Source organism: Coturnix japonica, chromosome 9 (assembly GCF_054131305.1).
Source record: "Coturnix japonica strain WE chromosome 9, WE-NBRP24, whole genome shotgun sequence".
NCBI classification, from domain to species: domain Eukaryota; kingdom Metazoa; phylum Chordata; class Aves; order Galliformes; family Phasianidae; genus Coturnix; species Coturnix japonica.
Window position 1 is genome coordinate 18,102,669 of NC_140671.1, and position 71,452 is coordinate 18,174,120.

Genomic DNA, 71,452 nt, shown 5'->3' on the forward strand with positions numbered 1-71,452 from the left:
GTGGGTCTTAAGTTAAAGGAGCTCAGGTTTTGGTTGCCTGCAGGACAGATGTTCTTTTGGGTTCAATATGTTTGCATAGTGACTTGCAACCATGGGACTGGTGTTCAAGGACCCTCTTGGTTCCTTCAGTTCCTAGGTTCTTTCTTGCCTAGATTTGACACTTTGTTTCAACAGAAGAGCTGATATTCTCTAGTGAAGGCTATTAGTTTGGGCACAAGTGGTAACCTAAACCTGTTCCAACCTGTACATACAAACCTGCAAGTTGGTCTCATTTCAGTCCCTCAGTCAATACTTTTTCTTTTCTTCCCTCAGAGCCAAAACCTGTGTTTATAAACCAGGAGAAGGTGCAGAAAGAGGTGAGTGCTGCCCTGGCAGCAAGTGCCTCCCTCAGCTGTGAAGTAGCACAGGATCCAACAGAAGTAAAATGGTACAAGGATGGAAGACTGCTTGCCTCCTCCAGAAAGTTCAGAATGGAATCTGTGGGCAAAACACGGCGTCTGGTTGTGGAGCAGCTGGAGAAGAAAGATGCTGGAGAATACATCTGCGAGGCTGCTGGCCAGAAGATGACCTTCAAGTTGGAAACAACTGGTGAGCATTCGCTTTGGGAGCACTAAGCAGCTTTTTATGTGGCTTAGAGGAAGACTGGCTGTCTTCTACCCTGTGGGCATGGAACAGCCACAATTCCCCCCGGAACAACATCAATGACCCACACCACAAGTTGGATTCTCCTTTTTAATGTAGTGGTAGCGAGGTGAAAATCTGGCTGTGGAATATTTTTGACTAAGGAACTTCTACTTTAATTTCTAGATGCGCTGAATTACCCTCTAGAGTGTCTTTCTGAATATAGAAGCAACCATGGGTGACTATGATCCTGATTTATATCTAGGTTCAGGCTTACTTTTTCAGTTAGGTTAGATCAATAGCTCCAGAGAAGATAGGGAAATACAGCAGTTCACTGATACCATGTGTCAGAAGAATGCAGCTCAGTGCTGGGCAGTTTGCTGCTTCATTCCCTCTTACAAGTTGCACCCAAGGCTGGAAAAGACCACTGAGATAGCTGAGTCCAACCCAGCCCACCCTCACTGGACTTACTAACCACGTCCCCAGTGCCACATACCCGTGGCTCTTGAGCACCTCCAGTGACTGCGGTATATCAGCGTGGTTGCTTCAGTTGTGGGAGTTTTCAGACACTGGCTGTTGTTCTAGCGAGACAAAAAACCAAAACTGATGGAACAGTGTCTATACAGGAAGCAACTGGCTGTCCTGATGGCTGCCAACAGTTTTACACAAGGTGTGTCTTGCAAGCATGCATGAGTCTGGTTTAAAAACTTGCTGTTCTGATGGAAGGAGAGGATGTTGGTACAGGATAACTGCGGGATTTGTGCTCTCCCGACATCCAGTTGCAATCACAGCTTATTGTTGCTATAGAAAACAGCTTCTCTGTAGACAAATTGAGTTAGTTCCAATAAGTGGCTGAAGCCCTAAGTGATCCAAGGTGAAGCATGATCCAAACTGGAATTTAACTAATTGTAGTAGGGAATCCAAGCCTTAATGAGATGAGTTATTTAAAATATGAGTCCTCCATCTAAAACAGCATTGAACTCTTACTCTGGTTTATGATAGAAGTGAGAGTTTAACAGCAGAAGTCTGAAGTTATGCTCCATATTTCTCATCACTGAAGAGAATATTTGAATATATGAATTCCTTTGGCTATGTTAGAGCTCATAATGAGGTCAGCTGATGTTCTTTAAATGCTCGGAGTCTAGGAATGTGGGGAAGTGGACTGCTATTTGCTGTTGAGCTTTAGGCTAAGAAGCCTGATTTTAGAGGACTGTGGACTTCCCCTTTCCCTTCCCCTCTCCTCCCCTTCTCCCTGGACTGATCCCACATGGTTTGAGAATGATTTCAGATCAAGGTAAATGAGGAATCGCCGTGTGAAAACCTGTTGTTTTACTGCACTATAAGAGACACTTAGTCAAAAGACAAGTGTGTGTTCCAAGCTTGAGATTGCAGGAGACCCTAGAAACAACTCAGCTGCTCAAACCTGTAGTCTGGCTGAATCTTTTATTGTCAGTTTTGGTCAGGAGGAGATGCTTGAGTAAGACAAATAAAAGGTCACGGGTAAGTTGGTCCTTCTTGTGATATACTTCTAGGCTTTCATCAGGGAGAAGCTTAATTAGTCCAAATAATCATAGCAGAAACCACACCAAGAGCATGAGAGTGAAATTTATACTTTCTTGACGTGAAGGAAAATTTTACCTGGTTCTGCTATTCCCCAAATATTTGTTTCCTTATGACAAGAAGAACTTTGCAGAAGTAATTTTTTTTTTCAGTCTTGCGTGCAACACAAAAAGGGGTAAAATCTAGGAGGCCACCTGAAATGTTTTTTCCATCTGGAAGGATCCAGACCAGCACCCATGGACCTGGTTATGAACAAAACTAAGTTCCCAACTAAATCCACATTCTTCTTTCTCCTTCTCAGAATTGCCTGTGAAAATCAGCAAACCATTGGCAGACAGTAGCGTCATTGAGAAGGACAAGGTCACATTTGAGTGTGAGCTGTCCAGGCCCAACATGGACGTCAAGTGGTTCAAGGTATGGCATGTAATGGTATTTTCCTTTCTGACTTCTCTGGAAATGAATGAGAGCCTTTAATTTCACTTCCAAGGGATGCGAGTCTGAGCTTTTCCTTGATAGCTTTTTCACTGCTCTCTTTTCTTTATGCTCTTTTATTTGCCCAGATCAGCACTCTTTGTTATTATGTCCTGAGTTCATTTATCAAGTTGAAATTGAAGTTTGTTTTGGTTTTATTGTGAACTTTTTAGGTCATGCTGCACAAAATATTGTTGGTTGAACTACAGTACAGTCTTGAGCTTCAAGTCTAACACAGAAATTCTCAGCCGGGATTTTGTAGCCTTGTTGTGAACTGGGTTTTTGGGGTGAAATCTCAGTTTTCTTTGCACCTGACAGTGTGAGAATTTGCTCTGGCACTTTGTGTACCTCCCCGGTGCTCAGCTGTTCCTTCCCTTACTTGGGGATAACGTCATTTATTCAAGGTGATGTCCAAACAGGCTTGTTAACAGTCCTCCGCAGTGCTTTAAGCTGTCATAGGTCAGCCAGAATTTATGCATGTTCTATAGCCATTCCTTCATGTTGAAAACACTGCACTGTGCTTAAGCTTCAGCATATGTTCCAGTAAGCACAGTTCCATTAATTCTAGGGGAGTGGGTGAATTAAGCATAGATCTGAAGGCTCCCTTTGCTGAGTGCAGAGATGGAAGGACTAATGGAGATCTGACTTGATATTTTCCCTTCTAGGATGGGAAGGAGCTCTGTCAAAGTAAAAAAGTGGGCATTACTTCCCAGGGAAATAAGAGAAGTCTCATTATTCACAAGTGTGAATATGAAGATCAGGGAACATCCACATGCTGAGCAGCCTAAGACAAGACATCAGCTACCCTAAAGGTTCATTTTATGTTTAACTGAAAGAGCAAATAAATCCTCTTGTGGTATTTTGCACCACGGGAAGAAATGCTTCATGGGCAGTTTGGGCATTTCTTGGTTAGTCCTTTTGGATACCTTTCTCTTTCTTCTTTATGCTCAAGACAGATTTTCCCTCCATGTGTTGCATTGGTTAAACCCCAGTTTGTAGCTCATCATTGGGCTCTGAAGCATCAGACTTGTTACTGAACACACGGGTCTGCTTTGCCCTGGTAGATTCCACCTTCCCAAGGGACGTCTGAAAGGATGCTTTTTTCTGATTTCCTACTAGATGCTGTCCTCATGTGGCCACTTGGGTTCAGTGTTAGCATGAACATGAACATGTGTCCTGTCCCATGACTTTGGTGAACTCTCATTTTCTCTCTCATTCTGCAACCAGGTTGGGTTGCTGTTTCAGTACTGGCTGTTTTATGCAGCCATTCCATTTGTTCTGGTTTACGTTCTTTTTTATTTTCTTTTTTTCAGGCATCATTTCTATACAGTAGACAAAGCCAGCCTATTACATTTGATTTACAGTTTTTAGCTTTTGCTGGTAAGCATTTCAGCTCTCAGGCAGTTTTACCAACAGCTTTGAAGAGCTGAAATGAACCTGCCTGGACACGATGGTCTGTTTTTGTTGGTGTAATGAATTTATGAAGTTAAACTGATTGACCCCATAAGGTTTTACAGTGTATGACTCACGTCTGGTGGAGTTATCACAGCAACGAGTTTATATATTTAGCATTTCAGGAGGCAAATGGTTGGGGATACTCTTTCATTTGCTCGCGTCTCAGAGTGAATCACTAGTATGTGAACCATCCTTCATCTCCTTTGTATTGCTTTTGTGTGTGTCTGTGTGTGGTTTCCCCTGTGAATTTCATTCTTTCCAGTTATATGGAAGTTCTCTTTTGAGCAGTGAAATTAGATGTTCCATCAGCAGTCATAATGGTAAAGCTGAGTTGCCACGTTATCTGTGTCCTTTCTGTCTGGCGTCTTAATAACTGCTGCCCCACCACAATATCTGTCTAATACTTCAGCTCCGTGGATGCCTCCTTGTGCAAACTGAGAGCCTGTATTTGGTGTGCATAGATCTGGGCTTACATCTGTGCTGGTAAATGCACTAGTGCATGGGCTAAGCAGTCCTGCCTCCTGTGCTGTGGGCATTGAGATGGGGCTCCTACAAGCTGCCCATTGCAAGATATTTAGAAACTAATTGCTGCGGAGGTTTCCATCCTCTTTTCAGACTAACTAAAATTTGGTTAGTGGGATCAAAACAGAAGGGGCAGGGAGGGAGAGCTGACCAAGGACTACTGATGGAACAACTATGAATCCTTGGTTCCTCAGGATTCCCTGCATCAGCAGTTGGCAACAGGAGTAAGGGGGCTCAGGAGGACACTGTAGAGTAGTGTGAAAAATGAGCGAAGAGAGTTACTAATTGATGCCTCTTGGAAAGTAGTCCAAGAGTAGTCCTCTTCATAAACTCTCCTCTTGTGTGTGGTTTTATCTTTATGAGGTGTTCATAACAAGTGATGTGTAGATCTCCCTTATCTCATAATGTCTTTGCCTGCCTGCAGTGAATATGCAGGATACTGGATCATATACCAGCTTCTTTGAATTACTGCTCATGTCAGGAGATAAAATCTGCCTATTCTTTGAACTAACACTGGCGAGGGTTAGTTATTCTGGCTACTGAGAGAATGACACAGCAGATTAAACTCTTTCATTTCCTTCTTTGTCAAATGCCTTTTCATCTAACTGTGTGTCCCATAGAAATTCAGAGCAGTGTTGGCTGAGGGAAGTGGAAATATTTATCTCCTGTGTGTATCTGCCACCCTATTTAGACATGCTGGCAGAGCGCAGAGATTGGAGGAGTTGGATTAGGCAGTAGTTTCCCTATTGCTCACAGAACCACTTTTTCTGTGGTCTCCCAGCTACCCTGTGCCCAGTGGCCTATGCAAGATGGAGCAGAAAAGGCTCATTTTATGAACAAACAGGAACCTTTCTGGTCAGATTAATACCTGTGCTCTTTTAGAGAGATTTAGGTACTAGAGATTTTAGGTACTGGAATAGGCTCCCCAGAAAGGTGGTTGAATCGCCATCCCTGGTTGTGTTTAAGAGCCTTTTGGATGTGGTACTCAGGGATATGATTTAGTGTAGGGTTTTTAGAGTTAGGGTACTGGTTAGGCTGCGATTGGACTTGATGATCTTCAATGTCTTTTCCAACCTTGGTAAATCTATGATTATATACAGGAACTCTTCTCATGAGGTTAATCCAAGTTGTATCCAGGCCCTTCAGAAGGAAAGGGATATAGCAGCACAGAAATATGGCCTGATTCTGACATAAATAAATGCAGACCTGGAGAGTTAAAAGGGATTGTGTGATGTTCAAAGGATTTTGAAGCAAAGATGTCCCCTAGGTAAGATTTGTGGCTGACATTCCCCATACATTGTTTGTGGGCACACAAGCTAAGGAGAGACTAGTGATGAGCATGCAGAGAAGCCAATGGTTCAGACAGGTTTGTAGTGACACGACATTGTAGAGTTCTGTCTATTTCTCCTTGGCATAGTTTGGAAAATAAAGATGAGGTGATTGGTGGTAACCAATATGGCTTCCTCAAAGTCAAGCCATGCCTGACAAACTTGTTGGCCTTTCATGATGGAGTAACAGCATCAGTGGATAATGGGAGAGCAACTGACATCATCTACTGGGACTTGTGCAGAGCATTTGATCCCGTCCTGCATGACATCCTGGTCACCAAACTGGAGAAAAATGGTTTTGATGGATGGACCAGTTGCAGGATAGGGAACTGTCTGGATGGTCACACTCAGAGAGTTGCAGTGAGTAGCTGAGTGTCCACGTGGAGGGTGGTGTTGGGACCAGTGTTATTTAACATTTTTGTAGGCAACATGGAGAGTGGAATCAAATGAACCCTCAGCAAGTTTGCAGATGACACCAAGCTGAGCGGTGCTGTTGATGTGCTAGAGGGAAGGGATGCTACCCAGAGGGACCTGGACAGGCTGGAGAGGTGGGCCCTTGGCAGCCTCATGAACTTGAGTGAGGCCAAGTACAAGGCCCTGCACCTGGGTCAGGGCAATCCCAAGCACAGGCACAGGCTTAGAGGAGAATGATTTGAGAGAAGCCTTGACCCTGAGGAGAAGAGTTGTTGTGGAGGGAGGTGTCCCTGCCTATAGCAGGGGGACTGGAACTAAATGACCTTAAAGATTCAGTCAGTTCTATTGTTTTTCTACCCTTAATTTTGCTTGAAAGGTTTTAGAATAAATGAGATTCTGGTTTCCATGAAAACTGTTTGCAGGGAGCTCCATTGTAGCTAGTATGTCTATCTTTAAGTTCAAGGGCAATAATGCATTGACTATGTTGAAGAGAGAAATGACTAAGGAATGGATGATGGTTTAGAATAAAACATAATCCTACTTATTTTCTATGAAAATATGCGTAAGGAAAAGATGCTGCACTCAGTTCTGGAAATATCCTGACAAATATATCTCTAGTGTTTCACAGCTGGAGATATCAAGATTGTTAAAGCACTGGAAGATGTGGAAGTGAATGAATATGGGAGTGCATCTTTTGTCTGAGATTTCACACGATGAGGTTCAGAGCCAGTGGTACAAAGATGACAACAAGCTGAAGGCTGATGACAACATCAGAATGCGGCAAGATGGTAGGGTGTAAGAGGGGGATCTTTCTCCTGAGTGGGGGGTGGGTTGGAGATCAAGCATATAAGACATCTGAAATGAAGTGAAGAGGGTTCAGAAGCGAGTTCCCCTTTTGTTTTGGGACTGAGGTTTAGGTGGAACAAGTGACATGGTGGGATGCTTAGTGTGGGAAGTGTGATGCTATCCCACCATCCCACACTGCTGGGAGCAGGTAGGAAATGAGTGCAGTTATTTCCAAAGTGGGGGTGAACAGGGCAGTCAGTTCACCTCTCCAAAGAGGTTTTGTCTGACAGTGAGTGTGATCCTTCTGTATCAGGTACTTTGAAGGTGACGACAGCCACATTCGGTCAGTCCTTGTAGAAGCCATGTTTAGATTCTGCTTTGGTCTGCTCCATTTCCAGTTCAAAGTCATTGGACACTAAATGAGACAGCTGCATCTCAGTAAAAGATCTGTTTGAATAGCTGTGATGTGCTTACTATTCAGATTTACAGAGCTGAGGTTTTGTCCTTGGCTATAGCAAAGAAGTCAAATCAGGTGAAATTAATTGTATTTCTGAACTAGACAAGTTTAAGTTTGGTAGCACCTAAATTTGGTGCGGTTTGTCATTGATTTCATCTGAAAGAAACTTGCAGGCTTTTTATCTGCTGTTGTCCCCAGTGTAAGATTATCCATTCACATCCTAAAGTACTTGTTATATTTTCAACTCACTCTTATTTGAATAAAAGCCTCAACTGGGAGCAATTTAATAAGCACAAAACAAGAGCTGGACCTTGCATTTGGTAGATACTGTACAGTATTGCTTCATAGAAATGTAGTCAATGGCATTCCCTATAGACAATCGTTTGTTTTATCTTTAGAGTCGTTCAAAGAACCGATGTGAACATGAAATTAAATGGAATGGAATACACGCAAGGGACTTTCCTCTTCTTCCAATTGTCCTCATCCTTTCTTCTCTTCCACCCCTGCTTTGCAGATTACCATATAGAAATCACCAGGAAGTTGGAGGACAAGACAGCTTTGGAACATCATTCTGTCATCCTGTCCTGTGACTTCAGGCCTTCTCCAAAGGTTGTGAAATGGTTCAAGGGCCGCACACCCATCGAGCCCTCTGAGAAGTACAAGATCAAGAGGGATAAGCATTCAGTAGAGCTCAGAATTCTGAAGCTGAAGCCTGATGATGCTGGTGTGTACAAGTGCAAGGCAGGAATTGCAGAGACTGAGGCCACGCTGACAGCTGAAGGTATGAGCAGGGAGGGTGGCCTCTTCCATGTCCTATTTCACCTCAGATTTCTCTTCTTGAGGTTGACTTCTGCCATTCTCTCCTGATAACTTTATAAATGTATTATCTTCACATAGATGATTACACAAAGATCATCTAGTCCAACCGTTCTACCACATCCCAGTATCATTTATAGTAACAGTGGTAACAGTTCACCTTGTTTCCCCACAGCCCGCAATGTAGAAGTAACGAAGCACCTGCAGGATGTAGAAATTGAAGAAGAGAGCTCTGCTGTCTTCTCCTGCGAGCTGTCCCATAATGACGAGGACATGGAATGGTTCCTGAATGGCAACCTCCTTTACACCAACAATTACAATGACATCAAGAACGTTGGCAATTGCTGCACACTGACAATGAAGCAGGTTAAGCCTGAGGATGCTGGCACAGTGACAGTGAAGTCAGACAAGGTGTCAGAAAGCGCACCTGAAGGTGATAGGTGGGTCTGATCACACCCCTCCTGGATGTAAGAGATGCTAAGGAGCCCCAGTTCATTCTATTGTGCAGCAGTCCTGCTTCTAAAGCTGACCTCTCTGGGGTGACAAGTCATCAGAGGCTTTCTTCCAGTGGAAGGTTCCATTGCAGCAGGTATCAAGGAAGGAGGATGGTTTTGGTGTCCTGCCAAAGCATTCCATTGCTTTTTATCATCATTTTACTTAACACAAGGAGAGTTACAGGAGCAATTTCTTTTACTGCTTCAGTAACATGCAGTGTCAATGCTGTTGTCTCCAAGGATTTATGACTGAAGGAGAGATCATTCAGTGTGTGTTTTGCCTCTGGGATGACTAATGACCAGGCTGTGAGCAACCTGATCTAGCTGTGAATGTCCCTTTTTATTGCAGGGGAGCTGGGCTAGATGGCCTTTAAGGGTCTCTTCCAATTCTAAGGAACTTGTGCCTGAAGTGCAGAAGTGGATGAATTATACCACTTCTTCATATCCTCCCCATGATTACAGAGGAAATACAACAAAACAACATGCATGGTCTTACTGTTGTCATTTGCTTGAATACGAAGACGTCTCTTTTTTATGGTTGAGATTTTTGTTGATATGGGTCAGGAGGAACTCACACTTTTTAGCTTTCTCAATAGGCAAAAAGTTCCAGTTGCTGCAAGCCACCGAGGTAACCAATAGAGGGGCCCTGATCCCCCTTGTGCCATCGGGATGCTCTGGCACGGGATGTGCCTCAAATTGAAAGCTCCTTCCCACCTCCCAAGGAAAAGCAAAGCAACTCAAGCATCTCCAGCAAAGCTGCCCAGCAGACAGCAGGGAATGCAAACAGCTTCTGGCTGCTCCCCTGCACTCCTGTCCTAAGTAAGTGACCCCTCGAGGACTGGATGGGAAATCAGTGCATGACACACGTGAGTGTGCACAGCATTGTGCAAAGCAGTGGGGATCCGTGTGTGTGTGTATTTGTGCATGGATGGTGTTGTACACACATTTGTGTCCATGAGTGTACAAACCAGTGGTGTTGCTCAGGTGTGTGTAGGTCTGTGGGTATGTGTGCAAGGACGAGCATGCACATATATGTACGTGCACAGGGGTGTGCAGAGTGTTGGAGCTGCACAAGGACATTGTGGTACCGGTGTGTGCGTGCACTTTGGGAGTGAAAGGAAGGGGTTACACATGTGTGAGTGTGTGTGCGCACAGGGCTGCACTAAGAGATGTGGTTTTGTGAGTGTGTGTGAGCACATAGTGCGTGGATGCGGTGGCACAAATGTGTGCTTGCACAGGGCTGTGCTGAGGAGTTGGGCTGCACACAGGTGCACACAAAGGGATGTTTGAACCCTTTGCCCCTAAGAACAGTTTTCCAGTGTCTCTCGTCCAAGAATTCTTTGAACAGCCTGCAGCTGATTCTCCTGAAGCTCAGGGTCCTGACTTTGCTTTTTGCCAGGCCCGCATTCCTTGAGATGAGGAACTCTAGGAGGGCATGGTCACTACAGCCCTGATCACCTCCAGTCTTAACCCCTGCTGTGCAGCATGTCCAGTAATGCTTCCCTTCTGCTTGGTGTGCTTAATGCTTGGCCCACAAAGTTATTCCCAGTGCAGTCCAGCAGTCTCTCAGACAGCTTGCAGCCAGCCATGCTGATTTCCCAGCCTGACTGGAATCCCCCATCAAGTTGAGAGTCAGTGAGCGCAGTGCTTCTGGTAGCTGCAGTAAGCAGGGCCCATCAACAGGCTCCCTTGACCAGGCGGCCTGGAGCAGACCCTCACCTCCAGAAGCCCATTATTGGTTCAGTCCCGAATTTCACCCGCAAGTTCTCAACGTGATCGTGGCTGTTCTTAGTCCTTTGCAGTCAGCTTCTTCATAGAGAGGGCAAATACCTTGCCCTCCGGAATTCCATAGTAACAATCATGTCTCCTTTATGTCAGGTGAGGTGTTTTTTGTTGTTGTTGTTTTTTGTTTGCTTGTTTGTTTGTTTTCCATTTTCTAGGTAGAAAACTTAATTTCTGAGCCAGGAGAAGAAGAAGTGCAACATGTAACAATCTTCCTGGCACTGTGCAGTTTGCATGAGTAGCCAAGTGCTCCTCAGGTAACGTGTGCTGCAGAGCTGACCTTGGTGGCAGGGGTTGTGTCTTCATTTTCTTCCTGTCATGTGGGAACATAAGAAGACTCTTCAGAGCAGGAGCTGCAGAGGAAGATGAACGGCATGAGAAGGTAAGGCTAGGAACCAAGGACACCTCCAGAAAGAACAGAAAAACTAAGTCATTTAAGATGCACGATGGCCGTGTGATACTGTCCGTGACTGGAGGAGAAGCACATGGCTAGGAATGACTGATGGCTCTGGTGGGATGAGTGCCTACGTGCGCCGTAAAGGAGAGTTTGTGGGATGTTCTGTGGACATGTGAAGGCTGTGGGAAAGTTAAGAGAGAAAACGTGTGAATTCACAGAAGTGGTATTAGAACCTGGAATAAACCATTTGGATCACTCACATCTGAGTCCGTGCCAGATTGTCGCACTGTCAGAACCTGAGGCCTGGGATTTTCCTTTAGTAGTGCCAACTGCCTGTTGTAAATGAGAAAAGATATTACTAAACATAGCTTCCCTCCTTGTAGGTTTGATATTTCTGTCTTTGCATTCCTTTAGCACCCAGGGTGTTGATGCAGCTGCACAAATCCGCTGTACTGTCCTCCTGTTTTGCATGGAAGAATGGTAAAATAGCAATCTCTGGGTGAAATTTTGTTCAGGCGTTTTCCTTTCTGTGCTCCTAGGAAGCAATGGCTTGGAAATGGCAGTGCCGCCTGGGAACCCACACAGCAACCCAGTATCTCATTGTCTGGGTCTGTGAAAAACCACAATGATGACAAAAGATGTTTCAATTCTGTCTGTGCTGTCAGTGCAGCCCTGAGGAGCGGTGTGGGCATGGCATGGCAGGGAGAAGGGATTTCCCTTCCAATGGGAAAGTGCCTGTTCATGTGTTGGTATGTAACCAACCGCTCCATGGCCTGCCCCACGTGCTTCTGAATGGGCAGCTCAACTTTTGTGTCACTCAGGCACCTGTGGCAGAGGTCAGGATTTCTGCAGGTATGGGATATATCCCATCACTTAGTGCCTTACAAGGAGCTGAGAAGCTTTTCTTGCTCAAGTCCTGCTTAACCACCTACTATGAAGTTGATGTCATTTTTCTAGTGTCCTTCAATTCCGTGTCCGCATTTTCCCAAAAGCAAAAGAATTTGGAGGTAACCAGCTGCAGTGAAGTGAGCGATTTCAGTGCCCATTTCTGATGGTGGCAGTGAGTTCAGAGGTCACACTGAATTGACAGTGCCTGTCTCCATTCTGACAAAGGCTGTAGTTTCAGCTGACTTCCCGAGGCTGCCATACGTGGTGGTGACGCAGCCTTGGGCTTGTGCGTTTGCATGACTCCCACCTTTCCTTTCTGTGAATTGCAGGTCAGCTGGTGCTGGAAGCGGCTGGTATCTGAGTAGGAATGAAGGTGAGCGCAGGAGCAGCTGCTGAGGGGAGGAAGGAAGTCCATGCTAATGAGCTCTGAAGCATCTGCGGGTCTGGTACCAGAATAGGCAGCAGTGATGCAGGGGGCTCCCCAGCAGGAAGCTGGCTGATCCAAATGCTTGCTGAGAGTTTGGAAGCCCAAACCCTTATTGTCTCTGTAAGGGTGGCTAATAAAAAGATGTTAACCAAGATGGTGGTAAATAGTCAAAGGTTATTAGCAAAGGGAAACTCACCAATATCGATACCTTGACCAGAAAGCTGAGGCAGTCTCAACTGGGGAGCAATCTCCAAGAGATGCTGCCTCAGTGGTGGTCAGCCTTTAAAAGAGGTCTCAGAGGAGGTTGAGTCGAGGTCCACCCCTTCTGGGAGCACAGCTAGATTACTCTCACCTGTGCTCCCGCAGCTGACCCAACACTTGCCTCAGCTGATTAATCAGAGGTTCAAGCTGTGATTTCCCATACAGTCTCAAAGCTGAAGGCAGCATCTCCTTGATCTGATGGTGGTGTGCCTGAGTGAGGGAGTGATCCAAGCTGGATGCAGAAGAGTCATCTTAATTTCTCTGCTATTTTACTTCAGATGACACCTATTGGGTGTTGGTTTCTTAAAATTTGGATCTAGGAGGTGGCCTCTCCCTTTGCTTCTGGTGAAAGCACAGAAGTGCAGCAGGAGTAGAAGATAAAGAGGTTTTCTTCGTGACAGGAACACCAATTATTTGATTCAAATGTGTAACTGTGATGAAGATGGTGAAGAACAGATCCGCCTCAAAGACATGCTTGATCACATAAGGAATGAGCATGTGATCCAAGACAGCCAGCGTGGCTTTAGCAGGGGAAGGCCATGCCGAACCAGTCTGGTGGCCTTCTATGATGGAGTGATGGCATTTGTGGACAAAAGGAAGGTAACAGATGTCATTGACCTGGACTTGAGCAAGATCTTTGACATGGCCCTCCACCACATCCTTATCTCTAAACTGGAGGGATGTGGATTTGACAGGTGGACCACCTGGTGGATAAGGGATTGGTTGAAAGGCCACAGACAGAGGGTGGTGATTCATGGTTCGATGTCCAGGTGGAGGCCGATAACAAGTGGTGTCATCCAAGAATCTGTCTTGGGACCAGTGCTTTTTTACATGGTTATCAGTGACACCAATGATGCAATCGCGTGCACCCTCTGCTGTTTGCTGAGTGTTACGGCTGACGCAGTGGAAGGAAGGGATGCCATTCAGAGGGAGCTCAACCGAGAGGTTGGCCTAGGTGAATCTAATGAGGTTCAACACAGCAAAGTGCAAGGACACTTCAGCCGGACAGCCCGGCTGAAGTGCCTTTATACTAATGCACGGAGCCTGAGTAACAAGCAGGAGGAACTGGAAACTGTGATGCACTCTGAAAATTATGACATTGTTGCTATCACAGAAACATGGTGGGATGACTCCCACAATTGGGATACTACCATCGATGGCTATAGGCTCTTTAGGAGAGATAGGCGAGGTAGGAAGGTTGGGGGAGTCGCGCTTTATGTCAGAGATTGGATAAACTGTGAGGAGCTCCCCATGAGAAACAGTCAAGAACAGGTTGAGAGCCTGTGGGTTAGGATTAGAGATGGGACTAATAAAGGTCAGCTGGTATTAGGGGTATACTACAGGCCACCTGATCAAGGGGAGGCTGCTGATGAGGCTTTCTTGCTCCAGATGCGTGAGGCGTCTGGCTCACAGACTCTTGTCCTGGTGGGGGACTTCAACCATCCTGACATCTGTTGGGAAAACCACACGGCGAGCTGCAAGAGCTCCAGAAGGCTCTTGGAATCCATTGATGATAGCTTTCTGGTTCAGGTATTGGACAGACCGACCAGAGGTCAAGCGTTGCTGGACCTGCTGCTCACCAACGCTGAGGAGATCATCAAAGGCGTCAAGGTTGGAGGCTGCCTGGGCTCCAGCGATCATGCCCTGGTTGAGTTTGTGATCTCAAGCGATGTGGGCCTGGCAAAGAGCAGGACCAGGATGCTGAACTTTAGAAGAGCAGACTTCAAGCTTCTCAATGGAATGCTGGCCAAGATCCCCTGGCGCGCTGCCCTCAAAGATAAGGACGTTGAGGAGAGCTGGCTGCTCTTCAAGGATGCCCTCCTGGCAGCACAAGAGGTCTCCATTCCCCTGATTAAGAAAGTGGGCAGGAGAGGTAGAAAACCGGCATGGCTCACCAAGGACCTGCTAAGAGAACTGAGGGTGAAGAAAGGGGTGTACAAGCTCTGGAAACAAGGCTGTGTCACCCGGGAAGAATACAGGGATGCCGTCCGAACTTGCAGATGTGGGATCAGGGAAGCCAAGGCGCAGGCAGAACTGAACTTGGCGAGGGATGTGAAAAACAATAAGAAAACCTTCTACAGGTACATTGGCCAGAAGAGACAGGCCAAAATGGGCGTACCTACTCTGGTAAATTTAAAAGGAGAAATGGCTTCAACAGATGAAGAGAAAGCTGAGGTGCTGAATGAGTTCTTCACCTCGGTCTTCACTGGTGGCCAGGATTCTAGTCTTTTTCACGTCCCTAAGTCTTGCACCCCCATACTTCTATGTGGGGACCAAGGAGGTAAATCCCTCCCCACTGTAAGGGTAGAGCAAGTCCGAGAGTGCCTCCTTAGACTGAATGAGTATAAGTCTATGGGGCCAGATGGCGTGCATCCCAGGGTCCTGAAGGAGCTGGCTGAGGTGGTTGCTGAGCCGCTCTCCATCATATTTGAGAAGTCGTGGCTGTCAGGTGAGGTCCCGGATGATTGGAGGAAGGGTCACGTCACTCCCATTTACAAGAAGGGGAGCAGGGAGGACCCGGGGAACTACAGGCCGGTGAGTCTCACCTCTGTGCCTGGGAAGATTATGGAACAGATCCTCCTGGACAACATGCTTGATCACATAAAGAACGAGCATGTGATCCGAGACAGCCAGCATGGCTTCACCAGGGGAAGGTCATGCTTAACTAATCCTGTGGCCTTCTATGATGGAGTGACGGCGTTGGTGGATGAAGGGAAGGCGACCGATGTCATTTACCTGGACCTGAGCAAGGCCTTTGACATGGTCCCCCATCACATCCTCATCTCCAAATTGGAGGGAGGTGGATTTGATGGGTGGACAACTAGATGGATAAGCAATTGGTTGAAAGGCCGCAGACAGAGGGTGGTGGTCAATGGCTCTATGTCCAGGTGGAGGCCGGTAACGAGCGGTGTCCCTCAAGGGTCTGTCTTGGGACCGGTGCTCTTTAACATCTTTATAATGACATCGATGAGGGAATGGAGTGCACCCTCAGCAAGTTTGCTGATGACACCAAGCTGAGTGGTGCAGTTGATACGGTAGAGGGAACGGATGCCATTCAGAGGGACCTTGACAGGCTGGAAAGCAGGGCTCGGGTGAACCTAATGAGGTTCAACACGGCAAAGTGCAAGGTTTTGCACTTGGGCCGGAAGAACCCCAGGCACCTGTACAGGCTGGGAGGAGTGGTCCTTGAGAGCAGCTCGGCAAAAAAAGACCTAGGGGTCCTGATAGATGAGAAACTTAACATGAGCCAGCAGTGTGCTCTGGCAGCCCGGAAAGCAAATGGGATCCTGGGCTCCATCAGGAGAGGGGTGGTCAGCAGGGATAGGGAGGTGATTGTCCCTCTCTACTCTGCTCTTGTGAGGCCCCATCTGTTGTACCGTGTCCAGGTGTGGAGCCCTCAGTACAAAAAAGATATGGAGATTTTGGAAAGGGTCCAGAGGAGGGCCACGAAGATGATCAGGGGGCTGGAGCACCTCCCCTATGAGGACAGGCTGAGGGAGTTGGGTTTGTTCAGCCTAGAGAAGAGAAGGTTGCGGGGTGACCTCATTGCAGCCTTTAAGTACCTGAAGGGAAATTACTCCCAGTAGAAGAGTAAACTCTTCGAAAGGGCTGATAATAGCAGGACTAGGGGAAATGGTTTTAAGTTGAAGGAGGGAAGATTTAGGTTGGATGTTAGGGGAAAGTTCTTTACTAGAAGAGTGGTTAGGTCCTGGAATAGGCTGCCCAGGGAGGTTGTGGAAGCCCCGTCCTTGGAGGCGTTCAAGACCAGGTTGGACGGGGCCCTGGGCAACCTGATCTAGTAAAGGCGTATGTTTGGTGGCCCTGCTAGGCAGGGGGGTTGGAACTACATGATCCTTGAGGTCCCTTCCAACCCGGGTAATTCTTTGATTCTGTGATTTCAAATGCCTGCAAAGAAGGAAGTGTGTAGGTCCCTACTTAAGAGCGGTTGTACAGGGATGGGCTGCGGATCTGGAGTGGTAGAAGCGAATGGTCCACTCGTAATGGGAAGAAGTGTGTTGTTATCCCCTGTGCTGGGTAGCCCAGCTGCGGTCCCAGCGCTCCAGCTGTGACCTCCTCAGGGCTGAGCAGAGGGCGGGATAACCGCCCTTCACCCACGGGTGGCACCTGGCCTCACGCAGCCCAGGACAGCGTTCGGCAAGGCAGCCCGGGTGGGTTCCTTGCAGGTTCAGCCTGGTGTCCAGCAGGACTGGTGGTTCTGCTCCAGCTGGCTGACCCCAGCTGCAGCACGGCCTGTGGATGTTGGTCCCCAGGAGCAGAGATTTGCCATTGCCCTCTCTGAAGCCCGTGGGGTTCGTGTCTGGAATGCAACAGTGGCAGCAGTTGCACGGCAGTAGGAAAAAGGGGAGAGAGCGTCAAGGATGGGGAAGCGTCAACAGCTGTGCTGTTATCAATACCAACACTCAATACCAACACTTTGTTTTTCAATTGTTTTCAATGTTAATTTATTGTTTGCAGTCTTTCTGTTTTCTATTTGAGGTTGAATTGGACGGTGATGACAATGGTCCGTTGGGGCCAGTGTGTGTCCCAGGTGCTGCCTGGCCCCAGCCTCCTCAGCTGCCCCATGGGCTCTTCTATTGCTGCCGGCGGGGTGGCCTCTTCTTTGATGGTGCTGAGGCCTGTGAGTCGCCGGCCTTCCTCTTCGGGGCTCGCCGGGTCCCCTCAGGTGGGCTGGTGCCGGAGGGCCCTGCCACAGGCTCTCCTGGCTCCTCCTGAGGCGCTGCCTGCTCTGTGGTGACAGTTGCAGGGTTGCCGTGTGGGCGGCTGGGATGCCCACGAACCTCTTGTGTTGCCCTGCCCAGCATTTCGTCCCTGTTGGAGCTGGCAGGGCTGCTGGAGGGTGCTGAGCCAGGGACAGGTGGCTCCTCTGGTGTGGCAGCTCTGGGCTCTGCTGCTGTGGCCTCCTGTGCCCCAGGAGCAGGGGGGATGTTGAGGCCCAGGAAGCGGCCTGCCACCCGGCTGCACCTCCGCACCGCAAAGGCGATGAAGTGCCTCACAAAGGTCACCGTGTGGCCGTGCAGATCAGGATCCAGCATCTCTATCAGGATCCCCTCTGCCAAGCCTATGAGGAGCAGGGCCCAGATGGCACTGTCAACCAGGATATTTGCCTGTGGCCCCTCGGTGCCCAGGATGCGGTGCAGGTTCTGGCGCAGCCAGGACCGCAGGGGCCGCAGCAGGGCCGGCTGCTCCCTGAAGAGGGAAGCCCAGGTGGCAGGGGAGAGGCCGCCCAGAGGATGCGTGGGCACTGCAGGCCATGGCCGGGCTGCGTGGTGGAGTGCGGGTCTCCGTGTAGCAACGGACACCTGTGCAGCTGGTCTGACCTCCACCTCCTTGTAGTTGTCGTCCGCTTGCACGGAGTGAATGATGGTCTTCACGTCCCGTTTGCACAGCGGACACTGGGGCCTGGTGCTTGTCCACCGCTGGATGCAGCGGAAGCAGAACTGGTGGCAGCAAGGCATGGCGTATGCTGCGCTGTCCCAGTTCTCCAGGCACACGGGGCAGCGGGTCTCAAACTCTGCCTCCATCCTTCCACCAGTTGCGGTGGGCCAGTGGGAGCGGGAGATGGTAACGTGCTCCCCAGCACTAACGCTGCAGCAGCAGCAGCAGGTGACACGCTGGAAGAGGACAAGAGACATTAGTCAGACTCCGGCCTGGGAAGGGTCCCTCAAGTTGTGCCCCCCCGCTGCCAGTCTCTGTGCCGCCTACCTGTGCTGCTGCACACGCTTTTTTCTCTAGGATGTCCCGTCTGCCTGCTCCCGGCAGGCTCGGGGAAAGAACAAATGGCTCTGAGAAGGCCGCTGGGAGCTGTGCTAACAGCACCCAGAGCACTTTCCAGCACCAAAGCTCGCCCTGTCCACACTCCAGTCCTCGCACACACGCTCGGTCGGAGGCCAGGCACGAACTGCTGGGCTGAGCTGCTGCGCCCGCGTCAAAGCCGGCGTGGCCTATGGGGTCACAGTCCGTTGCCTGGTGATGTCTCCAACCATGGCTTGGCCAAGCTGCTGGGCGTCACCTTCGCTTGACCTTCGCTTGGGTACATCACTGCCCGTCTCACAGCGATGCCGCAGTCCACTGCTGGCTCATCACAGTGAGCCGTCCTCACCCGCAGCACATGCTCCAGCCCCAGCTCAAGTTTCTGGGCTTTTCCCAGTGCCGCTGCCCTCTCCCTTCCCCACATCTCATGTGCTTGGCATGGGTGTTTCCTACCAGAGCGAGGCCTCAGCCATGTGATCCCATGATCCCCCTCAGGTCTCCCTGGCCATTACACACATGCAAAACACGTATGGCGTGTAGTATTCAATAAAAGTTCATGTTTGTCTCTGATAGATGGACGTGATGATCTTAGTGGCGATTTAACACGTCATGGACTTTGAGTGTCCTCTGTTTTCACGCACGTAATGTTCTTGTGTGATCAGTACTTTCTGTCTTTTGTCGCATCCATTTCATTTGTCAAAAGAATTATTAATTCCTCTGAGCAATCTAAATGATGCATGGATATGCTATTTGAAGTTTTAGGGTGTAATCATTATATTCCTTGTAGAAGGACCATGTATTGAAAAATTTAACTTGAAATCCGTTTTTGCAATTACTGTTAATATACACTGTACCAAGTTCTGATTAGATTTAAATGGAACCAATAATATATGTGGATATTATTTATGAATACTTTAGATATCACATCAATTGACACTGTGAAGTAGAGCTCATGTATTTGTTGCCCAAGGCATGCATTTGCTGGGTAGTGTTAATATCCATCTTGTACTCCTGAAGAGCTCACTGTTTACAAATGACACCTGTTCTACTGCTCTTCTGATGGTCTAGAAATGGAATTCAGCTAACTGTAAAGACTGCAAGTACTGCAGTGTTGCAAGGATCGAGTTGCAATGCTTTAATGTAGTAGGTGCCTTCTCTCTGACAGCCTTAAAGTATTTTCTTGTATGTATGTGTCATCTTCTTTCCTGAGAGTTTAAGCTCTAGGATACAATGTTTTGGAGGTCTTGATGCTCTTTGATACAGATTTGAGAGGGTTTTTGACATTTATTGTTTCTGAAATGGTTTGATCTTGTCTTAGAGAGTCGAATGCCACAAACAGGTAAGTACTATCTCCTGTTGCTGAATCAGTGCAACATTTATGGCATCCTGCTGGTTTTTTATTTGTTTTTTAATTTCCTGATTGATCTATACATTATTGCTGCATATGAGCTCGCCGATGAGTTAACAGGTGATGAGAACTCTAATGCCGGGCAGGGCATGACTGCTCTTCATCTTGTGTAACAAAACAGGGGCTGCTACTGTGACCTGATATTTAAAGGATATGTTGAGTGAATAAAAAGATGCCTGAAGTTGAACCCAATAATTGTGAGGAAATAGAATGTATTTTTTTTGTTAATCATCTCTTCCTCTTTTTATGAAGGGTATTGGTTTGCCAGATATTTTCAGATTCATTTCAGATAAATGATTTTGTGCTTCTGTCATTTGGTGGGTTGATCGCACAGTTTGTTTTGGGGCAGTGCCTTTGCTGAGGGATGGTGAGAGAAAGCACCTCTGGTACTATGTGTTCGTGCCACCTGGTGGCTTTGCTGGGCAGCCTGGGCTTCAGATACACAGTTCAAAACACAGGTGTAAAGTGTCTGTAAAATCCTCTACATTCCAGTACTGTAGTTTTTTTCTACTAACCCAGTGAGAGTTAAACTTTTAGTATATGCAGATCGACTTAAGGTGGTTGTTATCTTTGTTAGCAGTTTTTAGCTTGTGGTTCGTTTGATCTGATATCAATGACATAAGTCAGAGCATTTGTAAATACAGATTCTGAGTGGAATGCACAGATGGTTTGTCTCCAGAACAAAACAAGCCTTCAGTAAAAGGATTTTGTAGGTATTTATAGATAACTATTATCCTGTTGCTAATTACATACTGTGAATTTAAAGTGGAAAATATTCTTTCTTGTCTCACTTAGAATACAAAGAGGTGCCTAATGTTGTGCTGTTTCCCAGCTTCATTAATTGACTTTTTTTTTTTTTTTTTTTTTTTTCCCCAGGCGTCAGTATAGGGGTAGGTCCTGTTTAATATCTTTATTGATGATCTGGATGGGGGGATTGAGTGTATCCTCAGTGAGTTTGCAGAGGACTTCTCGCTGGAAGGAAGTGTTGATTTGCCTGAAAGTAGGAAGGCCTTACAGAGGGATCTGAATTGGCTGGATCAATGGGCTGAAGGCAATTGTATAAGCTTCAACAAAGTCAAGTGCCAGCTACTGCACTTTGATCACAATATCATGCCACTCCATTTTGCAGGCTTGTGGCTAGAATCTAGATTCCGGTGGTGTTCGTTGACAGCCAGATGAATGTGAGCCAGCAGTGTGCCTGGTAGCCTAGAAGGCCTGGCTTGTATCAGAAATAGTGTTGCCAGCAGGACCAGGGAGGTGATAATCTCTCAGTACTTGGCACTGGTGAAGCTGTGACTTGAGTACTGTGTTCATTTTTGGGCCCCCTCACTACAAGAAAGACCCTGGCACATGTTCATAGAATGGTAATGAGGCTGGTGTGGGGTCTGGAGCATAAGTCTTGTGAGGAGCAGCTGAGGAAGCTGGGGGTATTTAGTCCGGCGAAGAGGAGGCTTGGGGGGAGACCTCATTGCTCTCTACAACTTCCTGAAGGGGGGTTGTGGTGAGGTGAGGTTCAACCTCTTTTTGTGTGTAACTAGTGACAGGACAAGAGGGAGTGGCTTAGAGTTGTGCCAGGAGAGGTTCTACTGGATGTTCGGAGAAACAACTTCTCAAAAATAGTCATTAGGTATTGGAAAGGTTTGCCCAGGGTGATGGTGGAATCACCATCCCTGCAGACGTCCAAGAAACGTGTAGATGTGGCTCTGAGGGACATAGTGGGCATGCTGGGAGTGGGTTGATGGTTGAACTAGATGACCTTCAGTGGTCTTTTCCAACCTTAAGTCACAGAATCATAGAACCATAGAGTCATTCGTTCTTCTAAGAACCAGCTACACTCTGAAATGCTATACAGGTTGGTTGGTCCTTCTGATCCTTCTCATTTATGGCTCTGTATTATCTTATCCTCAGTGATCCTGCCGTCCTTCAAGAAAGGTGCTTTAGATATACTTCTGTTATACTTCAGCTTGATTGCTTTAAGTGTATCTCTCAATACCACAGTCCAAGGAAATGTGTGTGTACATTCTTCCGGCTAGATAAATAAATAAAAACACAAAGCATCTCTGAAGCTCGGACTCACTGTGTTTATTAAATGTTTTATTAACTTCATAATGACTCACAAAGAAACATTTTAATTTTGATTGTGTGTTTCTGTCTATGCTCTGATTTCTGTTAAAATCAGCTTTTGGATATGTAGAGGGAGAATTTTTTCGGTGAATAAGTGTGTGTTTAGGGCAGGAATGGATGATCCTTGATTTCACATGGTAGATGTTCTTTACCTGCTCTGTACTCATTTTACAAATCATTTCATGCTGTAACAGTAAACAAATGGTGAATTCTTCATCAGATACGTCTGCTACTGTAAGGTCTTTGTCTGATTTCAAAGTTAAAGTCAGGAGTCAAACTAAAAGAAGAAAAAACTAGTTTGATAAGGACGTATAGAAATTCTGCCTTTCTGTAACACAGCTTTGTTGGAAGTAACCGCGGGAGACAAGTCTCATGCTATCATGGTCAACAAGTCTCGTTTATTAGGTGTTACAGCATCTCATTTATACAATCAGTAATAAGTTCATGCATATTGCAAAAGTAAAGCTCAGGATTGGTGGGTTACACATTACTTCATCTGACCTTTGTGGTTAGTCTTATGGATACTTTTTCTTTGCAGCTCTGTCTACACCTTGCAACACATCTTGCTTTTCCCTCAGGCCGTCCTTGCCTCTAGATACATATTTCGTCTTTAGCTACATACCCTGTCTTTTCACATCCTGATTTCTCCATAGCTGCTTAGCGCGTGATCGGCCCTAGCATAGACCGTCTTTGTCTTTAATCACGTTCATTCTTTTACAATTTAACTAGTGGAATCTCTTCATGTCCTTTCTCATGAAGCCATTCTGCATAAATATTCTCCACATAGATCTGATCCACATCAGACGCACAGCAGCTCCCGCCCCATAGATCTGACCCACATCAGCCCCAAAGAAGCTCCTGCCCCATAGATCAGACCCACATCAGCCAAACAGCAGCTCCTGTCCCATAGATCGGACCCACATCACCCCCACAGCAGCTCCAGCCCCATAGATCTAGCCCCATCAGGCCCACAGCAGCTCCAGTCCCATAGATCTGACCCACATCTACACCACAGCAGCTCCTGCCCCATAGATCTGACCAAAATGTGCCCCAGAGCAGCTCCTGTCCAAGGGATCTGCCCCACAGCAGCTCCTGCCACATAGATCTGACCCACATCTGCCCCACAGCAGCTTCTGCCCCATACATCTGACCCACATGTGCCCCACAGCAGCTCCTGCCCCATAGATCTGACCCAAATGCGCCCCACAAAAGCTCCTGCCTTATAGATCAGACCATCATCAGCCTCACAACAGCTCCTGCCCCAGAGATCTGACCCTCATCATCCCCACAGCAGCTCCTGCCCCATAGATCTGACGCCCATCAACCCCACAGCATCTTCTGCCCCATCGATCTGACCCATATCTGCCCCACAGAGCCTTCTGCCCTAAAAATCTGACCCACATCAGCCACAGAACAGCTCCTGCCCCATAGATCTGATCCCAATCAGCACCACAGCAGCTCCTGCCCCATAGATCTGACCCTCATCAGCCCCACAGCAGCTCCTGCCCCATAGATCAGACTCACATCTGCCCCACAGCAGCTCCTGCCCCAATAGATCTGACCCACTTCAGCCCCACAGCAGCTCCTGCCCCATAGATCTTACCCACATCTGCCCCACAGCATCTCCTGCCCCATAGATCTGACCCACATGCGCCCTACAGCAGCTCCTGCCCAATAAATCTGACACACATATGCCCCACTGCAGCTCCTGCCTTACAGATCAGACCCTCATCAGCCTCACAACAGCTCCTGCCCCATAGATCTACCCCACAGCATCTCCTGCTACATAGATGTGACCCTCATCATCCCCACAGCATCTTCTGCCCCATAGATCTGACCCTCAGCAGCAACACAGCAGCACCTGCCCCACAGATATGACCCACATATACCCCACAGCGGCTCCTGCCCCATAGATCTTACCAACATCAGCTCCACAGCAGCACCTACCCCATAGATCTGACCCACATCTGCCCCAAAGCAGCTCCTGCCCATAGATCTGACACACATCCTCCCCACAGCAGCTCCTGCCCCATAGATCTGACCCGCATCAGCCACACAGCAGCTCCTGCCCCATACATCTGACCCACTTGCGCCCCACAGCAGCTTCTGCCTTATAGATCAGACCATCATCAGCCTCACAACAGCTCCTGCCCCATAGATCTACTCCACAGCAGCTCCTGCCCTATAGATCTGACCCTCATCATCCCCACAGCAGCTCCTGCCCCATTGATCTGACTCACATCTGCCCCACTGCAGCTCGTGCCTCATAGATCTGACCCACATCTGCCCCGTAGCAGCTCCTGCCCCATATATCTGACCCATATCAGATCCACAGCAATGCCTGCCCCATAGATGTCAACCACATGAGCCCCACAGCAGCTCCTGTCCCACAGATCTGACCCACATAGGCCCCACAGCAGCTCCTGCCCCATAGATCTGACCCTCAGCAGCAACACAGCAGCTCCTGCCCCACAGATCTGACCAACACCAGCACCACAGCAGCTCCTGCCCCATAGATCTGACCAACATGTGCCCCACAGCAGCTCCTGCCCCATAGATCTGACCCACATCAGCCCCACAGCAGCTCCTGCCACATAGATCTACCGACATGTGCCCCACAACAGCTCCTGCCCCAAAGATCTGATACCCATGTGCCCCACAACAGCTCCTGCCCCATCGATCTGACCAACATGTGCCCCACAGCTGCTCCTGTCTCATAGATCTTACCCACATCAGCACCACAGCAGCTCCTGCCCAATAGATCTGACCCTCATCAGCAACAGAACAGCTCCTGCCCCATAGATCTGACCCACATCAGCCCCACAGCAGCTCCTGCCCCATAGATCCGACCCACATCTGCCCCTTAGGAGCACCAACCCCATAGATCTGACCAACAGCTTCTCCTGCCACATAGATCTGACCCACATCTGCCCCAGAACAGCTCCCGCCCCATAGATCTGACCCACATCAGCCCCAAAGAAGCTCCTGCCCCATAGATCAGACCCACATCAGCCACACAGCAGCTCCTGACCCATAGATCTGATCCCAATCAGCCCCACAGCAGCTCCTGCCCCATAGATCTGACCCTCATCAGCCCCACAGCAGCTCCTGCCCCATAGATCAGACCCACATCTACCCACAGCAGCTCCTGCCCCATAGATCTGACCCACATCTGCCCCATAGCAGCTCCTGCCCAATTGATCTGACCCACATTATCCCCACAGCAGCTCCTGCCCCATAGATCTGACCCACATCAGCCCCAAAGAAGCTTCTGCCCCATAGATCAGACCCACGTCAGCCACACAGCAGCTCCCGCCCCATAGATCTGACCCACATCGGACCCACAACAGCTCCTGCCCCATAGATCTCAACCACATGAGCCACACAGCAGCTCCTGTCCCACAGATCTGACCCACATAGGCCCCACAGCAGCTCCTGCCCCATAGATCTAACCAACATCAGCTCCACAGCAGCTCCTTCCCTATAGATCTGACCCACATAAGACCCAGAGCAGCACCTGTTCCGTAGATCTGACACACATCATCCCCACAACTGCTCCTGCCCCAAAGATCTGATATACATGTGCCCCACAGGAGCTCCTGCCCCATAGATCTGACCCACATCTTCCCCACAGCAGCTCCAGCCCAGTAGATCTGACCCACAGCGGCTCCTGCCCCATAGATCTGACCCACATGCACCCCACTGCAGCTCCTGCCTTAAAGATCAGTCCCTCATCAGCCTCACAACAGCTCCTGCCCCATAGATCTACCCCACAGCATCTTCTGCCCCATAGATCTGACCCTCAGCAGCAACACAGCAGCACCTGCCCCACAGATATGACCCAAATATACCCCACAGCAGCTCCTGCCCCATAGATCTTACCAACATCAGCTCCACAGCAGTACCTACCACATAGATCTGACCCACATCTGCCCCAAAGCAGCTCCTGCCCCATAGATCTGACCAACATGTGCCCCACAGCAACTCCTGCCTCATAGATCTGACCCACATCAGCCACACAGCAGCTCCTGCCCCATACATCTGACCCACATGTGCCTCACAGCAGCTCCTGCCCCATAGATCTGACCCTCATCATCCCCACAGAAGCTCCTGCCCCATTGATCTGACTCACATCTGCCCCACTGCAGCTCCTGCCCCATAGATCTGACCCACATCTGCCCCATAGCAGCTCCTGCCCCATAGATCTGACCCATATCAGCACCACAGCAACGCCTGCCCCATAGATCTCAACCACATGAGCCCCACAGCAGCTCCTGTCCCACAGATCTGACCCACATAGGCCCCACAGCAGCTCCTGCCCCATAGATCCGACCCACATCTGCCCCTTAGGAGCACCAACCCCATAGATCTGACCAACAGCTTCTCCTGCCACATAGATCTGACCCACATCTGCCCCAGAACAGCTCCCGCCCCATAGATCTGACCCACATCAGCCCCAAAGAAGCTCCTGCCCCATAGATCAGACCCACATCAGCCACACAGCAGCTCCTGACCCATAGATCTGATCCCAATCAGCCCCACAGCAGCTCCTGCCCCATAGATCTGACCCTCATCAGCCCCACAGCAGCTCCTGCCCCATAGATCAGACCCACATCTACCCACAGCAGCTCCTGCCCCATAGATCTGACCCACATCTGCCCCATAGCAGCTCCTGCCCAATTGATCTGACCCACATTATCCCCACAGCAGCTCCTGCCCCATAGATCTGACCCACATCAGCCCCAAAGAAGCTTCTGCCCCATAGATCAGACCCACGTCAGCCACACAGCAGCTCCCGCCCCATAGATCTGACCCACATCGGACCCACAACAGCTCCTGCCCCATAGATCTGACCCACAGCAGCTCCTGCCCCATAGATCTCAACCACATGAGCCACACAGCAGCTCCTGTCCCACAGATCTGACCCACATAGGCCCCACAGCAGCTCCTGCCCCATAGATCTAACCAACATCAGCTCCACAGCAGCTCCTTCCCTATAGATCTGACCCACATAAGACCCAGAGCAGCACCTGTTCCGTAGATCTGACACACATCATCCCCACAACTGCTCCTGCCCCAAAGATCTGATATACATGTGCCCCACAGGAGCTCCTGCCCCATAGATCTGACCCACATCTTCCCCACAGCAGCTCCAGCCCAGTAGATCTGACCCACAGCGGCTCCTGCCCCATAGATCTGACCCACATGCACCCCACTGCAGCTCCTGCCTTAAAGATCAGTCCCTCATCAGCCTCACAACAGCTCCTGCCCCATAGATCTACCCCACAGCATCTTCTGCCCCATAGATCTGACCCTCAGCAGCAACACAGCAGCACCTGCCCCACAGATATGACCCAAATATACCCCACAGCAGCTCCTGCCCCATAGATCTTACCAACATCAGCTCCACAGCAGTACCTACCCCATAGATCTGACCCACATCTGCCCCAAAGCAGCTCCTGCCCCATAGATCTGACCAACATGTGCCCCACAGCAGCTCCTGCCCCATAGATCTGACCCACATCAGCCACACAGCAGCTCCTGCCCCATACATCTGACCCACATGTGCCTCACAGCAGCTCCTGCCCCATAGATCTGACCCACATCAGCCACACAGCAGCTCCTGCCCCATAGATCTGACCCTCATCATCCCCACAGAAGCTCCTGCCCCATTGATCTGACTCACATCTGCCCCACTGCAGCTCCTGCCCCATAGATCTGACCCACATCTGCCCCATAGCAGCTCCTGCCCCATAGATCTGACCCATATCAGCACCACAGCAACGCCTGCCCCATAGATCTCAACCACATGAGCCCCACAGCAGCTCCTGTCCCACAGATCTGACCCACATAGGCCCCACAGCAGCTCCTGCCCCATAGATCTGACTTTCAGCAGCAACACAGCAGCTCCCGCCCCACAGATCTGACCAACACCAGCCCCACAGCAGCTCCTGCCCCATACATCTGACCCACAGCAGCAACACAGCAGCTCCCGCCCCACAGATCTGACCAACACCAGCCCCACAGCAGCTCCTGCCCCATACATCTGACCCACAGCAGCTCCTGCCCCATTGATCTGACTCACATCTGCCCCACTGCAGCTCCTGCCCCAAAGATCTGACCCACATGTGCCCCATATCAGCTCCTGCCCCATATATCTGACCCATATCAGCCACACAGCAGCTCCTGCCCCATACATCTGACCCACATGTGCCCCACAGCAGCTCCTGCCCCATACGTCTGACACACATATGCCCCACAGCTACTCCTGCCCCATAGATCTGACCAACATCTACCCCACAGCAGCTCCTGCCCCATAGATCTGACACACATCACCCCCACAGCAGCTCCTGCCCCATAGATCTAGCCCCCATCAGACCCACAGCAGCTCCAGTCCCATAGATCTGACCCACATCTACCCCACAGAAGCTCCTGCCCCATAGATCTGACACACAGCACCCCACAGCAGCTCCTGCTCCATAGATCTGACCCACGTCTTCCCCACAGAAGCTCCTGCCCCATAGATCTCAACCACATGTGCCACACAGCAGCTCCTGTCCCACAGATCTGACCCACATAGGCCCCACAGCAGCTCCTGCCCCATAGATCTAACCAGCAACAGCTCCACAGCAGCTCCTTCCCTATAGATCTCACCCACATAAGACCACAGCAGCACCTGTTCCGTAGATCTGACACACATCATCCCCACAACTGCTCCCGCCCCAACGATCTGATATACATGTGCCCCACAGGAGCTCCTGCCCCATAGATCTGACCCACATCAGCCCCACAGCAGCTCCTGCCCAGTACATCTGACCCACAGCAGCTCCTGCCCCATAGATCTGACCAACATGTGCCCCAGAGCAGCTCCTGCCCCATTGATCTGACCCACACCAGCCCCACAGCAGCTCCTGCCCCATAGATCTTACCCGCATCAGCCCCACAGCAGCTCCTGGTCTATAGATCTGACCCACATGTGCACCACAGCACCTCCTGTCCCATGGATCTGCCCCACAGCAGCTCCTGCCCCATAGATCTGACCCTCATCTGCACTACAGCAGCTCCTGCCCCATAGATCTCACTCACATGTGCCCCAGAGCAGATCCTGCCCCATAGATCTGACCCACAACTACCCCACAGCAGCTCCTGCCCCATAGATCTGACCCACACCAGCCCCACAGCAGCTCCTGCCCCATAGATCTCACTCACATGTGCCCCAGAGCAGATCCTGCCCCATAGATCTGACCCACAACTACCCCACAGCAGCTCCTGCCCCATAGATCTGACCCACACCAGCCCCACAGCAGCTCCTGCCCCATAGATATGACACACACCTGCCCCACAGCAGCTCCTTCCCTATAGATCTGACCCACATAAGCCCCACAGCAGCACCTGTTCCGTAGATGTGACACACATCAGCCCCACAGCAGCTCCTGCCCCATAGATATGACCCACCTCAGCCCCTGCCTCAGAGATCTGACCCACATGTGCCCCTTTGCAGGGGGGCTCCTCTGCCTGGTGGTCATGGCGGGCCCCCTCCTCCTTCTCACTCCTAGGGCCCCCAGCTCCATCCTCCCGCCTGAAACAGGGAAAACTTCTACCCTAGCCCTCTTAGCTGCCGACATGGCTGCTAACTGCCACAGCTGTCAGAGGCGAGTGCGTTGCGCGCGGCAGCAGTGACCAAGGTGACGTGGAGAGGGTTCTAAAATGGCGGCCGCACTGCTGGCACTGGTGTTCCACATAGGATGAGGAGGGGGCTGGTAATAGCAGGACAAGGGGAAACTGATTTAAGTTGAAAGAGGGAAGATTTAGGTTGGATGTTAGGGGGAAAGTTGTTTACTAGCAGAGTGGTTAGGCCCTGGAACGGGCTGCCCAGGGAGGTTGTGGATGCCCCGTCCTTGGGGGTGTTCAGGGCCAGGTTGGACAGGGCCCTGGGCAACCTGATCTAGTAAAGGTGTATGTTTGGTGGCCCTGCCAGGCAGGGGGGTTTGTTCTTCATGATCCATGAGGTCCCTTCCAACCTGGGTCATTCTGTGACTCTGTGATACTGGTGTGTGGCTGTTTGTCCCAGCGCGCTGACCTTTTGTCTTCAGGTTCACCAACAAGACTGTAACTGATTTATGGAGGAGGCAAGTGATGGGTGCTACTGAGTGACAATCAACATCACTTTGTGGACATTTGAAAGCACCTTCCTCCAGAGCTGTTCACCTCCAGAAGAGGGTGCTCAGAAGTGTTTACTGGCAGAAGATCTGGCTCCAGCTTGGTATGGATAAACTGGGGAATGATACCATCGTGTCCGGTGAAGAACAAGAAGCAGGTGGGCGTCCCTGCTCCCTCTTGTCTGCTGGCAAGGTCCAGATGAGATCCCAGAGCCAGAAGCTGCCATTCCAAGGAGAGCTTACTCAACCATTTTGGATTTGAGCTGTCACACCAAGGAGAGCTGACTGAACCACGTTGGACTTATTTGTAAGTTTATACTATCATTGGAAACTGTTGCCGTGGTCACAGTCATCGTTAGCGGAACAACAACTCCTGATGACCCACCACTACTGAAGATCAATGACTGAACTACTAAACACGTCAGATCCATGGTGGTGACTCTCTCTCCCTCTTGCTTCCTATAAAGACTCCTTGATTCTTTTTCCTGTCTTTTCTATTGCCCGCCTTCCCTTCCTAATCACCCTAAATCGTAATAGCGTCCGTCCTCCAACATTTGAACCTTGCTCAGGCATACACGTATGGACCTCCTCTCCTTCCTATAAATTGGAGCAGGACAGAGAACCACAAGGATTGTCAGCTCCCAAGTCATGCAAGTATTGCACACAACACAGATAACTTCATCTATTGGCCCCGCTGTCTCTGCATACCACCAAGAGAGGACCTGCAGTGCCCAGGCGAGACGATGTGCCTGGCAGTGCAAAGCCAGCCCACGTGTGTGCAGATGGCAAGGAGCGTGTGGCACTGTGCACCGACAGCCCTTGCCTGCCCAGGACTGCGTGTGGAGGGCGTTCTCCACTGCAGCCCTGCCCAACAGTCAGTAGGGGTGTGCGGCCATGATGGCAGTAATGATCAAACTGCTGCTTCACAAAGATCTTGGCCCGATTAGAAATCTTTGAGTAGTGCTGTTACAGCAGACAGAATGTGATAAGCGCAAGTAGTCTCCTACACTTCACATCCTTGCTACTTCATTCTGGGTGTTGTCACTGAGCAGCATCTAACACAAGTTCTGCCCTGGTCAGCTGGCTGCCTTAGCTTGAGCCCTGATGGCAACGCTGTGACGTGATGTTAGTATTGCTGTTTTCTCCTCGTCAGAATACTCTGCCTTTTGAAGGAAGCAGCTTCTTGGTTATTTTGTTTTGTTGTTGAACTTTATTGAATTAATTTACAATATCTATATTCCATATAGTTATAGATGTTTTGAATATGATCATCTGTGGTGCTGAAGAGTGAGCAAAGCCTCAAAATGGTGGTAAGGTAACACTTTGCTATAGAAAGGGAAAGGGGAACTTCACAGAAACCAAGACAAAGGGTAACTGTACATTTAAAAGTGCAGGGAAAGGGGGAATTACAGACACTTAGCCAAAATAAAGCCAGAGAAGAGGGCAATAAAGATAATAAGAAACTGTCCGGAGACCTCTGACAAGAGGGATTAGATCCCCCCCCCCGGGCAAGATGATGCCGACATGGGAGAACAATAACAGCAGATAACTCCAAGAAGAAAACAGAAGAAGAATTTCACCCCAAAACATCGGCAAGGGTCGCGGGGAATGGGGTCAGGGGGAATGAGGGAATGGGGTTGCGGGGAACGGGGCCATAGGGAATGTAATGAATATGTAATCAAACTGAGGAGGAGACTATTGATTATGTATTAGCTTGACCTATAACTGTAACACACTTTTCTCCTTACGGTGTGCAAGTTTGGAGGAGCTATCCCCCTTGCACCCGGCGCTGCGCAACGCTGGAATAAACATACCTGCTTTATAACCCATCTCTGGATTATAGAGTTTGATTCCGCAAGTCAGTTTGGCACCCCAGATGGGACCCTCTCTGTTCGGCTGCAGGACCAGCTGAGAAGGGGGACGCCTTTGGCGCGCCCCGAGATTTCTCGGAAGGACTCCCCTCCCTCATCTGATCACTGCAGGAGCAGACAAGAACCATCTGTCGGCGGAAAGGTATGTGAAACTGGGAAACGGGGGTCCCGTAAGTCGTGAGGAGACGTCCTACGCAGGGCACAGTGGAGTCGGCATGCTCCCCCCCTAGGGACGTGAGCTCACAGGTTAGGTTAGGTTGCCGGCTGGGTTAGGAGAACTCCCTAGGGAGTGCCTACAAAGGGGCCAGTAAGTCGTACGCATGGTAAAAGAGCTATTGCTCACATTCAGGTGATTGCTAATTGGGCAGAGCTTGTCTGCTCTCTGGTACAGGGTGATTTGGGTAATCCTGGGATAATTGGTATCGTACAGCGCTGTCTATATAGGTGACCTAAGTCAACAACTAGCACCGGTGTTCTTAACATCTTTGGTTAAGCTTAACAAATGATATACTGTAATTGTGTTTGAATTGTCGTGTGAGTATGGTGTGAGTGAGACGCAGCACAGCTGCGGGGCGAGTGAGGAGTCCCGACCCGCGGTTCCGTCCTCCCGCGAGGGAAACGGCCGGGGACGGACGAAGCGAAAGTTGTCTCCAATACTTGTTTGTCTTTGTTTTAATACATGTTTATTTTGTATTATTAATTACTGGTTGTTGTAAAGTATGTGGTCATAAGTCATAACAATGCTGTTGTGTCAGAAGTGGTTTTACTTATAAAAGAATACGGTGGTTTATATTAAGTTACGATGGGAAAATCACAGAGCAAAGAGGTCCCTGCGCGCTCACCCCTGACGTGTATACTGGCACATTGGCGAGATATCGCTGGGGAACCAGGAGGAACCCTGAGCCGAAAAAAAATCCTGATTAAATATTGTAATCAGTGGTGGTTGATGTATAAGCTAGAGGACAGGGACAATGAACATATAGAGGGATGTCTGTGTGGAATGAGTATCAAGCCATTTATGTGATACTGTGTTCTGCCTGCGAAGAGGTGTAAGGGAGGTGGGTCAGTCAGTGCTGGCTCTGTGGCGAGAGGTGTATAACTGAACGATATGGATTGCTAAGGGAAAGTTATAAGGTAGTAAGAGTGTTTATGGAAACTGAAGAACTGTGTTGTTTGATTTGTGGGTTTTGAAGGGAATGGGACAAACTGTTTGGCTGGTATAAGAAAGTGTAGTTGTTAATGTCATACGGAAGTATTGTTGAGGGTACGTGGAAGTGTAAATGAGGGTACAAATAGTGGAATAGTGTACAGAGGAAAAAGGGTTAAAGAGAAAGTGAGTTTATCTGTGCTGCATGAGAACAACCCCCCCGCACCATTCCCCTGCAATCAGAACTCTCAGAGTGGGAGAGGGAGCCAGGGTCAGAGACTGCTGCTGTAAACAGCAAAGGGGAAGGTGGAGAGGACAGGGCACTGGAAGTGAGAATAGCCTTCATGTGCAGAGATCTGGGAAATCTGAAATCTGGGCAGCACTGGATGGTTCTGGAGAGGAGGTGAAATGTAATGATTAGAGTTTGGAAAGTGAGAAAGTTTGGGAAGGACAGAGGTTGAGGAAGGCAAAGATAAAAACAGGGATGTCAGGTCTGAAGAGAGGTGTACAATAAGAAGAAAACAAAACAAACACCTGATTGAGAATCAGAGATGTTCAGGAAACTGAAAATAACAACAGCTGTTACTGTTGTGGTGCTAGAGTAGGGCCATAGGACCCAGAAGATCCCCCACGAGGAAAGGGGGGGAGGGAGGCTTGAAGAGCCCAGGGAGGGCTCTGCCCCGCGGGAATGAAAGCAGTGTGCAAACTGCAATGGGACACTGGTAGAGAAATCCGACCAAGCTGAGTGAGAAGGAATTGTCTCTGATTGCAGAACTGAACAATGAGAACTTGGGAAGTTAACCCTAGCAGATACACCGATGAAACTGCAGCTAAGGAAGCAGGATAAAGTAGTTCATTTTCTGATGGATATGGGAGCTTCTTACTACCCATAGTTGGTTTTGTAACATTAGTAGGTGCTACTGCCCAACAAGAAAAGGCTTACCTTTGGAATTAATTAAATATAAGCTAAGGAAACAAGTAGGAATACAGGAATTCTTGTACCTGTCAGGTTACCCTGGCAAGAAATTTAATAAAACTGGAGCTAAGGGTCAAACAATATTGGCTGATTAAGAATTGTAAGTATGACTATTAACACAAACTGGGAAAAACAATGTTATACCCCCAGGAGCCACAGCAATCTCAAATAAGACACGCTTAGGGGTGTGGGCATCAGGGCCAAAAATTAAGCCCTAAATACAAGTTAAAAGCAAGAGCTCACCCACTCAGGGTAAAGTGGTGCCCTTTGAGGATATGTGACTGTAGAAGGACAAAAGAAATAATAGATAATTTTTTGAGTTTGAATTACTAATTGAATGGGAATCCAAGTACAAAACTCCAATTTTGCCAATTTGCTAAATTTTCGGGTAGCAAGTGCTTTAGTTTGGTAGAAGACATGAGGACAAGTAATGGAATTGTTGAATGGATACACTCAGTGATGGAAAATCCATGCACTTTATCAACCAAGTTAAGGAATGAATAGGTGGAGTTTACCTTCTGGATTTGAGGGATGTCTCTTCTGCCTGGTTTGGCTAAAGGAAGCCTAAGGTTATTTGCCTTTGAATAGGAAAACCCTAATAGAGGGAGAAGAGACTCAGTTAACCTGGACAGTGTTACCCAGGGTTGTGAGAACAGCTTAATGATTTCTGAGAACTGGTCAACTCATGAGCCTGAGACCTGGGATCCTCCATCCTAGGGTGGAACTTTACTGGAGCATGTGGATGCCACAGCAACAAAAGGACTGTGTACAATAGACCGAGAGTTTGCTGAGTTTCTTGGTTTACAGAAAGCACAAATAACTCAGAAATTACAGCTGGACTTTGGACCTTAAGGACTGCCAAGAAAGAAGCCATCTGCTAAGCCCCTGAGCTGCAAACTGTCAAGGAACTCCATACGTTCCCAGGAATGACAGGAGGATGCTGACCATGGATACACAGCTACGGACTGATGGTAAACCTCAAACAGCTTGAAGTGAGTAAGGGATGGTGCCTGAGGGCAGTGGCTGCACTGGTGCTCAATATTCAAGAAGCCCATAAATCTACACTGGGCCAAAGGACACCAGTTTTAATATCTCATACAGTGTTTACTGTATTGGATACAAAAGGGGGACATTAGTTCATTGGCTCTCACCCCAAAGATTCCTGAAATACCAGGCCATCCTGGTAGAGCAAGGTGATGTAGAAATAATTGTGACTAATATTGTCAACCCAGTATCTTTCCTTAGCGGAACTCCCGGAGAACCACTATTACATGACTGCTTTGAATCAACTGAAGCTGCACATTCCAGCCGGTCAGTCGAACCTGAAGGACGAACCCTTAGAAGATGCAGAAGACACCTGGTTTACCAGCAACTGCAGTTTTATGAGACAAGGAGACTGTAAGGCAGGACATGCAGTAACTGCTACTGACCAGGTGACCGAAGCACAACCACCAGCTGTGGGGACTTCCCCTCAGAAGGCTGAAATAACTGCCTTGACAAGAGCTTTAATCATATGGACAGATTCTAAATATGTGCCACACGCTCATAGTACCATCTGAAAAGAGCAAGGATTGCTCACACACAAGAAAAACAGCCTGATTTAAATCTACCAATGGTTATTATATGTTGTAAAAGACATCAGAAATGTAACACTGTACAGGAAACAGAAAATAAGATGATAGATCAGGTGGCAGAACAGGCAGTTGAAGAGGGCTTCAATTCCAGACGGTAAACTTAAAATCTCTGAAGCCAAGTCAAAACCTGTAAAATATTCTAAAGAGAACAGGAGTCCAATTAATGATTTAGAAAGGAAGAGAGCAAGCTGACAGATGTGTGCATGCCCAAATGGACACATTATTATGCCCTTTAGTATTTTATGGAAATTGGTTATAAGGGAAGATAAGAGAATATATTGAGCAAACCAACACTACAAAGTACAGTCCCAGTACCAGGAACAGGGCACAAGTGGGCTTCATGGGAGAGGGCCTTCCAGGGCAACAACGGCAAATTGAGTTCACAGAACTCCCAAGAAAAGGGGGGTACCACTGTATGAAAATTTCTGTAACCTTAGAAACAATTGAGGATGCTGCTGCAGATGCTTGATGGACAATCCAAAAGGAGATATCCTGCTTATCCAAAGATGCATTGCAACATGGAGTAGGCAGGGATAACACCGATTGGGGAATAGTTTTCTCTGGATCATGGGATAAACTTACTAGTTGCCAAATTTAGGATGACTAAAACAGCTTTTCTTAGCCTGCATCACCTTGCTACTCTTGGTATGTTTTACTTGTGTTGTTATAAGATGTCTTTTGTGTCTGTACCAAGGTACTGGAAGGGAATACGAGGTTTGGAAAAGACATGAGCTGAGACAAAAGGTAGAGAGCGGAGCCTATTTTGAGACCCATTAAGAATCTAGCAGGTAAAAGCCTGCTAGATTAAAGAAAAGGGGGGAATTGAAGAGTGAGCAAAGCCTCAAAATGGTGGTAAGGTAACACTTTGCTATAGAAAGGGAAAGGGGAACTTCACAGAAACCAAGACAAAGGGTAACTGTACATTTAAAAGTGCAGGGAAAGGGGGAATTACAGACACTTAGCCAAAATAAAGCCAGAGAAGAGGGCAATAAAGATAAGAAGAAACTGTCCGGAGACCTCTGACAAGAAGGATTAGATCCCCCCCCCCGGGCAAGATGATGCCAACATGGGAGAACAATAACAGCAGATAACTCCAAGAAGAAAACAGAAGAAGAATTTCACCCCAAAACATCGGCAAGGGTCGCGGGGAATGGGGTCAGGGGGAATGAGGGAATGGGGTTGCGGGGAACGGGGCCATAGGGAATGTAATGAATATGTAATCAAACTGAGGAGGAGACTATTGATTATGTATTAGCTTGACCTATAACTGTAACACACTTTTCTCCTTACGGTGTGCAAGTTTGGAGGAGCTATCCTGTGGGAATACAAGAAAAGCTGTTCAGAGCAGCAGCTGTGGAGCAAGATAAACAGCATGGGAACCAAGGACACCTCTGCAAGGAGAAGAAGAGTCTCACAGCTCTGATTGGTTATGTGCCTGCATGGACAGTTGAAAAGTGTTTTGTAGAATGCTTTGTTGACATGTAAGATGTTTGGGAAAGTTGTAAGGGCGGATGGGAAAGTTAGAAAATAACAACTTGTGAAGGTATATAAGGGATGTGAGAACTTGTAATAAACGATTTGGATCGTTCACATCTGAGTCCGTGCCGAGTCGCTGCAAATGGCGCCCAACGTGGGGCAAATCAACCCGCGGCTGAGTGAGCCCGGTCCGGCAGCGTCGCCCGACTGAACTTCGGAGAGACTGTTTCACGCGCACACGCACCATTCTGCAGGACAGAAGGTGAGCAGTCGGGAACTATGGGGAGCTCACTAACGAAGGAGCAGAAAGTAAATCTCGAAGTATTGCGGTCAGTGTTACCGTATCAGGATAAGACTGTGTCTACTAAAGCATTAGCTACTCTTCTTAAATGGATAAGCAAAAATGTCCCTGAATTTCCAAAAACTGAGTTCTCTCTCGATGGAGAACTTTGGGACAAAATCGGCTCAAAACTCTACGAGGCTTCTCTCGCTAAAGACAGAAAGGCTGCTAAGCTGTTGCCCGTTTGGAGCCGGATAATGGAAGGGATTAAGCAATCACGACGGGAAAGAATTTATTCCGACCATTCCCTGCCGCCCTCCGTCCCAACCCCGCCGCTGCCTCTCGCTGCGGGAAGCGGCCCGTGCCTGGATCCGACTGGCGGCTCCGACCCCTCCCCGATTCGGGGAGACGAGGGGCCGCGGCCGCCCCCCTTCGCGCTCCCGCCGTTCGCTCCTCCCCCGACGTTCGCCGCGTTGCCGCCCTCTACGGCGCCCTCGCCCTTCGCTCCGCCTACGACGCTCGTCGCGCCGCTTCTGCCCTCCTCTCCCCCCACGTCGTGCGCTGCTGCGTCTGTGCAGCCGGCGTGTAACGTGGTTAAAGACGCGGATGGACCGAAACCAGAGGATCGTTGTGACCCAGGTCCTGTAGATCCAGAAAGCGAATCGGACGCATTTTCTCTTGATACTTTGTTTGGAGCAGGAATGACAAATTTCCCTACAGCGTACTGTGATGTCTTAGAACAAGGCAGAAAAGAAACAATATTAAGAGGTGATGCTGACACGTTGCAAACCTTTCCTAATCAGGTCCCCCATTTGGAATCCCTGCCTTGTGAGGCAGTGAAAGAGCTCAGGGAGTCAGTGAGAACATTCGGAGTTCAGTCAGCCTTTACATACAATCTTTTGGTTGCAAACAGTGACAGTTACGCTATGACCCCTCACGATTGGAAAACTGTGTTAAGAATGATCCTCTCTCCTATGCAATACACCGTGTTTATGACTGAATATCAGCTACATAATTTGACTGATAGCTCTTTGCCTCAGACTCGGACAAATCCATGTGGCACAGCACCTCTTCAGCTGTGTCAGACAGATGTCACTCACGTTCCTGAATTTGGCCGTCTAAAATATGCACCTGTAACAATAGATACTCATTCTTCTTACGTATTTTCCACAGCACATACAGGTGAATGCAGTCTCAAGATTTAGAGTTTAAGGCATTAGCTAGGATGTTGTGTGCTTCTTCTATTTTAGTAATAGATCAGATGTGTATTAAACAGGATTTGATCTAATCAATGCTAGAGTCTACAGGAATAGCTCTTTTAATGTTTTAGTACTGTTTGGTTATGATGTTATTAGCCTATTAATTAGCTTTTCTTAATTTGCAAAGACAAAACCTGGAAAGGAATCCCAGGCAAAGAGATGACCCTGTATCATAGAACGGATACCTCTTTTACATCCAATTAATTGGGATCTGAAAATATAACCATGCATCATTTTAGACAAAAGTGCACGCTAATAGAACTAAATTTGATGGTTTATTCTGTTTTCCAAGCAGGTGTTCCACTTGGGCTCTATATCACGCACTGGCCATGCGGATGTGGTGTACAACTGGAAGAAATCCTTCAGACCCTGAATGCAGGAGAGAATCTGTGATGGGTGAGAGAGGAAATGTGCACCTTGAAGCAGGGGACGCCCTGCTGGCACTACCTGTCACATCCACCACCAACATGGCTTGCTGTTTCTCAAGGGTCAATAAGTATTAATGCCCCTAGTGATACTCTAGTACATTTGTCCTCTAAAATTGGTTCTTTTTGACATGATATTCCATTAAATTGTGCGATCATTAATCAATTATTAGCCCGGATAACTCAGTTGGTAGAGCATGGTTATGAACATCTTAAAAGCATTTACTGCACAAATTTTAGTGGTCATTAAAAATCAATATATCAGAGTATATAAAAATTGAAGCCTTTTCCTGATCAGTTACAGATTAACACAGTGGGACCCTCATGGATTTATTTTCAGGTTGCAGAAACTTAGGTTGCAGTACAAACATGTTTGTTCTTTTTAGTGGGTTTAACAGTAATGTTGTTATGTTGTATTTGACTTGTCTCTTTTTTCACTTTTAGAGTATTGTCAATCGAGGCCTTGATTGAGTTATAATGATTATGTTATTAATATAATTAGTGTTATTATTTTATAGTATGGTAGTAGCTTGTCAATAAACAAAAAAAGGGGGAATTGTGGGAATACAAGAAAAGCTGTTCAGAGCAGCAGCTGTGGAGCAAGATAAACAGCATGGGAACCAAGGACACCTCTGCAAGGAGAAGAAGAGTCTCACAGCTCTGATTGGTTATGTGCCTGCATGGACAGTTGAAAAGTGTTTTGTAGAATGCTTTGTTGACATGTAAGATGTTTGGGAAAGTTGTAAGGGCGGATGGGAAAGTTAGAAAATAACAACTTGTGAAGGTATATAAGGGATGTGAGAACTTGTAATAAACGATTTAGATCGTTCACATCTGAGTCCGTGCCGAGTCGCTGCACTATCCCCCTTGCACCCGGCGCTGCGCAACGCTGGAATAAACATACCTGCTTTATAACCCATCTCTGGATTATAGAGTTTGATTCCGCAAGTCAGTGCTGAGAATTTTTGTAGAAAAGGTATACTCAGTTCGGAAGGTGTAATAAGGATGTTTAAGAAAGAACCCCCTGTTGTGTTGACCAGTGATGATGCTCCCACCCCCTGACCAATGGTGGAGAGGAGCATGAAGAGAGAGGTGGTGCTGGGGGGATCTTGGGGCTGCTGGGTTGTCATACTTTTTCCAGGCAGAGGTTTTACAGGTGTTGCCCCCATGCCGACCCTGTGGGGGGGGGCACTCCCACATCCTGAAGGATGGAGGAGAGGAGCGGGAGGGCAGAGTTGGTGCTGTGGGGGGCTGGGAGCTGTGGGGCCTGGTATGCTTTCCCCTGGCTGTAGTTTTCTGGGTGTCGGATGATGCCCTCAAACTGCCACCCTGTGGGGGCTGCTCCAACCTCCTGAAGGATGGTGAAGGAAAGTTGGTGACAGTTCCTGGGGGGGACAGGGGGCTGCTGGGCCAGTTGGCTTCCCCCAGGCAATGGTCGTCCGTCTGTTGGATGATGTCCCCAGGTCTATACTCTGCTGGGGTCGCTTCCATCCCCTGATGGATGGTGGAGGGGAGGGTGAGGGCAGAGATGGTGCTGGAGGCTGACAGGCCTCTCAAGCTTCCCTGAGGCAGTGGCTGCCTGCGGGTGACACTTTGAGGGAGCCACTGCCAACCCCTGAAGAATGGTGGTGGGGGACAGGAGGGTGGTGTTGATGCCAGGGTGCTGCTGTTTGGGTGCCAGCCGATGACTGCAAGCTTCCAAACCAGGTGGGTCCCTCCTGTCCCCTGAAAGAGGTGTTGATGCCCAAGGTGGATAGGGGCCACTGGGCATGATGTACTTCCCAGGGGCCACGGAGCCTGGGCTGGTGGGCTACGGGGGCTGCACTGGGGGCAGCTGAGCCCGACAGCCGTCAGGCCTGGCAGGGGCCGCTCTGGTGGTGCTCTGCGGCTGGTGGGCAGATTGTCACTGCACAGGCACCGGTTGTTTGTGCCACGTCTTTTCTGTCCGGCGCACTGAGGCGAGCAAGCTGTTTGTCCAAGCGTGAGGTGTTGCTGCGGGCAATATGCTGGACTGCAGCATCTTCAGCAAGGCGCCTGCAGGGAGAGAAACGTGCTGAGGGCACAGGAGAACCCCCTGCTCTCCTTCCTCACAGTGCATGATAGAGTCACTCTCAGCTCCGGGCCTGTCTCAGGCCCAGCAGTAAGAACATGCAGCAGGAATGGCGAGGCCAGTTAAATGTCTGACAGTGTCAATCTCAGACAGTGTTAGGCAACAACTAACTGGCTTCTCTATGCTGCTTTAACTAGAAATGCCTCCTTGCTCACAGGATCCCTATAGTAAAGAGAGGGGGCAGGATGGGGTTGGGGGTGAACAAGAACTCACTGGTTTATCTGCCTCCGTTGTCGGACAAGACGATAGCACGAAAACATTGCCATCAGCATGGTAACGAAGATAGCCACACCAAATCCCAGGCAGTACTTCTTGATAAAATTATTGTCTGCGGCATTTGCGTGTTCCTCACCATCCGCACCTGGAAAAACAATGTGGATCTGTTTCACCAGCTGCTGCTTTGAGTGACGTGGACAAGAACAACCACAGGAAGGATCCCGCTCCGGGCTGCTGTTGTGCCTGGTGGCTCAGGGGAAGCACAGCAAGCTCTGGAATGCAGGGTCTGTGCACAGGAGGTACTATGGAGGGTCCTGTTTCCTCTCCTTATCTGCTGAATGTGGTTCTGGTGGCCTAGTTCCCAAAAGGACAAAGTTCCTAAGTCCCTGGGAACTGGCTGCAGTGGGATGGGAGCAACCTCTAACCACGGCCATGGAGCTCTATGAGCGGCCCTTACCTGGAGTGACAGTTGTTGTGTGCATGGCCTCTATTACTCTCAGGGGGACAGTCAGTGTGCGAACTCTGCTGTTCCAAAATGCAAGCCAGCGCATAGGTGCTCCACCTGTCTCTTTAGAAAGGAGGTAAGGGAGTGGGACTGTAAGTAACTGCTTCTCATCAGGAAGATGGTGCAGTTTCTCCACATGTATTTCTAGAAATTCAGTTTCACAAGCCTTTCAGGGAACAGACGGAAATACACCTACCACGTGCTTTGTCCTTCATGATTTTCATTAGCAGAGGGGGCAGTGTCTGCAGATATTTTCCTGTTTCCAGGGCCTCTTTCTGTTTCTCAGGACCTAAACAGAAAGCATTAAGATAACTTTCAGACAAACAAGATATTAAACTGAACGGTCTTTTCAGTGAAGTCAGTAACGACAACAGCCACCCCTGGGATGCCTGTGGGGTTCCAGCACAACTAAGGATTTAGCACGGCCTTCCCTGGAGGCACTTCTGCAACCAAAGAATGAGAACTTTTCACCACACACTGCAGCTTACCTAAACGCATAACGGCATCACTGAATGGGACCAGGGCATTGTGCGAGGGCAGGGCACACACACACAGGTGTGCATTCTCACTCACACCTGCAAATGCGCCTGGCTGACATTAGGACTGTGAGCTGGCATCTCTCAAAGGAAGTAAAATCTCATGACATGGTATGCTGTAATTTCTCTCTTCCTTAGGGACCTGCAGTGACTGGAAGGGGCTCAGGTGATGACATGGCACTCAGACCTGGGTCAAAAGTTGCAAAGCTGCAAAGAAGCCAGGTGGGCAGTTGGCTGGCACTCAGCAGCTTTCCAGATACTCTCTCCAGGCCATGTAAAACAATCTTCAGAGAAGGCATAGAAGAACATTTGGCCCCTCAAGGTTTTTTTAGTGGGGAGATCTCTGATGTATGGAGACAAAGTCAACGGGATGCTGGGAGCATGCAGCACCCAAGAAACAGTGACTACCCAAGCTTCTCATGGAGAAGGAATCACCAGGCAGTGAAAAGATGAACCCCTCCTGAACTTCCGCAACCAAATATGAGCAAAGATCATGAGATGAAGACTGGTGACTTACCTCTGGCATCCACCCCAGGCTCAGGGACGCGACTTTGCTTTCGAAATGCACCAAAGGGGCCTGCAGGCACAAGAGTGATCAGACACAGGTGAGGAGAGCTTCCGCTGTGCACTGGGGTCTGCCTTGTTTTTTTTCCTGCAGTGACCTGTGAGGACTGGCTGCAGGTCAGGGAATGACATGGCCCAAACAGCAAAGGAATAGGAGCAAAGACTGGCAAGGGCCGCCTTCCCACTGAAATGTGACAATTCTCCAAGTAAAGAAATACTAATGACTGATCTGTGTACGACCTTCAAAGCACAAAGAGACTTGAAAGACCTTTGGAGAGCCTTACGTACCCAAATAAGCTATTATAGCACTAATTTTTCGACTTCCAAGGAAACAGACACTCACAACTTACCTCGGAGTTTCCCCTGAGGCACAAAAGCAGTCTCCTTCCAGTCATCTGAGGAAGGAGTACCAATGTCATCATCTAGAAGAAAGAACAGAAGAGGGATGTTCCCATTGCATGCTGTGATCTTCCTCTCCCTTAGTGACAGGGAAGGGGCCAGGGAAGGGGACAGGTAACAGGATGGGAGACTCAGGCCTTGATTGCCAAAGCTATAGAGGGGCCAGGGTGACCTGGAGCCTAGCACTCGGCAGCTTTACAAATGCTCCCTCCTGGCCACATGCAGCACCCCTCCGGGACCGCGTGGAAGAGCATACAAAGAAAAGGTGCCTGAAACACACTGGGCTACAGCTGGGGGTCTCTGTTGGGAACCAGGATTTTTCTATGGGGAGCATCAGGCAGCTGGAGCAGAAATGCTCATGCTTTTCCCAGCACACACCTTCCACGTTCTCCCCTGGGACACCCCCAGGATGAAGAGCATGCTCCACCCAGCCAGTGGCAGAGCCGTGGGAGCACAGGGCTTCCTCATGCCCTTGCCCAGCTCCTGTGCTGCTGCCTGTCCCCCTTTTCCAATACCCCCCCGCCCCCATCGAAGGCAGCCTTAGGGCTATAAGGCACAGAGCCACTGGAACCAGAACCTGGGCTTCTCACTCTCATTTCCGCTTATTTTTTACCCCATCTCTGCCCACCCACCTGCTCCTGCTGCTCGCCCTGGAGCAGCACAAGTCTCCTGACAACACATGGCTATCAGTAGGAGGACGGCAAGTCAGGTGGGGGTCGTGGCCCCCAGTACTCGTGCCATGCTGCTACCACCACTGCTACAGCCACAACGAGTGCTGCTATTGGGGCACAGAACACCTAGAGCACGCAGCTGGGCATTGTGATCTTGTGGCACAAGGCAGCAATGTGGCAGGGCATAGTGACCTCACATCCCCAGGCTGCTGGCTGGGCCTCCCCACGGGCTGCTCCTCCTGTGACGCAGGGCTGCATAGAGTGGGTACTTGTGGCAGGCTGCTGGGGAAGAATTACTGGGAGCGTGTCCCACTGGGTAGATCTGTTCCACCGCAAGGACCAGGCTCTTCCTGGGCTTGTTATGGACGCTGAGGATTCCCAGTCATCTAGAGCAGCAGGAGCCCATGGCAGATATTTTCACATTTACATTGTGGAAATATATTATTGTGGAATGGTTTGGGTGGGAAGGGACATTAAAGACCCAGAGACTCTGTCAAAGGATAAAGAAAATCGCTCCAGTGTTGTTTTTACTGCTTTGTGCAAATCAAAAGATTGCATTTTGTCTTTTAATGGCCAAAAAAGCCATTTCTTCAGGGACACTGTATTTGTTGTCACAGACTCTAACAAAAATGCAAACTGAGCTTTATCTGTAGCATCAATACTTTAGTATTTCGTATCTTGTATTTGACAGTTCCCTCCCAGCCAGTTGCCCGTGCCTTTCTCTCAGCCCATGAGAGCACCACTTACTGCCTCTGGGAACTTGGAAACTGGCAGCATGATGGCCAGCACACACACAAGGTGCTCGTGACGCAGCTCCAGACGGCTCTCCTGAGGCCCAGCTTCATTTCACGGCCACTCACGCTCTGCTGCTGGACATTCTGCAACGGAAAAGCCACCGGATGCAAATCCCATCCCTCACAGATGGTATCAGACCCCTGCTCTCATGGCAGTCACCACCGCCCGGCATTGGACAGCGCTTCCACTGCCCTTGCTCCTGCCACAAGACACCAACGTCTGCTTCTAGTTCGGCTCCACCATGGGATCCTGTTTGCAACAGAAAAACACACGGAGGCTGCCAGCCACTGCAACACGCGCTGTGAAACCCCTGGCACTGCTGAGTCCCATGAGCAGAGGAGAGAAGCGTCTGCCTGCCATGGACGGGCTGCGGCGGGATTGAATCCTGCCTTCCAATCGGGACACCCCCAGGGAGAGGGGTGTCCACCCAAAGACTTACGTCAGCGCCAACACCACAGGCAGAAACGCGAGGTGCTCCTGACTGCCCGCACTGTTCAAAGCTCCCTGACTTGCGGAATCAAACTCTATAATCCAGAGATGGGTTATAAAGCAGGTATGTTTTATTCCAGCGCTGGGTGCAAGGGGGATAGCTCCTCCAAACTTGCACACCAACTTGTAAAACCGTGATACAGATATAGGTACACCTCATGCATAGTCAATGATTTCCCGTAATTCTAACATGCATCCCTTCATTCTAATACACATTCTTTATCATGCAGACCCCCTCTTGTTATCGCCCATCTTGTCAGGGAGATGCAAATATCAAAAGAGGAGTTGCAACACCTAATCCCCTTCTCACCAGGTGTCTCAGGGAGTTCTCACTCCTTAATCTTCATCCTTCCTGCTCTTCCAGACCCACTGTCTCCATTCCTTGTTATTCTAACTAAATCATTTTCTGTAAACTACCTTTAACTATCCCCCTTTTAGCCCCCCTTTATTCTGAATTCCAGCAGAGCATCTGTTTTCTGCTTCCCTGTTCATCCCTCCCTCTCCCTCTCCCTCCCTCCGCCCTATGACGGCAGCCCTTCAAAGCAACCAACACAACCACGCCAAACCGCAGCCCGGACTCGTCCCGCTCACTGCAATCCAGACCCACTACATCCGTACAAACCTTCATCCACGCCGTTTCTTAACTGGGCCTCGGCGCCACCCGGATCTTACAGCCAGCGAGCAGCCGGCAAACGAACGGCCGTCTTCCTCTTGGTGCCGCACAGCCCAGCACGGCCGGAGCCGCACCACACGATCCGGGCCGGGGCCGGCTCAGGCTCTGCCTCCAGGCTTTTGGGGCCGGCCGGGTGACTCCGCAGCACAGCGAGACCGTGGAGCCGCCCGGGAGCCGCCTCTGGGTGCCGGCAGCGCCGCGAGCTCCTCCCCCGACAGCCCCTCCGTGCCCCCGCACCGAGGCCCGACCCCGTTCGCAGCACAGAGCCCGCTCCTCCCGGCCCCGCTCATGGCCGCCATGGCCCGGAAGTGCTCTCCGCGGCCTGCAGGAAGCACTTCCTGTCACTGTCACGTGGCTCAGGCCGGGCTGGGGCCTGTTGGGGGGGGGGGCAGCTGCCAGATCTTCTGCCAGTAAACACTTCTGAGCACCCTCTTCTGGAGGTGAACAGCTCTGGAGGAAGGTGCTTTCAAATGTCCACAAAGTGATGTTGATTGTCACTCAGTAGCACCCATCACTTGCCTCCTCCATAAATCAGTTACAGTCTTGTTGGTGAACCTGAAGACAAAAGGTCAGCGCGCTGGGACAAACAGCCACACACCAGTATCACAGAGTCACAGAATGACCCAGGTTGGAAGGGACCTCATGGATCATGAAGAACAAACCCCCCTGCCTGGCAGGGCCACCAAACATACACCTTTACTAGATCAGGTTGCCCAGGGCCCTGTCCAACCTGGCCCTGAACACCCCCAAGGACGGGGCATCCACAACCTCCCTGGGCAGCCCGTTCCAGGGCCTAACCACTCTGCTAGTAAACAACTTTCCCCCTAACATCCAACCTAAATCTTCCCTCTTTCAACTTAAATCAGTTTCCCCTTGTCCTGCTATTACCAGCCCCCTCCTCATCCTATGTGGAACACCAGTGCCAGCAGTGCGGCCGCCATTTTAGAACCCTCTCCACGTCACCTTGGTCACCGCTGCCGCGCGCAACGCACTCGCCTCTGACAGCTGTGGCAGTTAGCAGCCATGTCGGCAGCTAAGAGGGCTAGGGTAGAAGTTTTCCCTGTTTCAGGCGGGAGGATGGAGCTGGGGGCCCTAGGAGTGAGAAGGAGGAGGGGGCCCGCCATGACCACCAGGCAGAGGATGGGTAAGAGAGCCATATTCCATCATGCCTGGACCAGCCCCGTGACCACCACCCATGTGGAGCCTATGGAGGTGGATCCACCTCCAGATGAGCGAATGGAGGTGGATCCACCTGCAGAGGAGCCCATGGAGGTGGATCCACCTGCAGAGGAGCCCATGGAGGTGGATCCGCCCGCGGCATAGCTGGCCTGGCACCACACCACCGTGCCAGGCCCCGCGCTGGCATGGTCACAGCTCCACCGTGGCTGGTCCAGGCGCTGAGCTCCTTACCTGCTGCACGGCCCCCGCCCCCTGCATTAGCTGGGTGGCATTTTTGTAACATCTGTTCCTCCTTTGGGCCTATTCTGCAGCCACATTCTGTGGGCCCCCAGTCCCATCTTTACCCTGTTTGTTCCAGTCCCTGTTTCTATAGTTGGTTTTTGGGTTTAGTTTAGTTTTAGAGTTAGGTGTAGGTTGTTGTTAGTGTTTTTGAGTTAGGCATAGGTTATTGTTTGTGTTTTTGAGTTAGGTATTGCTTATTGTTAATTTTTTAGTGTTAGGAGTAGGTTAGGAGTAGGTTTAGTGTTAGTAGTTGGTGTTTTCCTGTTAGGAGTTTGTTCCTCTTCATTCTTTAGTGTTAGGAGTAGATTGTTGTTCCCATAGTAGAGTTAGGCATAGGTTACTGTTGGTACTGTAGGGTTAGGCGTGGGTTCCTACCAGCAGCTGGCAGCAAACAGCGCTCGCTCGGTAAGCACACGTCTGCTTTCTCCCCCGGAGCCGTGAGTGCGACTGCCATGAGAGCGGAGGTCTGATGCCATCTGCGAGGGATGGGATTTGCATCCGGTGGCTTTTCCGTTGCAGAATGTCCAGCAGCAGAGCGTGAGTGGCCGTGAAATGAAGCTGGGCCTCAGGAGAGCCGTCTGGAGCTGCGTCACGAGCTTCCTGCATGGCTAGTGCAAGGTAGGTGTGCCTTACTGTAAGCGTGCGCTGAAGCAGTGTTGGTTAAGCACGGCTCACTCCTCTGTCTGCAACAGATGGTCTTTCTGAGCTCTTTATTGCTGTGGCCGGCGTTGAACAGCACAGCAGCAGCGAGGCCTCGAACATGTCCACAACCAGGTACATGAATGTGAGTAAATTTAGCTGTGTGAATGATGTTATTGTTCATATTAGTAAGGCAGTATTCACATATGTGTGATGGAGCTCAGGGATAGGTTTATTCTTGCCTGGTAAATTTTCCCTTCTTTGACACCCACCCACCCGTCCTCTTGCTTCTCTTCCCCTCACCTGTAAGTGCAGCAATACTGAAGGCTGAGGGCTCTTCTCCGAGGCGGGCGCTAAAGGGCAATTGAAATGCAAGTTTGTTGTCCCTCTTTGTTCTTGGGTCGGTAGCCCAAGGTGACCAAGCTTCAGAGCACTTCTCTAAGTCAGCCTGGAAATGTTTCTAGCAGGAAGTAACTCCATCACAGTGCCTGAGAGTAATGATGCCTCTTTTTCCCCCCTCACAGCAGGCAGCCTCCATAAGAGAGCAGTAGAGCAGCAGGCTGTCTGTGCTATGGCTGCTGAACTGCATTTCTGGCCACCTGAGATCCCTGAGCCCATGCTAATGAAGAACATGCTGCGCCACAGACTCTTCTACGGAGCCGTTTTGCAGCTTCTCTGTGCTGGCCATCATGCTGCCAGTTTCCAAGTTCCCAAAGGCAGTAAGTGGTGCTCTCATGGGATAGGAGAAAGGCACGGGCAACTGGGTGGGAGGGAACCATCTGTAACTGTTGCCAGCAGCCTGGAGGTGCCAGCTCAGTCTTATCCTGTGGCTACTGCTGCTCCCTATGAGCTGCCAGGCACAGGGTCCTCCCGCCCGTGCAGGGACCGCCTTGCAGGAAAGGGCTTTAGGCTCTGGTTTGTGTGGGATTTGGGGAACGAGACAGGGGTGGAGTTTCTTGTGTGCCCGACTGTCAGGAAGGCGGTTCCCAGTTCTGGCAGCCCAACGTGCCCAGCAGGGTGACTTGAGCTCCCAAAGCGAGCCGCCAACCAGTTGTTAGCTGAGAAGGTTCCCTGAGCGTTTCCGAATTGATTCTTGTAGGACTCGGAGAGTCTGGGGACTGAGACTTGGGAGAGAGTGAAGAAAGCTGAGGCAAGGCAAGCGCTGCTCAGCTGAGGAAGAAAGCCGAGAAGGAAAGCAGAAAGCAACGATGATGGCCTGAGCAAGAAGCTACAAAGGACAGCAGAACCACCTGCAGCGCTTCCTCGGAGGTGGCACCAAAACCTGCTGACTGAACAGTCCAGTTTATCGGCACAGCCGTGCTTTCCCTGTCATGGACGGTGGAGATGATAGAAGTGAACTGGACAGGAAGGACTTGTGCTGCGTTAGAAGCAAAGAGGGCTTCACCTGTGCAGGACTTGGTGTACGGCAAGAGCTGGAGACGCTGCGTTCCTTCAGGGTGTGTCTCTTGAGGTCCAGGCCTGGTGTAGGGTTAGGTTGAAATAGGGCTGGCTGGGACTGGAGAGGGAGGAGGTGACGTAGCCCTGGGGTTTGGCTTCTCCTTGGGTCTGACTGGAGGCTGAGTGACTGATTGCTAAGCGGCAATCCTGGGCACTGGGGCTTCATTTTGGGGTGTGGGCGGGGTAATAAATAGAAGCCGAGTCCTTTTGTACGCAATAAAATTGAAGCGAACTTTCTAAACCTGGTGCTGCATCTTTCAGTAGCTGGTCAGAACATCCCTCGCTCGGGCTGGCAATCACAGGGCGATGAAGCGGTCGGCTTCACGTCTCTCCCTTGACATGGTGCAGGTTTTCCCCCGTTTCCTTGTTGGTCTTCCCAACCTGTGGCCTTTCAGCCAACCCGTAAGTGCTGGTGACAGGCTGTGAGCATCTCCTTGCTCTCTGAGGACTGACAGAAAGAAACCAGAGGAGGGGAAGCAGCCCGGCAGGAAGAAGGGTGTCCCGTGCTCAGCCCCTTGAGTTGGCCTCTCTTCCCTGAGGGTTCTTTCAGCTTCTGATGCACCGTGTGCTGCTGTTTGCCCTGGGAAGCCCAGCTGCACGCTGGCAGCCGTGGCCTGTGCATCAGCCTCCCCTTGAGGCCCAAGGAGTTGTTTGTTTTTATGTATTCAGTATTGGTGTGGCATTTTGTTGTTTTGTTCAGCTTTGAGATCAAGGGGTAATTTAACACCGTTGGAAGTAATTGGGGTTCAGGAGTAGCACATGCAGAATTTTGATCACGCAGCAAGTTGTGATTTCTACTGTGTTGAAGAACTGGCACACACATATACGCCTGCAGCCGGAGCTTGATTGACTCTCGTCAATACGGCCTTCCAAAGCCCGGCCCTGGGGAGCTGTCCAAAAATTTTCCAACATTTTGTATTACCTAAGTTTATTTTAAACAGCCAAGGAGGAGTAATCTCTTAAAGGCTTTTTTAAAGGCATTGGACTAGGTTTTGATTATCACGTCTCAGGAAGCTTCTGCATTCCACCTAGTGCTAATGGGATAAATCAAGAGCAGATTACACAAGAGATTCAGGCCTTGCTGCCAGTCTTTTATGAATCAGAACTTTGTTTCATGTTGCCAGATATTCTGGTTTCCTTTTCAGGAGATTCCTTTGCTGTATATTAAGAAGGCCAAGGGCATCCTGGCCTGCATCAGAAACAGTGTTGCCAGCAGGAGCAGAGAGGTGATTGTCCCCCTGTTCTCAGCACTGATGAGGCCGCAGCTCGAGTGCTGTGTTCAGTTTTGGGCCCCTCAGTGCAAGGAAGACATGGAGGCCTTGGAACGCGTTCAGAGGAGGGCAACAAAGCTGGTGAGGGGTCTGGAGCACAGGCCGTATGAGTTGAGGCTGAGGGAGCTGGGATTGTTCAGCCTGGAGAAGAGGAGGCTCAGGGGAGACCTCATTGCTCTCTCTAACTTCCTGAAGGGAGGCTGTAGTGAGATCCGGATGTAGTGTGTAGGTCAGATCTATGAGGCAGGAGCTGCTGTGGGGCAGATGTGGGTCAGATCTATGGGGCAGGAGCTGTTGTGGGGATGATGTGGGTCAGATCTATGGGACTGGAGCTGCTGTGGGTCTGATGGGGGCTAGATCTATGGGGCAGGAGCTGCTGTGGGGAAGACGTGGGTCAGATCTATGGGGCAGGAGCTGCTGTGGGGGTGATGTGTGTCAGATCTATGGGGCAGGAGATGCTATGGCGCTGATGTTGGTAAGATATATGGGGCAGGAGCTGCTGTGGGGTAGATGTGGGTCTGATCTATGGGGCAAGAGCTGTGGTGGGTCCGATGTGTGTCAGATCTATGGGGCGGGAGCTGCTGTGTGGCTGATGTGGGTCTGATCTATGGGGCAGGAGCTTCTTTGGGGCTGATGTGGGTCAGATCTATGGGGCGGGAGCTGTTCTGGGGCAGATGTGGGTGAGATCTATGTGGCAGGAGCAGCTGTCGGTCAGATCTATGGGGTTGGAGCTCCTAAGGGGCAGATGTGGGTCAGATCTATGGGGCAGGAGCTGCTGTGGGGCTGGTGTTGGTCAGATCTGTGGGGCGGGAGCTGCTGTATGGCTGATGTGGGTCAGACCTATGGGGCAGGAGCTGCTGTGAGGCCTATGTGGGTCAGATCTGTGGGACAGGAGCTGCTGTGGGGCTCATGTGGTTGAGATCTATGGGGCAGGCGTTGCTGTGGATCTGATATGGGTCAGATATATGGGGCAGGAGCTGCTATGGGGCAGATGTGGGTCAGATCTATGGGGCAGGAGCTGCAGTGGGGCAGATGTGAGTCAGATCAATGGGGCAGGAGCTGCTGTGGGGATGATGAGGGTCAGATCTATAAGGCAGGAGCTGCTGTGGGACAGATCTAAGGGGCAGGAGCAGCTGTGGGGCACATGTGGGTCAGATCTATAAGGCAGGAGCTGCTGTGGGGCACATGTGGGTCAGATCTATGAGGCAGGAGTTGCTGTGGGGCAGATGTGGGTCTGATCTATGGGGCAGGAGCTGCTGAGGGTCAGATCTATGGGGCAGGAGTTGCTGTGGGGCACATATGGGTCAGATCTATGGGACATAAGCTGCTGTGGGGCTGCTGTGGGTCATATCTATGGGGGAGGAGCTGCTGTGGGGATGATGTGGCTCAGATCTATGAGGCAGGAGCTGCTATGGGGCAGATGTGGGTGAGACATATTGAACAGGAGCTGCTGTGGGGCTTATGTGGATCAGATCTATAGGGCAGGAGCTCCTGTGGAGCAGATGTGGGTCAGATCTATGAAGCAGCAGCTTCTGTGGGGCACATGCATGTCAGATCTATGGGGCAGGAGCTGCTGTGGAGATTATTTGGGTGAGATCTCTGGGGCAGGAGCTGCAGAGGGGCTTATGTGGGTCAGATCTATGGGGCAGGAGCTGCTGTGAGGCTGATGAGGGTCACATCTATGGGCCAGGAATTGCTGTGGGGTAGATATGGCTCATATCAATGGAGCAGGAGATGCTGTGGGGCAGATCTATGGGGCAGAAGCTGCTGTCGGGTATATTTGAGTCAGATGTATGGGGCAGGAGCTGCTATGGGGAGATATGAATCTGATCTATGGGGCAGGAGCTGCTGTGGGACAGATCTATGGGACAGGAGCTGATGTGGGGCTGATATGGGTCAGATCTATGGGGAAGGAGCTGCTGTGGGGCAGATGTGGGTCAGATCTACGGGGCAGGAGCGGCTGTGCATCAGATCTATAGGACAGGAGCTGCTGTGGGGCTGATGTGCGTCAGATCTATAGGACAGGAGCTGCTGTGGGGCTGATGTGGGTCAGATCTATAGGACAGGAGCTGCTGTGGGGCTGCTGTGGGTCAGATCTATGGGGCAGGAGCGGCTGTGGGGCAGATCTATGGGACTGGAGCTGCTGTGGCGCACAAGTGAGTCAGATCAATGGGGCAGGAGCTGCTGTGGGGCACACGTCGATCAGATCTATGGGGCAGGAGCTGCTGTGGGGCTCATGTGGGACAGATCTATGGGGCAGGAGCTGCTGTGGTGCTGATGTGGGTAAGATCTATGAGACAAGAGCTGCTGTGTGGCAGATGTGGGTCAGATCTATTGGGCAGGAGCTGTTGTGGGGCACATGGGTATCAGATCTTTGGGGCAGGAGCTGTTGTGGGGCACATGTCGGTAGATCTATGTGGCAGGAGCTGCTGTGGGGCAGATGTGGGTCAGATCTATGGGGTAGGTGCTGCTATGGAGCTGCTGTGGGTCAGATCTATGGGGCAGGATCTGCTGTGGGTCCTATGTGGGTCAGATCTATGAGTTAGGAGCTGCTGTGGGTCAGATCTATGGGGCAGGAGCTGCTAAGGGGCACATGTGGGTAAGATCTCTGAGGCAGGGGCTGAGGTGGGTCATATCTATGGGGCAGGAGCTGCTGTGGGGCTGATGTGGGTCAGATCTACGGAACAGGTGCTGCTGTGGGGCTTATGTGGGTCAGATCTATAGTTAAGGAGCTGCTGTGGGGCAGGTGTGTGTCAGATCTATGGGGCAGGAGCTGCTGTGGGGCTGGTGTGGGTCAGATCAATGGGGCTGGTGCTGGTGTGGGGCTGATGTGGGTCAGATCTATGGGGCAGGAGCTGGTGTGGGGCTGATTTGGGTCAGATCTATGGGGCAGGAGCTGCTGTGGGGTAGTTGTGGGTCTGATCTATGGGGCAGGATCTGCTCTGGGGCACATGTGAGTGAGATCTATGGGGCAGGAGCTGCTGTGGGGTAGATGTTGGTCAGATCTATGGGGCAGGAGTAGCTGTGGGGCATATGTGAGTCAGATGTATGGGGCAGGAGCTGCTGTAGTGCAGATGTGGGTCAGATCTATGGAGCAGGAGCTGCTGTGGGGTAGTTGTGGGTCAGATCTATCGGGCAGTATCTGCTCTGGGGCACATGTGAGTGAGATCTATGGGGCAGGAGCTGCTGTAGTGCAGATGTGGGTCAGATCTATGGGGCAGGAGCTGCTGTGTGTCAGATCTATGGGGCAGGAGATGCTATGGCGCTGATGTTGGTAAGATCTATGGGGCAGGAGCTGCTGTGGGGTAGATGTTGGTCAGATCTATTGTGCAGGACCAGCTCTGGGGTATATGTGTGTCAGATCTATGGGGAAGGAGCTGCTGTGGGGCACATGTGGGTCAGATCTATGGGGCCAGAGTTGCTGTGGGGTAGATGTGGGTCAGATCTATGGGGCAGGAAATGCTGTGGGGCTGATTGCGGTAAGATCTATAGGGCAGGAGCTGCTGTGAGGCAGATGTGGGTCAGATCTATTGGGAAGGATCTGCTGTGGGGTAGAGGTGGGACTGATCTATTGGGCAGGAGCTGCTCTGGGGCTGATGAGGGTCAGATCTATGGAGCAGGAGCAGCTGTGGGGCACATGTGGGTCAGGTCTATGGGACAGGTTCTGCTGTGGGGCTAATTGGGGTATGATCTATTGAGGCAGGAGCTGCTGTGGGTCAGATCTACGGGGCAGGAGCTGCTGTGGGGTTGCTGTGGGTCAGATCTATGGGGCAGGAGCTGCTATGGGGCACATGTGTATCAGATCTATGGGGCAGGAGCTGTTGTGGGGCACATGTGGGTCAGATCGATGGGGCAGGAGCTGCTGTGGTGCACATGTGGGTCAGATCTATGGGGCAGGAGTTGCTGTGGGGCAGATGTGGGTCTGATCTATGGGGCAGGAGCTGCTTTGGGTCAGATCTATGGGGCAGGAGTTGCTGTGGGGCACATGTGGGTCAGATCTATGGGGCATAACCTGCTGAGGGGTATATGTGGGTCATATCTATTGGGCTGGAGCAGCTGTGGGTCTGATGAGGGTCATATCAATGGGGAAGGAGATGCTGTGGGTTAGATCTATGGGGCAGAAGCTGCTGCTGGGCATATGTGAGTCAGATCTATGGGGCAGGAGCTGCTGTTGGTCAGATGTGGTTCAGATCTATGGGGCAGGAGCTGCTGTGGGGCTGATGTTGGTCAGATCTATGGGGCAGGAGCTGCTGTGAGGCTGATGAGGGTCACATCTATGGGCCAGGTATTGCTGTACATCTGACTCACATATGCCCGAAAGGAGCTTCTGCCCCATAGATCTAACCCACAGCAACAGCTACCCCATTGATATGACCCACATCTGCCCCACAGCAGCTCGTTCCCAATAGATATGAACCACATGTGCCCCACAGCAGCTCCTGCCCCATAGATCTGACCCACAGCTTCTCCTGCCCCATATATCTGACACACAGCAGCTCCTGCCCCATAGATCAGACCCACATCTGCCCCACAGCAGCTCCTGCCCCATAGATCTGACCCACATCAGCCCGACAGCAGCTCCTGCCACATAGATCTTACCCACGTCTACCCCACAGCAGCTCCTGCCCTACAGATCTGACCCACATCAGCCCCACAGCAGCTCCTGCCACATAGATCTGACCCTCATCTGCAACACAACAGCTTCTGCCCCATAGATCTGACCCACATCAGCTCCTGACACATAGATCTGACCCAGATCAGCTCCAGCCTTAGAGGTCTGACCCTCATCAGTCCCACAAGAGCACCTGCCCCATAGATCTGACCTACATCTGCCCCACAGCAGCTCCTGCCCTATAGATCTGACCCACATCTACCCCACAGCAGCTGCTGCCCCATAGATCTTACCCAGATGTGCCCCAGAGCAGAGCCTGTCCCATAGATCTGCCCCACAGCAGCTCCTGCCCCATAGATCTGACCCAAATCAGCCCCACACCAGCTCCTGCCCCATAGATCTGACCCACATCAGCCCCACACCAGCTCCTGCCCCATTGATCTGAACCATATCAGCCACACAGCAGCTCCTGCCCCATAGATCTGACCCACATGAGCCCCACAGCTACACCTACCCATAAATCTGAACCACATGTGTCCCACAGCAGCTCCTGCCCCATAGATCTGACCCACAGCAGCTCGTGCCCCATAGATCTGACCCACCTCTGCCTCACAGCAGCTCCTGCCCCATAGTTCTGACCGACAGCAGCTCCTGCTCAATTGATCTAAACCCCATCAGTCCCACAGCTGCTCCCTCCCCATAGATCTGACCCACATGTGCCACAGAGAAGCTCCTGACAAATAGATCTGACCCACATCAGTCCCACAGCAGCTCCTGCCCCATAGATCTTACACCAATGAGACCAACAGCACCACCTGCCCCATAGATCTGACCCACATCAGCCCCAAAGCAGCACCTTTCCAAAAAAACTGACCCAAATCAGCCCCAGAGCAGCTTCTGCCCCATAGATCTGACCCACAACATCTCCTGCCCCATAGATCAGACCCACTTCTGCCCCACAGCAGCTCCTGCCCCATATATCTGACCCACATCTACCCCACAGCAGCTCCTGCCCCATATATCTGACCCACATCTACCCCACAGCAGATCCTTCTCAATAGATCTGACCCACTACTGCCCCACTGCATCTCCTGCCCCATATATCTGACCCACAGCAGCTCCTACCGAAATGATCTAACCGCCATAAGCCCCAAAGCGGCTCCTGCCCCATAGATCTGACCCACATCTACCCCACAGCAGCTCCTGCCTCATAGATGTGACCCACATCAGCCCCAGAGACTCTCCTGTCCCATAGATCTGTCCCACAGCAACTCCTTCCCCATAGATCTGACACACAGCAGCACCTGCCCCATAGATCTGAACCACATCAGCCACACAGCAGCTCCTGTCCCATAGATCTGCCCCACAGCAGCTCCTGTCCCATAGATCTGACTCATATTTGCCTGACAGCAGCATCTGCCCCATAGATCTTACCCACATAATCTCCACAGTAGCTCCTGCCCCATTGTTCGGACCCACATCTGCCCCACATCAGCTACTGCCCCATATATCTGACCCACGTCAGCCCCACAGCAGCTCCTGCCCCATAGATCTGACCCACATAAGCCCCACAGCAGCTTCTGCCCCATAGATCTGAACCACAGCATCTCCTGCCCCAAATATCTGACCCACATCATCTCCACAGCATCTCCTGCCCCATAGATTTGAACCACAGCATCTCTTGCCCCAAATATCTGACCCACATCTGCCCCACAGCAGCTCCCCATAGATCTGACCTACATCAGCCCGCAGCAGCTCCTGGCCCATAGATCTTACCCACATCATCTCCACAGCATCTCGTGCCACATAGTTCTGACCCACATCTGACCCACAGCAGCTCCTGCCCGATATATCTGGCTCACATATGCCCGACAGCAGCTTCTGCCCCATAGACCTACACCCACAGCATCTCCTGCCCCATTGATAAGACCAACATCAGCCCCACAGCAGCTCCTGCCCCATAGATCTGACACACATATGCCCCACAACAGCTCCTGCCCCATAGATCCGACCCCCCTCAGCCCCACAGCAGCTCCTTCCCCATAATTCTGACCCTCATCTGCCCCACAGCTACTCCTGCCCCATAGATCAGACCAACATCTTTCCCAAAGCAGCTCCTGCCTCATATATCTGACCCACATGTGCCCCACAGCAGCTCCTGCCCCATAGATCTGAACAACATGAGACCCACTGCAGTTCCTGCCCCATAGATCTGAACAACATGAGACCCACTGCAGCTCCTGCCCAATAGATCTGCCCCATGGCAGCTCCTGCCCCATAGATCTGACCCATATCAGACACACAGCAGCGCCTGCCCCATAGATCTGATCCACATCTACTCCACTGCATATCCTGCCCCATAGATCTGACCCACAGCAGCTCCTGCCCTAAAGATACGACCCACATCAGCCCCACAGCAGGTCCTGCCGCATAGATGAGACCCCCATCAGCCCGAAACCATCTTCTCCCACATAGATGTGATGAAAATCTGCCCCACAGCAGATCCTGCCCCATTGTTCTGACCCACATCTGCCCCACAGCAGCTCCTGCCCCATAGATCTGACCCACATAGTCCCCACAGCAGCTCCTGCCCCATAGATCTGACCCACATCAGTTCCACAGCAGCTCCTGTCCCATAGATCTGACCCACATCAGCCCCACAGCAGCTCCTGCCCTATACATCGAACCCACATGTGCCCCACAGCAACTCCTGCCCCATAGATCTGACCCACAGCATCACCTGCCCCATAGATCTGACCCACATCTGCCGCACAGCAGCTACTGCCCCATAGATCTGACCCACATCTGCCCCACAGCAGCTACTGCCCCATAGATCTGACCCACATCAGCCCCACAGCAGCTCCTGCCCTATACATCGAACCCACATGTGCCCCACAGCAACTCCTGCCCCATAGATCTGACCCACAGCATCACCTGCCCCATAGATCTGACCCACATCTGCCCAACAGCAGCTACTGCCCCATAGATCTAACCCACATGTGCACCACAGCAGCTCCTGGCCCATCAAGATGACCCATATCTACCCCACAGCAGCTCCTGCCCCATAGATCTGACCAACATCAGCCCCACAGCAGCTACTGCCCCATAGATCTGACCCAAATCATCAGCCACACAGCAGCTCCTGCCCCATAGATCTGACCCTCATCAGCCACACAGCAGCTCCTGCCCAATAGAACTGACCCATATCAGCCCCACAGCAACTCTTGCCCCATAGATCAGACCCACATCTGCCCCATAGCAGCTCCTGCCCCATAGATCTGACCCAAATCATCCCCACAGCAGCTCCTGCCCCATATATCTGACCCACATGTGATCCAGAGCAGATCCTGCCCCATAGATCAGACCCACATCTGCCCCACAGCAGCTACTGCCCATAGATCTGACCCACATCTGCCCCACTTCAGCTCCTGCCCTATTGATCTTACCCACATGTGCCCCACAACAGCTACTGCCCCATAGATCTGATACACATGTGCCCCATAGCAGCTTCTACCCCATAGATCTGACCCACATCAGCCCCGCAGCAGCTCCTGCCCCATATATCTGACCCACATCAGCTCCTGCCCCATAGATCTTACCCCAATTAGCCCCACAGCAGCACCTGCCTTATAGACCTGACCCACATGTTCCCCACAGCAGCTCCTGCCCAATAGATAAGAACCCCCTCTGCCCCACATAGGTCCTGCCCCATTGATCTAACCCACCTCTACCCCACAGCAGCTCCTGCCCTATAGATCCTACCGCAATCATTCCCAGATCAGATCCTGCCCCATATATCTCACCCACATCTGCCCCATAGCAGCTCCTGCCCCATATATCTTAGCCACATCATCCCCAAAGCTGCTTCTGTAGCATAGATCTGACCCACATCTACCCCACAGCAGCTCCTGACCCATAGATCCGACCCACATGTGCCCCACAGCAACTCCTGCCCCATAGATCTGACCCACAGCAGCTTCTGCCCCATAGATCAGACCCACATCTGCCCACAGCAGCTCCTGCCTCATTGATGTGACCCACCTCTACCCCACAGCAGATCCTTCCCAATAGATCTGACCCACATCTGCCTCACAGCAGCTCCTGCCCTATAGATCTTACCGCAATCATCCCCACTGCAGCTCCTGCCCAATAGATCTGACCCACATCTGCCCCATAGCAGCTCCTTCCCCATAGATCTGAGCCACATCATCCACACAGCAATTCCTGCCCCATAGATCTGACCCACATATACCCCACAGCAGCGCATGCCACATAGATCTGACCCATATCAGCCACACAGCAGCTCCTGCCCCATAGATCTGACCCACATGTGCACCAAAGAAGCTCCTGTCCATAGATCTGACGCCAAGCAGCACCACAGCAGCTCCTGCCCCATAGATCTGACCCACATCAGCTCCACAGCAGTTCCTGACCCATAGATCTGACCCACATCTTCCCCACAGCAGCACCTGCCCCACAGACCTGAACGACATGTGCCCCAGAGCAGCTCCTGCTCCGTAGATCTGACCCACTTCAGCCCCACAGCAGCTCCTGCCCAATAGATCAGACCCACCTCTGCCCCACAGCAGCTTCTGCCCCATTGATCTGACCCACCTCTACCCCACTGCAGATCCTTCCCAATAAATCTGACCCACATCTGCCTCACAGCAGCTCCTGCCCTATTGATCTTAGCGCAATCATCCCCGTAGCAGCTCCTGCCCCATATATCTCACCCATATATGCCCCATAGCAGCTCCTGCCCCATAGATCTGAGCCACAACATCCCCACAGCAGCACCTGCCCCATAGATCTGACCCACATCTACCCCACAGCAACTCCTGCCCCGTATATCTGACCCACATGTGCCCCACAGCAGCTCCTGCCCCATAGATCTGACACACATATGCCCCAGAGCACCTCCTGCCCAATAGATCTGACCACAATCTGCCCTACAGCAGCTGCTGCCCCATAGATCGGACCCGCATCAGCTCCACAGCAGCTCCTGCCACATAGATCTGACCCACATTGTCTCACATCATCTCCTACCACATAGTTCTGACCCACATCATCTCCACAGTTGCTCCTGCCCCATAGATCTGACCCACAGCAGCTACTGCCCCATCGATCTGACTCTCATCTGCACCAAAGCTGCTCCTGCTCCGTAGATCTGACCCATATCAGCCCCACATGAGCTTCTGCCCAATAGATCTGAACCACATCAGCCACACAGGAGCTCCTGCCCCATAGATCTGATGCACATCTGCCCCACTGCATCTTCTGCCCCATAGATCTGTGCCACAGCAGCTCCTTGCCCATAGATATGAACCATATCTGCCCCACAGCAGCTCCTGCCCCATAGATCTGACCCACATATGCCGCAGAGCAGCTCCTGCCCCATAGATCTGACGCCAATCAGCCCCACAGCAGCTCCTGCCCCATAGATCTGACCTACATCTGTCCCACTGCAGCTCCTGCCCCATAGATCTGACCCACATCAGCCCCACAGCAGCTCCTGCCCTATACATCGAACCCACATGTGCCCCACAGCAACTCCTGCCCCATAGATCTGACCCACAGCATCACCTGCCCCATAGATCTGACCCACATCTGCCCAACAGCAGCTACTGCCCCATAGATCTGACCCACATGTGCACCACAGCAGCTCCTGGCCCATCAAGATGACCCATATCTACCCCACAGCAGCTCCTGCCCCATAGATCTGACCAACATCAGCCCCACAGCAGCTACTGCCCCATAGATCTGACCCAAATCATCAGCCACACAGCAGCTCCTGCCCCATAGATCTGACCCTCATCAGCCACACAGCAGCTCCTGCCCAATAGAACTGACCCATATCAGCCCCACAGCAACTCTTGCCCCATAGATCAGACCCACATCTGCCCCATAGCAGCTCCTGCCCCATAGATCTGACCCAAATCATCCCCACAGCAGCTCCTGCCCCATATATCTGACCCACATGTGATCCAGAGCAGATCCTGCCCCATAGATCAGACCCACATCTGCCCCACAGCAGCTACTGCCCATAGATCTGACCCACATCTGCCCCACTTCAGCTCCTGCCCTATTGATCTTACCCACATGTGCCCCACAACAGCTACTGCCCCATAGATCTGATACACATGTGCCCCATAGCAGCTTCTACCCCATAGATCTGACCCACATCAGCCCCGCAGCAGCTCCTGCCCCATATATCTGACCCACATCAGCTCCTGCCCCATAGATCTTACCCCAATTAGCCCCACAGCAGCACCTGCCTTATAGACCTGACCCACATGTTCCCCACAGCAGCTCCTGCCCAATAGATAAGAACCCCCTCTGCCCCACATAGGTCCTGCCCCATTGATCTAACCCACCTCTACCCCACAGCAGCTCCTGCCCTATAGATCCTACCGCAATCATTCCCAGATCAGATCCTGCCCCATATATCTCACCCACATCTGCCCCATAACAGCTCCTGCCCCATATATCTTAGCCACATCATCCCCAAAGCTGCTTCTGTAGCATAGATCTGACCCACATCTACCCCACAGCAGCTCCTGACCCATAGATCCGACCCACATGTGCCCCACAGCAACTCCTGCCCCATAGATCTGACCCACAGCAGCTTCTGCCCCATAGATCAGACCCACATCTGCCCACAGCAGCTCCTGCCTCATTGATGTGACCCACCTCTACCCCACAGCAGATCCTTCCCAATAGATCTGACCCACATCTGCCTCACAGCAGCTCCTGCCCTATAGATCTTACCGCAATCATCCCCACTGCAGCTCCTGCCCCATAGATCTGACCCACATCTGCCCCATAGCAGCTCCTGCCCCATAGATCTGAGCCACATCATCCACACAGCAATTCCTGCCCCATAGATCTGACCCACATATACCCCACAGCAGCGCATGCCACATAGATCTGACCCATATCAGCCACACAGCAGCTCCTGCCCCATAGATCTGACCCACATGTGCACCAAAGAAGCTCCTGTCCATAGATCTGACGCCAAGCAGCACCACAGCAGCTCCTGCCCCATAGATCTGACCCACATCAGCTCCACAGCAGTTCCTGACCCATAGATCTGACCCACATCTTCCCCACAGCAGCACCTGCCCCACAGACCTGAACGACATGTGCCCCAGAGCAGCTCCTGCTCCGTAGATCTGGCCCACATCAGCCCCACAGCAGCTCCTGCCCAATAGATCAGACCCACCTCTGCCCCACAGCAGCTTCTGCCCCATTGATCTGACCCACCTCTACCCCACTGCAGATCCTTCCCAATAAATCTGACCCACATCTGCCTCACAGCAGCTCCTGCCCTATTGATCTTAGCGCAATCATCCCCGTAGCAGCTCCTGCCCCATATATCTCACCCATATATGCCCCATAGCAGCTCCTGCCCCATAGATCTGAGCCACAACATCCCCACAGCAGCACCTGCCCCATAGATCTGACCCACATCTACCCCACAGCAACTCCTGCCCCGTATATCTGACCCACATGTGCCCCACAGCAGCTCCTGCCCCATAGATCTGACACACATATGCCCCAGAGCACCTCCTGCCCAATAGATCTGACCACAATCTGCCCTACAGCAGCTGCTGCCCCATAGATCGGACCCGCATCAGCTCCACAGCAGCTCCTGCCACATAGATCTGACCCACATTGTCTCACATCATCTCCTACCACATAGTTCTGACCCACATCATCTCCACAGTTGCTCCTGCCCCATAGATCTGACCCACAGCAGCTACTGCCCCATAGATCTGACTCTCATCTGCACCAAAGCTGCTCCTGCTCCGTAGATCTGACCCATATCAGCCCCACATGAGCTTCTGCCCAATAGATCTGAACCACATCAGCCACACAGGAGCTCCTGCCCCATAGATCTGATGCACATCTGCCCCACTGCATCTTCTGCCCCATAGATCTGTGCCACAGCAGCTCCTTGCCCATAGATATGAACCATATCTGCCCCACAGCAGCTCCTGCCCCATAGATCTGACCCACATATGCCGCAGAGCAGCTCCTGCCCCATAGATCTGACGCCAATCAGCCCCACAGCAGCTCCTGCCCCATAGATCTGACCTACATCTGTCCCACTGCAGCTCCTGCCCCATAGATCTGACCCACATGTGCACCACAACAGCTCCTGCCCCATAAATCTGACACACATGTGCCCCACAGCAGCTCCTGCCCCATAGATCTGACCAACATCAGCCCCAAAGCAGCTCCTCCTCCGTAGATCTGACCCACAAGAGCTCCTGCCCCATAGATCTTACCCCAATTAGCCCCACAGATGCAACTGCCCCATAGATCTGACCCACATTGTCCCACATCATCTCCTACCACATAGTTCTGACCCTCATCATCTCCACAGCTGCTCCTGCTCCATAGATCTGACCCATATCATCCCCACAGCATCTCCTGCCCCATAGATCTGATGCACATCTGCCCCACAGTAGCTCCTGCCCCATAGATCCTACAGGTCTCCCTGGCCATTACGCACATGCAAAACACGTATGGCGTGTAGTATTCAATAAAAGTTCATGTTTGTCTCTGATAGATGGACGTGATGATCTTAGTGGCGATTTAACACGTCATGGACTTTGAGTGTCCTCTGTTTTCACGCACGTAAAGTTCTTTTGTGATTAGTAATTTCTGTCTTTTGTCGCATCCATTTCATTTGTCAAAAGAGTTATTAATCCCATCGGTTCTTCCAGTGGTTATCTTTGATGTCTATGGCGCTCCTTGTGTCATTAGCCCCGTTCTCTCATGAAATTCTTTCATTCCTACGAGCCAACTTCTAATGTTTTGCATGCCATCTGACACTCCAGTTCTTCAGGCATTGTTGCCTGTAGGTAATATGAGAAGTAGTGGTTGATGGTTGTTGAATTGTTTCATTTTTGAATGAATTCTGATGGCAAACAAGCAGCGTTCCCTTTGATGAGACTGTACACCAGGCTGTGACAGCTTGTGTTGTGATGTGAGGTGGAATTAGATGGAAGAACATTAGCAGGAGGAAGATTGAGTGAGGGACTGAGTGAGTGTTGGAGCTCAGTATGCTTCATAGGGAGCATGGGAATGACGGTGGAGTTCTTTATTCCGTAGTGAGGCTGGAGAACTTTCTGTTCACCAGATGTGCAGTAAACCAAGGGTACGTACTACCGTGTTTAAGAACCAGCTGTGTTGTCTTAGGAACGTGGTGTGGATAGGCACGGAAAGATTTTTGTCTGGTTTTGTCTTCTGTAGAGACATTTCAAATGCCTGCAAAGAAGGAAGTGTATAGGTCCCTACTTAAGAGCGGTTGTACAGGGATGGGCTGCGGATCTGGAGTGGTAGAAGCGAATGGTCCACTCGTAATGGGAAGAAGTGTGTTGTTATCCCCTGTGCTGGGTAGCCCAGCTGCGGTCCCAGCGCTCCAGCTGTGACCTCCTCAGGGCTGAGCAGAGGGCGGGATAACCGCCCTTCACCCACGGGTGGCACCTGGCCTCACGCAGCCCAGGACAGCGTTCGGCAAGGCAGCCCGGGTGGGTTCCTTGCAGGTTCAGCCTGGTGTCCAGCAGGACTGGTGGTTCTGCTCCAGCTGGCTGACCCCAGCTGTAGCACGGCCTGTGGATGTTGGTCCCCAGGAGCAGAGATTTGCCATTGCCCTCTCTGAAGCCCGTGGGGTTCGTGTCTGGAATGCAACAGTGGCAGCAGTTGCACGGCAGTAGGAAAAAGGGGAGAGAGCGTCAAGGATGGGGAAGCGTCAACAGCTGTGCTGTTATCAATACCAACACTCAATACCAACACTTTGTTTTTCAGTTTTTTTCAATGTTAATTTATTGTTTGCAGTCTTTCTGTTTTCTGTTTGAGGTTGAATGGGACGGTGATGACAAGGGTCCGTTGGGGCCAGTGTGTGTCCCGGGTGCTGCCTGGCCCCAGCCTCCTCAGCTGCCCCATGGGCTCTTCTATTGCTGCCGGCGGGGTGGCCTCTTCTTTGATGGTGCTGAGGCCTGTGAGTCGCCGGCCTTCCTCTTCGGGGCTCGCCGGGTCCCCTCAGGTGGGCTGGTGCCGGAGGGCCCTGCCACAGGCTCTCCTGGCTCCTCCTGAGGCGCTGCCTGCTCTGTGGTGACAGTTGCAGGGTTGCCGTGTGGGCGGCTGGGATGCCCACGAACCTCTTGTGTTGCCCTGCCCAGCATTTCGTCCCTGTTGGAGCTAGCAGGGCTGCTGGAGGGTGCTGAGCCAGGGACAGGTGGCTCCTCTGGTGTGGCAGCTCTGGGCTCTGCTGCTGTGGCCTCCTGTGCCCCAGGAGCAGGGGGGATGTTGAGGCCCAGGAAGCGGCCTGCCACCCGGCTGCACCTCCGCACCGCAAAGGCGATGAAGTGCCTCACAAAGGTCACCGTGTGGCCGTGCAGGTCAGGATCCAGCATTTCTATCAGGATCCCCTCTGCCAAGCCTACGAGGAGCAGGGCCCAGATGACACTGTCAACCAGGATATTTGCCTGTGGCCCCTCGGTGCCCAGGATGCGGTGCAGGTTCTGGCGCAGCCAGGACCGCAGGGGCCGCAGCAGGGCCGGCTGCTCTTTGAAGAGGGCAGCCCAGGTGGCAGGGGAGAGGCCGCCCAGAGGATGAGGATGCGTGGGCACTGCAGGCCATGGCCGGGCTGCGTGGTGGAGTGCGGGTCTCCATGTAGCAACGGATGCCTGTGCAGCTGGTCTGACCTCCACCTCCTTGTAGTTGTCGTCCGCTTGCACGGAGTGAATGATGGTCTTCACATCCCGTTTGCACAGCGGACACTGGGGCCTGGTGCTTGTCCACCGCTGGATGCAGCGGAAGCAGAACTGGTGGCAGCAAGGCATGGCGTATGCTGCGCTGTCCCAGTTCTCCAGGCACACAGGGCAGCGGGTCTCAAACTCTGCCTCCATCCTTCCACCAGTTGCGGTGGGCCAGTGGGAGCGGGAGATGGTAACGTGCTCCCCAGCACTAACGCTGCAGCAGCAGCAGCAGGTGACACGCTGGAAGAGGACAAGAGACATTAGTCAGACTCCGGCCTGGGAAGGGTCCCTCAAGTTGTGCCCCCCTGCTGCCAGTCTCTGTGCCGCCTACCTGTGCTGCTGCACACGCTTTTTTCTCTAGGATGTCCCGTCTGCCTGCTCCCGGCAGGCTCGGGGAAAGAACAAATGGCTCCGAGAAGGCCGCTGGGAGCTGTGCTAACAGCACCCAGAGCACTTTCCAGCACCAAAGCTCGCCCTGTCCACACTCCAGTCCTCACACACACGCTCGGTCGGAGGCCAGGCACGAACTGCTGGGCTGAGCTGCTGCGCCCGCGTCAAAGCCGGCGTGGCCTATGGGGTCACAATCCGTTGTTGCCTGGTGATGTCTCCAACCATGGCTTGGCCAAGCTGCTGGGCGTCACCTTCGCTTGACCTTCGCTTGGGTACATCACTGCCCGTCTCACAGCGATGCTGCAGTCCACTGCTGGCTCATCACAGTGAGCCTTCCTCACCCGCAGCACGTGCTCCAGCCCCAGCTCAAGTTTCTGGGCTTTTCCCAGTGCCGCTGCCCTCTCCCTTCCCCACATCTCATGTGCTTGGCATGGGTGTTTCCTACCAGAGTGGGGCCTCAGCCATGTGATCCCATGATCCCCCTCAGGTCTCCCTGGCCATTACACACATGCAAAACACGTATGGCGTGTAGTATTCAATAAAAGTTCATGTTTGTCTCTGATAGATGGACGTGATGATCTTAGTGGTCATTTAACACGTCATGGACTTTGAGTGTCCTGTTTTCACGCACGTAATGTTCTTGTGTGATCAGTAATTTCTGTCTTTTGTCGCATCCATTTCATTTGTCAAAAGAATTATTAATCCCTCTGAGCAATCTAAGTGTTGCATGGATATGCTATTTGAATTTTTTGGGTGCAATCATTATATTCCTTGTAGAAGGACCATGTATTGAAAAATTTAACTTGAAAGCCGTTTTTGCAATTACTGTTAATATACACTGTACCAAGTTCTGATTAGATTTAAATAGAACCAATAGTATATGTGGATATTATTTATGAATACTTTAGATATCACATCAATTGACGCTGTGAAGTAGAGCTCATGTATTTGTTGCCCAAGGCATGCATTTGCTGGGTAGTGTTAATATCCATCTTGTACTCCTGAAGAGCTCACTGTTTACAAATGGCACCTGTTCTACTGCTCTTCTGATGGTCTAGAAATGGAATTCAGCTAACTGTAAAGACTGCAAGTACTGCAGTGTTGCAAGGATCGAGTTGCAATGCTTTAATGTAGTAGATGCCTTCTCTCTGACAGCCTTAAAGTATTTTCTTGTATGTATGTGTCCTCTTCTTTCCTGAGAGTTTAAGCTCTAGGGTACAATGTTTTGGAGGTCTTGATGCTCTTTGATACAGATTTGAGAGGGTTTTTGACATTTATTGTTTCTGAAATGGTTTGATCTTGTCTTAGAGAGTCGAATGCCACAAACAGGTAAATACTATCTCCTGTTGCTGAATCAGTGCAACATTTATGGCATCCCGCTGGTTTTTTATTTGTTTTTTAATTTCCTGATTGATCTATACATTATTGCTGCATATGAGCTCGCCGATGAGTTAACAGGTGATGAGAACTCTAATGCCGGGCAGGGCATGACTGCTCTTCATCTTGTGTAACAAAACAGGGGCTGCTACTGTGACCTGATATTTAAAGGATATGTTGAGTGAATAAAAAGATGCCTGAAGTTGAACCCAATAATTGTGAGGAAATAGAATGTATTTTTTTTGTTAATCATCTCTTCCTCTTTTTATGAAGGGTATTGGTTTGCCAGATATTTTCAGATTCATTTCAGATAAATGATTTTGTGCTTCTGTCATTTGGAAGGTTGATCGCACAGTTTGTTTTGGGGCAGTGCCTTTGCTGAGGGATGGTGAGAGAAAGCACCTCTGGTACTATGTGTTCGTGCCACCTGGTGGCTTTTCTGGGCAGCCTGGGCTTCAGATACACAGTTCAAAACACAGGTGTAAAGTGTCTGTAAAATCCTCTACATTCCAGTACTGTAGTTTTTTTCTACTAACCCAGTGAGAGTTAAACTTTTAGTATATGCAGATCGACTTAAGGTGGTTGTTATCTTTGTTAGCAGTTTTTAGCTTGTGGTTCTTTTGATCTGATATCAATGACATAAGTCAGAGCATTTGTAAATACAGATTCTGAGTGGAATGCACAGATGGTTTGTCTCCAGAACAAAACAAGCCTTCAGTAAAAGGATTTTGTAGGTATTTATAGATAACTATTATCCTGTTGCTAATTACATACTGTGAATTTAAAGTGGAAAATATTCTTTCTTGTCTCACTTAGAATACAAAGAGGTGCCTAATGTTGTGCTGTTTCCCAGCTTCATTAATTGACTTTTTTTTTTTTTTTTTTTTTTCCCCAGGCGTCAGTATAGGGGTAGGTCCTGTTTAATATCTTTATTGATGATCTGGATGGGGGGATTGAGTGTATCCTCAGTGAGTTTGCAGATGACTCCTCACTGGAAGGAAGTGTTGATTTGCCTGAGAGTAGGAAGGCCTTACAGAGGGATCTGAATTGGCTGGATCAATGGGCTGAAGGCAATTGTATAAGCTTCAACAAAGTCAAGTGCCAGCTACTGCACTTTGATCACAATATCATGCCACTCCATTTTGCAGGCTTGTGGCTAGAATCTAGATTCTGGTGGTGTTCGTTGACAGCCAGATGAATGTGAGCCAGCAGTGTGCCTGGTAGCCTAGAAGGCCTGGCTTGTATCAGAAATAGTGTTGCCAGCAGGACCAGGGAGGTGATAATCTCTCAGTACTTGGCACTGGTGAAGCTGTGACTTGAGCACTGTGTTCATTTTTGGGCCCCCTCACTACAAGAAAGACCCTGGCACATGTTCATAGAATGGTAATGAGGCTGGTGTGGGGTCTGGAGCATAAGTCTTGTGAGGAGCAGCTGAGGAAGCTGGGGGTATTTAGTCCGGCGAAGAGGAGGCTTGGGGGGAGACCTCATTGCTCTCTACAACTTCCTGAAGGGGGGTTGTGGTGAGGTGAGGTTCAACCTCTTTTTGTGTGTAACTAGTGACAGGACAAGAGGGAGTGGCTTAGAGTTGTGCCAGGAGAGGTTCTACTGGATGTTCGGAGAAACAACTTCTCAAAAATAGTCATTAGGTATTGGAAAGGTTTGCCCAGGGTGATGGTGGAATCACCATCCCTGCAGACGTCCAAGAAACGTGTAGATGTGGCTCTGAGGGACATAGTGGGCATGCTGGGAGTGGGTTGATGGTTGAACTAGATGACCTTCAGTGGTCTTTTCCAACCTTAAGTCACAGAATCATAGAACCATAGAGTCATTCGTTCTTCTAAGAACCAGCTACACTCTGAAATGCTATACAGGTTGGTTGGTCCTTCTGATCCTTCTCATTTATGGCTCTGTATTATCTTATCCTCAGTGATCCTGCCGTCCTTCAAGAAAGGTGCTTTAGATATACTTCTGTTATACTTCAGCTTGATTGCTTTAAGTGTATCTCTCAATACCACAGTCCAAGGAAATGTGTGTGTACATTCTTCCGGCTAGATAAATAAATAAAAACACAAAGCATCTCTGAAGCTCGGACTCACTGTGTTTATTAAATGTTTTATTAACTTCATAATGACTCACAAAGAAACATTTTAATTTTGATTGTGTGTTTCTGTCTATGCTCTGATTTCTGTTAAAATCAGCTTTTGGATATGTAGAGGGAGAATTTTTTCGGTGAATAAGTGTGTGTTTAGGGCAGGAATGGATGATCCTTGATTTCACATGGTAGATGTTCTTTACCTGCTCTGTACTCATTTTACAAATCATTTCATGCTGTAACAGTAAACAAATGGTGAACTCTTCATCAGATACGTCTGCTACTGTAAGGTCTTTGTCTGATTTCAAAGTTAAAGTCAGGAGTCAAACTAAAAGAAGAAAAAACTAGTTTGATAAGGACGTATAGAAATTCTGCCTTTCTGTAACACAGCTTTGTTGGAAGTAACCGCGGGAGACAAGTCTCATGCTATCATGGTCAACAAGTCTCGTTTATTAGGTGTTACAGCATCTCATTTATACAATCAGTAATAAGTTCATGCATATTGCAAAAGTAAAGCTTAGGAGTGGTGGGTTACACATTACTTCATCTGACCTTTGTGGTTAGTCTTATGGATACTTTTTCTTTGCAGCTCTGTCTACACCTTGCTACACATCTTGCTTTTCCCTCAGGCCGTCCTTGCCTCTAGATACATATTTCGTCTTTAGCTACATACCCTGTCTTTTCACATCCTGATTTCTCCATAGCTGCTTAGCCCGTGATCGGCCCTAGGATAGACCGTCTTTGTCTTTAATCACGTTCATTCTTTTACAATTTAACTAGTGGAATCTCTTCATGTCCTTTCTCATGAAGCCATTCTGCATAAACATTCTCCACATAGATCTGACCCACATCAGACGCACAGCAGCTCCCGCCCCATAGATCTGACCCACATCTGCCCCACAGAGCCTTCTGTCCCGTAGATCTGACCCACATCTACCCCACAACAGCTCCTGACTCATAGATCTTAACCACATCAGCACCACAGCAGCTCCTGCCCAATAGATCTGACCCACAGCAGCTCCTGCCACATAGATCTGACCCACATCAGCCCCACAGCATCTCCTGCCCCATAGATCTACCCCACATCTGCACCTTCAGAGCTCCAACACCATAGATCTGACCGACAGCTGCTCTTGCCCCATAGATCAGACCCACATCTGCCCCAGAACAGCTCCCGCCCAAAAGATCTGACCCACATCAGCCCCAAAGAAGCTC

General features: G+C 50.5%; 2 protein-coding genes and 1 long non-coding RNA gene across 3 annotated transcripts; 1 reads left to right on the top strand and 2 right to left on the bottom strand.

Moving 5' to 3' along the window:
• Positions 1–32,645: 32,645 nt before the first annotated feature.
• LOC146759731 (uncharacterized) lies at positions 32,646–40,159 on the bottom strand. The gene is made up of 2 exons (XR_014932022.1): positions 40,115–40,159; positions 32,646–32,911 (listed from the first exon to the last, which is right to left on the bottom strand). It is a non-coding gene; the product is annotated as an uncharacterized LOC146759731 (long non-coding RNA).
• LOC146759732 (uncharacterized) lies at positions 37,507–40,033 on the top strand. Its single transcript, XM_085509633.1, has 2 exons — positions 37,507–38,708; positions 39,081–40,033. Exons 1-2 carry the CDS (start codon positions 37,526–37,528, stop codon positions 39,176–39,178), a joined length of 1,281 nt encoding a protein of 426 aa, XP_085365759.1. The 5' UTR covers positions 37,507–37,525; the 3' UTR covers positions 39,179–40,033.
• A 199-nt stretch (positions 40,160–40,358) lies between the features above and the next one.
• On the bottom strand, positions 40,359–46,462 carry LOC146759733 (uncharacterized). Its single transcript, XM_085509639.1, has 8 exons — positions 46,118–46,462; positions 44,959–45,255; positions 43,492–43,563; positions 43,095–43,154; positions 42,238–42,330; positions 41,994–42,104; positions 41,534–41,681; positions 40,359–41,244 (listed from the first exon to the last, which is right to left on the bottom strand). Exons 5-8 carry the CDS (start codon positions 42,263–42,265, stop codon positions 41,061–41,063), a joined length of 471 nt encoding a protein of 156 aa, XP_085365765.1. The 5' UTR covers positions 42,266–42,330; positions 43,095–43,154; positions 43,492–43,563; positions 44,959–45,255; positions 46,118–46,462; the 3' UTR covers positions 40,359–41,060.
• Positions 46,463–71,452: the final 24,990 nt, after the last annotated feature.

Excerpts from the sequence above, each read along its gene's own strand:
- LOC146759732 (XM_085509633.1), top strand. The coding sequence starts at position 37,526 with ATGGGGAGCTCACTAACGAAGGAGCAGAAAGTAAATCTCGAAGTATTG. Across the intron at positions 38,709-39,080 it reads ATTTTCCACAGCACATACAG|GTGTTCCACTTGGGCTCTAT; the intron begins GTGAATGCAGTC and ends TTTTCCAAGCAG.
- LOC146759733 (XM_085509639.1), bottom strand. The coding sequence starts at position 42,265 with ATGAAAATCATGAAGGACAAAGCACGTG. Across the intron at positions 42,105-42,237 it reads CATGAAGGACAAAGCACGTG|AGACAGGTGGAGCACCTATG; the intron begins GTAGGTGTATTT and ends TCCTTTCTAAAG. Across the intron at positions 41,245-41,533 it reads CAACGGAGGCAGATAAACCA|GCGCCTTGCTGAAGATGCTG; the intron begins GTGAGTTCTTGT and ends CTCTCCCTGCAG.